This window comes from Frieseomelitta varia, unplaced genomic scaffold (assembly GCF_011392965.1).
Source record: "Frieseomelitta varia isolate USP_RPSP 00005682 unplaced genomic scaffold, Fvar_1.2 scaffold_304, whole genome shotgun sequence".
NCBI lineage: Eukaryota > Metazoa > Arthropoda > Insecta > Hymenoptera > Apidae > Frieseomelitta > Frieseomelitta varia.
In genome coordinates, this window is record NW_025110040.1 from 132,419 (window position 1) to 197,917 (window position 65,499).

The following is a 65,499-nucleotide window of genomic DNA, read 5'->3' on the forward strand; positions in this document are numbered from 1 at the left end:
AAAAAAAAAAAAAAAAAAAAAAAAAAGAAGATATTCAAACAAGTCAATAAGAATCAGTTAGGAAAAAAGCATCGTTCGATTCTAATTTTTCGGAAACGAACGCGACGACGAATTAACGCTCGCGAACGATCGCGACAGGGGTGACTGACCGGGCGTCCACCCCGTGCGTTTATATAGTTGCAAGCCGTGTGTCCGCACAGCAAAAGCACACGAACAACTTGACCAACGTGAGTCGAACCAACACGGACAAGGATAGGCTACGTCCAGTCGGAGAAAGACGAGGCGATGGAAACGATCGTGCGCGATTATCTTGTGACGACTATTGGGTGCCGGCGAAGTCGCCAACACAATCCCCGTGAAGGGAGAGAAACGAGAGGGAGAGTATACCATACGTACATACATATATACCGCGGTTATGTGCATGATAAGTGCAAGCGTGACTGCAGCGTCGCTTGGTCTAGGTTAGGGACGGGGACATAAATATGACGAACGTGGTCTGCGCGTGGCAATCGTCGAAATTGAGAGGATGGATCCCAAGGTCGGGTGAAAGAAATTCTCTTGATGAATGATCTCCGACGACGGAGAACGATTGCGTTGGTTTTAAAAGATTATTCTAGTTTCGTGGATGTTTTCTTCATTGGATTTGTAAGATTTTAACGATTTGTAGTATATTTGTCTGAGAGCTGACTTTAATTTATGCGCGAGGGTTCGTCTGAATTGCCTCGAAATTTGAATCGCGTGAGACTCCGTTTGTTTGAAACGAGATTGTGCGAAATTCTGATGAAAGTGGCATATATTGTTTAATATATATATATTATATTAATATAATTAATATTAATATAATTTTTTTTACTGTAGATTTTGTTAAAGCATTAAACATCCTGCTTGTTAAAACAAGAATGAAAGATAATTATTTTAACAGCTGTAAGAAATGTTATATTTTTGGATGTGAAACGTGAAACGTCAGGTATGATGAATCAACTTACAATGGAGTGTCTTTTAAATTAGCTTCTAAATTCATATGAATCTCGAATGGGGTAAATATAGCTTCGTCTCAACGTCTATTAGACGAAGAACAGAGCTTAAGAAACAGAGAATAGTCCGACAGATATTAAACCAAGTTGATCTGATCAAATAACCTGGGCAACCCAAAGAAGAACCCTTCTTGAATGGTTAATCAATGCCTTTCAAGGGCTCGTGCAAGATGATTATAAGCCAATAATCCGGCAAAATCCGAACCTGATAAATGTCTGATTAAGACAACGTTTCCCTCAAACGTCCATCCTCCAATAAATAATATCCTATCGAAATTGACTTCCCAAAATGAACTTCCTGGCTGTTATCATATTGATCAAACGGAGCTTGTTTAATTAGTCTGCTCGTAATAGTCGGCTGATACAACTTGAATCGTCTTTCTTTCTTAAACAAATTCATATTGTATATATTAATTATAATCTCAATTTCAATGAAAATTTTAATTAAACGCAAAAGCAAAGATGTCTAAAGTACAAACATTGCAAACATTACATTAACATAGTGGAACTATCTACGACTATGTTCATTCGTAGCGATATACCTTAAGAAATCAGCTATTTGCATTCATAGTTATCTTTTATGTACATCATCCTCCGACATTACGCTTTATGTTTCAACATTATTTTCATCCAAACTGTAAAGGTGTACCTGGTAAATATTCATCCTCTATTTGTCAACGAAATAATTTGTTACGTGTCTCTGTATTATTGCGCGCGAAGGATTAAATTATTTAAAAGATTAAATTTCATTTAATTCAGATCGATTCCATCTGTACTGAAAGCCCCCTACGATCCATGATATTCTCGCGTATATAATTTCGTGTTTTCATCTTAGTTGAGAAATTTGTGAGTTCGTTAGAAGTGAGATCGATTTTGTGAGAAAATGCGTGAAGCAATCTCGCGAATATCACTACTAATTGTCAACCGAAAATTCATTTCAGGCAAATCGTTTCGCAAAGTCGCCAGAATAAACGACGTGATCTCTATCAAAAACGAGGAAACGAGAAAAATGTAGATTGGAATATCAGTAGGGGGAAAAAAGGGGAATCAAACATGCGTTTCTCTCCAGGTCAAGCTTGGAGTACAGCGAGTTCGATTCTCCTCCTCCTCCCTCCCTTCCTCTCTCTCTCTCTCTCTCTCTCTCTCTCTCTAAGCATCCCTAGAACCCCGCCAGGACTTCCAACCCCGGAGACCTTCACCCCATTTAGCCTTCACCGAGCTCGCTCGGTTCCGGGCTTCCGAGCAACTATATATCAGCGGCCACCACGAGGTTCTTTGCCCATGAACTCGTACCTGAAACGTGCGTGCCATGGCCGAAGCTTGGCGGCGCAGCAAACCGGAAACACCAGGGGTTGCAATATGGTTCTCAGAAAATTGTTTTCGCCCGGGGATGATGGAATGCGAAATGAGATTCTGTGTGATTTCACTTCACTTTGAACGGCGCAGTATTTTTCCCCTTTATTTACAGATTGTGGAATAATTCTAGATTCGTGAATTATACGAATTATTATGATTTAATGTTTATTGTCATATACGTAATATTAGTGTTAATATTAATTGCATTTATTGCATAATTGTCTTTAGCTGAATAGATGTTAGAAATATTTTAGATTTAATTTAGTTCGGAATATTATTAGATTGCCAATGAAGTTAGATTGCCAATATAGTATTATATTTTACACAATTTCATACTATATCGTTATAGAAACAATATTAGAAATATAATACTATATTACATATAACGTAGTAGTATGAATACGAAATTGTGATTCTTTAACTGGTAACTTAACTGAATGAGTTGTTGCGACCCCTTTTATATTTCATGCTTGATAAACATAACATACATTCGTGCCACGTGTAGTCGAATCTCCACGTGGCACGATCTAGCTGATATTCTCTCATCAAAATTCGGTTTATTCCGTTTGCTCTTCAGCCATGCATTATTTACGCTTATTCTACCATCGCTCTTAATTTACGATTTCAGAAACGATTTTTTTTTTTTTTTAATGTGATAAAAATGAAAATTTTTCAAACACATCGGACATCAGTACAAGCAATAAAACAACGAATTGAAATCCTTTCTTTCTTGAACACATAAAATGAAACATTCTGAAATATATAATAAATCTATTATATGTACGTTAAATCTAATCCAACATAAACCTAACATCTTCGATCTAACATTTTTCTCCTATATGAACAATTAACGAAAAAAAAGCAACAAGAAGGAAAATAAAATAACTCGAATAAAAACCTAATTTAAGTTTTTCAATCATTTTCAAAAGGAAAACTACAACTTGTCGTTCCGATAATGACTGGAGCTGGTTCCTGGATTAACACACAACCATAAACCCTCCGTAAACGTCGTGAACGACTCCTCTAGGTGGCTGGATTTAATTACCTAATTATCGATCAGGGGACATAAAACAACCCTCCTCCTACGGAGGAGAATGAAACGAAGTCAGCGGAGAGCAACACGGAAATAATAAAGCCACGCGATAAAAGCTTGCGATAAAAGGGAGAAACGAGCGAGTTTTCGGATCAAGACTCGGTGCGAGAACTCGCATTATCACCATATGGCCTTTCGAGATTGGCAAAGATACCGGAAGAGAGGGTACTCGGCATTCCGGGGTTGATTGCGCGGGACAAGGTCATCGTTGCCCTGACAACGGAAAGCGGCACGTGCTGCCTACGTTCCTCCTCATCCACTGACCCCCATACCTAACCCAAACCGATCGTCACTTCGCTGATCCTCCGGGAATTTAGGTTATCGTTGCTTCGCGTCCCGATCCAGACAGTCGTGCGCCTGGATTTCTATCAGTATGGTCATTCGATGGCTCCACGATTTTTCTTGACGAACGGAGAAAAGATGCGTGAAGAAGAGAAAAAATACTGTATTTTTGGGAATTTTTTTCACGATCGATTACAACATCGCGCGATCTTCAGCGTTAGCAACCGGCGACGGTACTCTGACGTCGCGTGACTTTTAAATCTTTTTTAGAGGCTGACGATCGTTAAAAATATATGTTGCAAGTATTGATCCACTTTCAACAAAACGGGCCAATTTTAGAGATCTCGATACACTTTTCGTAGATTTCTTAAAGCCTCTTGCGCAATTGAATTAATAATATTACGAGTTACGAGTATTAATAAATTCTCTTACATCAATAGGACGATCCACAAAATATATTTCTCACGTTTTTACAAAGTAACTTGTACAATACACATACAGCGAAATATTGAACGAAATGTGAAATGCAGATGTAGAAAAATGCTTGAAAGTCCTAAGACACTTTTTACTTTCAATTTTAGTATTTATCGTGGATAATAAAATGTTTAGGTCGCATGTCTATTTTATGATACAATTGTTAACACGTCAATATGTAAATTCTTTGTTGTACAAGGTGTTATTTAATTTTCCCATCTTGCAGAACAAATGTAATGCTTGTCCTGGCGTTTCTCAATGGTACATTCCTATTAACTTCAAAGCTTCCGGCCATACAATAAAACTCCGTTTGACCTTTCGACAAAGAAGATTAACGTTCAAAGTGAAAGAATGAAAAATACATTGGAAGATGAAATGAAAGAGCCAATCACGAGGTTGTATCATATCACGATCGAATGGGAGGAATATATCTCACTGGCTGGCGCGCGATTAAGCACAATACCGGAAGGCAGAGCTTTTCGCGAAGATCCGGATTCCGGGAACGATTGCACGGAACAAAGACGACGTTACCCTGACAACGGTCACAGCACGTGGAGCAAAATGATCCTGTCGGTTCTTCGTGCACGTACAGATGCACAAAAAGATAGCGGGAAGGATTTCGAGATATTCCTGCAATTACAATTGCAAACTTAATGTATTCAAGTTACGTTCGAGCAAACTTCATATATTCAAATTACACTCAAGTACCCAATGATTGTAATTCAAGTATACAAACTTTGTACATTCAAATTTGAAATAATATCGGAGTTGGAATTTCAAATTTTAGAGACTTCGAACTTTGGAGCAATATTCTGAACATCCATTTGCGTCAATGATATATATTTTGAACGAAACTCTCTTTGTATTTTTCTGTCTATCGTCCTATTTATACATTTAGGATTTATTTAGTTTAATTAAACACACATTCGCTGCTTATTTAAAGAGAACGTGGCGTAATTGATGTTTCATCGATTGTTTTATTATGGACGCATTTCAATATGTTTTCTTAAGTTTCGATTTAGATGAAAATCTTAAATTGATGAACAGTTTATTAATAATCATTGCAACTGTAATAATTACAACTTCGTTTCGCCGGTGATATCCAGCGAAGAAAGGTTTAAACTGGCTGAAGACTAAAAATTTTATTAAAAATTCATTTCTCGTTTCATCAGTACGAGCTACCCAACACTTGTTCACGTATCTTCCTTAAACTAACATATCATTTCATACCAACTCCAAAGCTGACATTGTTCAATCGCACATTCGTCGAAACCAAAACAGTAAATTACTCTCCTTAAAAAATATCGACGGCAATTCCAGCAACAACGGTCAGGACACGGTTGTTCCCTGACTTTGTCGCGCCCCAATTTCCAAACTTTTTGCACCCTCGGCGTTCCGAGTCACTAGGAGGGTGATAGAACGAGAAGAAAGAGACGCGAGAGACGCGAGATATATTCAGCCGCCTGTCTCGTCCCGCCGCCCCTCCAGACGGACCAGCGCAGCCCCTCGAATCGCAGTCCCTCGACCCTGAAGAAACCAAGGGTCGGTGTGTTCTCTGTCTCTCTCTCTCTCTCTCTCTCTCTCTGCCTTTTTCGCGACACCCTCACTCTCTGAACAAAGACGCTTCCTAATTCGATCGCGACGCTTTGTTCACCCGGCCCAGAGACACGTGCGCCGTTATTCGTCTTTAATTTTCAGCACCCCTTGGCTGGTCCGCAGTGGCAGACTTTTGGGGTGCCTTGCAATCCCCTTTTACTTCGAGCTCGAGTTCCTTCCAGGTTGCGCTCCGATAATATACGTCGCGTGTTTCGTGTTTATATCCTCTCCCTTCGTTCTGGTTTAAAGTTTGTTTTCGGATGAATTTAATGGAGGGGGTTGTTTTGTAAAACCCTGGTATTTTCCTTCGTCTCGAAGAGATCGGTGACTTTTATATCGTTTGTTAATTTCCACTTACTCCTACTTTCCTTTAAGCTCGATTCTGCTCGGTTAATTTTATCTATATTTGTTTTTTTCTTTTTTTTTTTTAGGAATTGTGGAAATTTTAGCAAAAAACAATGAATAGTTCTAAGAAACATTATTATGTAATGGAATCATAAGATAGTCTTTCAACGAATTATTTCAAATAATCAGAGATTCGAATAAATGATGATGAATAAATAATATTATACGTAATACTATTTGAACATGTAAAGAAAAAGAATTTACAACTACTAACAACTAAACCAAAAAAAAAAGTAAACAATAATATAACAAAAATCAGATCGAAATACAGTTACGCTACATTTAATACAGTATACAGAGACGTGCAACCGATTGTGGATGAAACAAGGGGGCAAAAGTGGGCGGAAGGAGTCTCAAAAAAAAAAGCCTAGCATAACTTCGTTCGTTGTTCTCCCGTATTCTCCGGTTTCCTTTTCAGCAGCGAGAATGTTCGTTTCCTGCAAAATTAGCTCGTCGACTTTATTACGATGATCGCTGTTTAAACGCGTTCCACGCGGGGAGGGCGCAGAAGAGGGCGCATCCGTAGATCGAGGGTTGCATCTCCACTTGGGTTTTATGTTCGTTGCTTTGTGCGTTGCATCGCGATACCGGGTTGCAAAGGCAAACCTTTGTTCAAGATCAAGATCCTCACGGGCGAACGAGAGCCGTAGCCTTGGAGGGCTGATTGGGGGATGCATCGTAAACCACCCCATAAAAGCTGCATACCCGTGAAAGGGCGAGCCACCGCCAGCCTAGAGGGCCGAAGGTGGTTTTAGGGGTGTATAGGTGTAGCCATAGCAACGCACCGTCTACCACGCAATCGATAAAGTGCAACATTCAAACCGCTCTCTCTATGACATCGTCTGTCTCTTCGACCGGCTTCCGGCTATTGTTTCCAGCTAAACAGCCGCGTCGCGTCGGCGAGGAGTAGCAGCGATCGACCGACACAGTGCGGGAACACCAACGCTAAGGCTAAGGTCAGGATTCACCGTCTAGATCGCGACAGACGCTATGGGAGAATGGGACGTTGCTGCTGGTTCGCCAACCCTTTCAGTCAGGTTTGAATTTTGGAAACGAACGAACAGAAAAATGGAAGAAGAAGAAACACAACAATTAATTTCTTCTCATTTCTTTGTGCTTTTTATAAACTACGTATTTTGCTATTTTTTCGAGATTTCTGAGGTCACCCACAGTGAGCAGACACGAGGGTGAAACTGACCAGTTTCGCAATGTCAATGGAACTTTTTTTTTTTATTGGAAATGAAAATGAATAATTTTACACGATTTATCTGCACTGTAGATCACACGGGTATTATTTAAATTTGTTCAGAATAGAAAAATCAGAAACAAAGATTTTGCTACGATCTTTAACTATCAATTTGCAACTGATTTTCTCGAACATTTCACTTGACCAAGAAACTCTAAATTTCGAGACAAATAGGTCGATAAAATTGGCGAAAAGGAAGAAGTTAAAAATACAAAAATATAAAATGGAGAAGAAAAAATCAAAGAGGTAAGTCGAACGAAATCAATTGGAAATAATAATAAAGTTCATTGGCGATCGAATGAAATCAAACTTCTCGGGTAAGCTTCTTGGAACGTCTGGACGAAACGTCCACTTTATTGGAATGGAAGAAAATCGGGAACGCTGTCGTAACCAACATCAAAATCGTCGCGAGGAAGAGATGACGCGAGGAAGTTCAGCGCACCCTCGTCCAACGGTTTGCCCTTCGATTCTCATTCAAGGTCTGTAATGGGGGTGCAGTGTACGGCGAGGCTTCGGGGTTTCCATGACGACCGCCACTAAACTACTCTTGCAACGCCCACCGAGGGTTGCGTTTCAACTTTCTACCCTCTGTGTCTCGTCCGATCGACAACCGTTCCGGCTGCAACGCCACCGAAAAGGAATCGCACCGAATAGCCCTCCACCAGCCCTTAGATTGCTCGCTAGGCCTGCCGCAATTTCTCGTGAAGGTCGCCCGCGATCGAATTTGTCACACACACACACACACACATACGTATACACACATGCATACATGCTTCCTAATCTTTCCAGAGATCTGAAAACTCGAAAACTTTATAGGTACCATTCCTGAAAATTGGGTGTATAATAATTTGCGAATGACCAACTTGCATCACGATAACACGAACTCTGTTTCATTCAATCAGTAATGATCGAACAGGCTTCGAAGTAGAAAGAAAATTAAAAAAATTGAATTATTTATTATTAAGGATGAAACGAAAGCGAGAAATGTTGAATGAAAGATGTAGGAAGGTAAAAGGTAAAAGTAAGCTTTCTTTCTTTTAGATCGACCGCAGAATAATCAGCAGTGACCATTTCATTGCACAACTGTTGTGACACGAACGAAACGATTATTCACATCGCGTGCCGATACGAAATTAAATTAAATTTAATTTAATTCAAATACAGTGAGGCCACGAAAGCCGATTACAGATAACTTAAAAAAACAAATCTACTGCATGTTGGACAACACATCAGTGTAATATTTAGGACCAAATTTTTCAAGTTCTCATCCTTCTCTTCATCGCGGCATTTTCTCGACAGTGAAACTGAAATTGTTCAAGAATCGTTCGATTCTCATTCTTATCTCTTCTCTCGTCGTCTTTTCAAACGTCGCGCGTCCAAAGGACACGTTCTGCCAGTTTCGTCCAGTACGAGCTTGGAAAAAAAGAAAGGAGCTTCGGCTGGTCTCTCCCCTGTTTTTACATTGCACCGTGCGAATACCGTGGTCCACTATTTCGCAGTTCCGAGGACTCCGCCGGAGGTCCTTCGCCTTCTTCCAGGGATCGACGTCCCGATCAGCGACGTCGTCGAGTGCACTAACCAAGGAGTAGGTTATCCGCGGACCTTCACCGCTCGCTACGAGGTCGAAGACCCTACGGTACCTTCGACCACCGATCGATTCGACTCGATGTGCAAGGACACGATAAACCAATAACCCGCTGCGAAAGAAACGACTGCACGTTATCGGAGACCTGTTTCGCAACTCGAAGTCAAAGATCGTTCGACGTCATCGAAATCAAAAGTAACTTTGTCAGATTCGATACGAACTGCCACGTTGCCTCGGATGTCTTACAATGAGGGACTGTGTCCTTTTGAAATTAGATATTTCATTTAAGTGAATTAACAACAACTCGATAATTCTGTTTGTAGTTCTAAACGTGAAACACTTCGATTAGTTTACAACTGAAGTAACTTTGGTGTTAGCTAGCAATGAATATTGATAAGTGTAGAGCGGGTAATTTAAATATTCAGACGATTCGATAAAATCTCTTTAAAATATCTAATTATCGCGATACATTAACGCAAATTGCGTGTCGCATTTATGCTTGTAAAGATATTAATACGATTAAATAAATAAAAATATTTATTAACGTCAAAACAACCGTGTCAAAATAAAAATTCTACACACAAATCGTTGTAATTTAAATGACAATTAAAATAAATACAATTATGTGTTTCTGGGCAAGCAGGAATTAATATTAACTTTGACAAGAATATCCATATTTTAAGAATTTGTAAGAAAACGAAAGCTTGAAATCAATCATACTGTTGGATTCGATCGTTGTAGTGTTAAAGTAATAAAATTGTACAATTATTTACAAAACTAATAAATAAATAATACACATTTCTAAATTATCGTTTCAAACATCCCGCCGGAAAGGTGTCGATGAAGTGTGTGTATCAACAAGGAATGTGATTCAGTATTTATGTAACTCAAATTCATACATACATAATCAGCTAATGAAATTGTTTCGATTTTCCGAATTGGTTGATTGGAAGATTAAAAGAAAAGAAACGAGACAGAATAAACCGGAGGATGAACCACCTGGTTCTCAACCACGTTTCCAAGGCGCAGAAAGAGCGTTCATCTAGTCAGAATTTATTCTGTCTTCCTGGATGACTCTCATATTCATGACCTACGTCACAGAACGAAGATACTGACGCGAAAGGCGAGCGAGCTGGCGGAAAGTGCGCGCGAAAGCGCACACGGTGGCAAGAAGACGAGGCAAAAGGGCACCCTGTACACCCTAGATGGGGTCCCTGCCCTTAACATCGAAGGTCGAGGACCTTTCAACGACTGAGCTGTCTCCTTCCTCTCCTCTTTTCTCTCTCTTCTTCGACTGTTCGCGACGCCAGATCGCCTTTTTGCCAGCACCTGCCCGATAGACCGGACCAGATGCCCAAGCATCGACCAGTTCAAACTCGATCTTCCATCGATAATCCGGTAATATCGAGCATGCTCTCCGCAACAAGGGCGCACAACCATCTTTCCTGATTCGCCAATTCTTTTGCCCTTTTTTTTTTAACGAAGCTTCAGTAATCTCTATATGGCACAATTGAGAACACTGAATTAGAAGTTTTATTGTATTAGGCCACAACGATTGCACTGATAAATTAAGTGGTTTGATAATCGACTTTTAGTTGACCACACACGGTAGGACACGACACAATAGCCACGGTAGACGTTAGGGTTTCTTGTTGTACGAAAAAACATTGCTCGCGATAAATGTAAAACGATAAATTTCTTCACACCGATAAGAAAACTTGAACCGTCCTTTGTCTATCAGCAAATTATACTTACATAATTTTGATAATGTCGCATTTCACAAAGATTTGCATTAAACGCGTTCGAGCAGCGTTAGCAAATAATTTAACATTGGAAAATTAAATAATTCCCAAGACTCTCCTAGGCCCAGTGATGCCGATTATAAATATCGAGAAAATTAACGAAATAATTAAACAGCTAAACATCCGAAACCAAACTCATCTTTCTCGATCCTTCGTGAGAATCTTCATACATAGAAGAGAAGAAGAAACCGACCCGCGAGTTCGAAGATCGATCGTGTCTGCACGCGAAAAGAAAGAGAAAAAGCAACACGAAGAGAAATAGCTGTTCCTTTACCGTTAGAGTTCGATGGACAGAGGGTGGTTGTACTACGCGAGTCGTATCGTATCGGATAAAGAGAATAGAGCGAGAAAGAGCAGTGAGGTGTCTAGAGAGGGGGCGAAAAGAAAAAAAAGAAGAAGAAGAAGAAGAAGAAGAAGAAGACTCACAGCCACTTCAGTGGCGATCAAGCGTTACCGAAACCGCGACGGTATTATACTTGCATAAGGAGGCTTAGCAATTCAAATGCTGGCTACCGGCCGATGCAAATTGCCGCGTGCAGCCGAGCTTTATATGTATTAATGGGTCAGTGGCATCGCACGGCCAATGTACAGTGAACCTTGTCGGAGCGTTGCACTTTTGCCATGGCCGCGTCCCTCCACTCTTCGCCACAGAGAATCGCCTCAAGCTCGGCTCACATGTCGCCGAGCGGAATTGCCTTCGTCGAAGAAAACATTGATGGCATTCTGCGGTGATCTGACGGCACGATCGTTGAAAACGTTTCGGTATTTCTCTCTGGACAATGTGAAATTTTCAGCCGCGATCGGAAATTAACTATTATTTTAAAATTATGTTTGCTGCGCTGAATTTCACACGTTATTATACATATATTACAATCTTCTTTTTACGTTCTCTTGCCGAGACAATGTTTTAAAATTCTGTAAACCCTTAACGGGCTGAACGAGCAACGCCAATCGCGTGCTGGCAAATCGAGGAAGGCGAAATGAAAAAGTTTTCGCCGACCACGGACAACGTTCGGACGCTTTTTTTTCGAAGAAGCTATTTTTATCACGATATCTTCACGCGAATCGATAATACGTTACTCGTGGCACGACGAGCACGAGACTCGAAGTTTCCTCGAAAATAGGGTGGACGATTGAACAAGCCCCATTCTCCGCTTTGACTTTCAAACTAATACAATTCCTACCACTTTCCTACTCGATTTCAACTCTCAGAATGCCAGAAAAGAAACTTTGTGCAACATAATGTAACAAAGGAACAACTTCTCCACGAATTTTGCAGCCATTCTCTTGAGATTTCATAATGATTTCATAAAGTTCGGGCGCAATTTTTTTTTTTTTTTTTTTTTTAATATAAAAGACATCAACGTTATTTCAGATAGCGAGGATTGAAAAAATTAATTAGTAACAAAAATATTATTTAACATTCAATCCTTTACGTATTGAAGATATAAAATATATTGTTATACAAATATTAAGCATTATTAACAACTCTCTTAAATAATTTTCTTGAATATTGTTATTTAAATTACTCGTTAAGTTAATCTTTCCACGTATGAACGTCGAGATAATAATTTTTGCTTTGTGAGGAAATGAAATCGTCAAACGACGCGATGAAATATTTATATGCAGCAGCGGCAAGAGCATTACAGAACGATCGAATTGAAAATTCCCAAGGAGCCGTGTTAAATGACGACTATGAGAAGGGTTAGCGCTTGGAAGCTGGGACAAGGCCGAGGGTGCATCGTCCTGTGCATGGAGGTCTTTGCACCAGAAGCTCGGTCGTGCTGCTGCCGGTACAGCGCGAGAAATCGTGCTGTAAACAACCGGCTATGTGGGCCAGACGATCGTTGAATGAGCGAACCAACCGCGATCTTGAACATTCTAGAAATAACGCCATCGTAATTTCACGTTCAACGCTGCTTGCGTAACCCGCGATCCTTAATTCCATTCCGAAAATTTCAATTATTCAACGACAGAGGACTCTTGTCTAACTGGGACAAATATATTATACTTTCACGTTAAAGAATATTTTTTTTATAATGTGCGTATAAAGAAATATAAAATTATATATATATATATATATATATACGGTGGTATTTGATATACTTTGGCTTTTAAGCGTGAGAAAGTAATCTAATAGAAGATTCTAAAGAAAAAAGTAATTTTCAATTTCTCTCAATTTCTAGCTGTGCAATATTTGGTATTTTTCGATTTAAAATTTCTCATTCTTCATCCTTTCTTCTACCCTTAAATTCTATAATTTCCAGTGAAATTCTAAAGGAAACGATAAATTCCAAAAAGGGACAAGAGAAAAATTAAACTTTCCTTTATTATTTCTAGCATTAACTTTTATTTAATAGTATCGCTTGAAGTTAATAACAACGTCTATGAATTCTGCAGTAGTGACCATTTAATTGAAGACATAACGCACGACGAACGAGGCAATAAAGTAATTTTACATGACAGTAATTACGCAGCGAACGCATCCAGCAACACTTTTTAGCTTTATTACAATTTACGTGTCAGACAAGACGAACTTTTATTGCATAAGCCGTAGAACGTTGACTCGCTATCTTCGGCATTCTCTTTTTGGCTGCATCTGTAGTATGTCAAGCACGCAGAGAATGAAGATACAAACAGCTGCACATGCGAACCAGAGATCCCGGAATGACCGTGCAAACTCCACACTTTTACCAGACATTTTCTTTCGCAACGTTCAACGCGCGAACTATCTCACGAAACAGATAGCAAGGTTCGAATTATTTAATTTACATGTTAAAATTCAATTTTGAACATTGCGTGCGACTAATTAAACCTTGTACCTTCTACGTTATGAGATCATCATTAATTTTTATTATAACAACGAAAAAACAAGGCGAGAAAAAAATATCAAAAATAAAAAAAATAATCGTATTTGAGTTGGAAAATATAACAACTGATAAATTAAACAATAAAATAATAATTTTCTAAAGTTATTATAATTCATAATCACGTGATTCTTATTATATACAGAATTTAATAAGAATTATGATAATTACAATTGATAATTTGAAAGGAAAGAGTACAAAACGTAGTAAAAAAGAAACGTGGAAGATCGAGTGACCGCCAATGAAATTTACTTTTACGAACACTTTTCCTTTCGACTCTATAAATTTCCCCTTTAGGCTTTAAGAGATGCGTATCGAGCAAAAGAGGCTCCTATTACCATGCAAATTAAATTAGGCTATCTTTGAAGGAATATTCTCAGGACAAAGTAAGTGGCTCCTTATAATGTAAATCCTACCGGTGTTTCGCTAAATATTCCTCTCAACCCTCAAAACGACCTCAGCGGAATTTTTTTGTCGTCATTTATCAGCGAAATATTATTCGATTAAATAACCCGAGTTCTGTTTAAAAGAAAAATTTCTTTTAAAGAAGCAGGGAAAACAATCAAAAATACTCTCGAGATTTTTAATATCCAGAAATCAAATTATATTTGAAAACGCGAACAAATTTTTTGATCTTCTGTAAACTAAAAAAGAACGATAAACTGAAAAACAAAATTATCTGCCAAAAAAATTCCAAGCGAAAGAAATACAAAAATAAGTACATCAGATAAAAAAAAATGGACCCATATGTTTTACAAAAATTCATTAAAATTCTCCAAAAATTATCGAATATACAAAAAATTCGACTGTAAATTTCAAATTTATAATAAAATATTCTACCAAATATTCCGCGTATAATCTACGAAATTTTATCTCTAACGACGTGACTAAAAAAAAAAACTCAACAATCAAACACGTGACCAGCAGATGATTAAAAGTCCATTGCAATTAAAAACCAATCTCGATGAAACAGAAGAGGAAAAAAAAACTCGGAGCAAAGGAGAGACACAAAGATAGTAGGAATTCTCGAGCAAAAAAAAAAAAAAAAAAAAAAAAAAAAAAAACAGAATTCGTTCTCCTCCCAATCGCGAAACGATTTGGTCACGGTCAATTTCGAGAACAGGTCCCTAGCACCAACAAAAGATTCGATATTTTTACTTCGTGCATCCCGACTGTTGCCAAAGCCGAAAATGAAACGCTTAGGACTGCATAAAGACCTTCTGCATTCTCGCTGCAGGCATCGATGAAGCAATAAACAAACTGGCGGTCATAAATTAGAGGTAAGCGACTCGCATCATTCGAAGCGTAAATAGTATTATTGGTTTACGATGCCGACTCCAAAAAAGGTACTGACCCCGGTCAGCGGGCAAACGTCCCAGGAAATTTACGGGCCACCGTGAAAGAATTCGTCCTTGCTGGCCCAGATCTTCACGCTCCTCGAGCATGAATCTTATGTAACGCGTCTACTAACGACAGGAAGTGGCCGATAGGAACAGCCCTTTTACCGTTACGGTAAAAACTGACGGAAACCGTGTTTTTCGGTGAAATCGAAAGTCTTTATAACCTATTGACTAACGGGTTTTTCTTATTCTAACAGCAAACGGGAGAAAGTTTTCAAGAAGAAAGATCGTCGATCTGTTTAATTAGTTACAAATAATTGTAAACAGTGATTAAGTGTAGAACTTCAGCATAATTGAAAGAACTTTGGCCAATTTTGATTCTTTGAAGACCGAAGTCTTGCTAACGAAAAGTTTGAAAAATTTAATGAACCTCCCGGTTTAATCCATTTGACGTCCAAATTAAAAAGTGTTGGATCGCAATTTTTTAAACGACGAAAATACTTTCACTTATTCAAATGTGTTTTAATAAATTTATCGAAATCTGACGCGAACCAGATTCAATTTTTCTTCTTCTTTTTTTTTTTTAGTGGACTTTGAATGAATTTAAACTTAAAACGCGAAACAGAACTTAAATAACTGCACTGAATGAATTAATAAGCTCTCGCGAGTAATTTATTGATGAAATAAGTCTTTAAAAAAGGCAGGTAGTCAAAATTGGAGGACTGAAATACACAATTGATTCCTCGATTCAGCTGAAACTGCATCGTTCAAGAAACAATTACAATTTTTAGCAATAATATAACTTGTGATAAACAACGTAAAATGAACACGAAATGTACTCAACAACGACCAATCTCCCTCGTTTCGCGATACTCGATTGTTACCTACTTTAGTTTCCCTTCGGTGCGTGGTTTTCAGCAACAATAATGACCGAATCTAGAGCATCCTAGACTCTCGTAACTCAAGGATAAAAACCCTTTTTCTCTTCTCTGTGAAACGATCTCGGAAATAGAACGGACGAGCCGAAGGGAACCGAGTTTATCGATACCGATCGGCGCCGCCGTGAAAAGGGTTTCCGAATTTACAGAATCCGGCCAGGTATCGAGATCCATACCTGAGGACCCATTAGCTGAATCCCTAAACATTTGAAGAAGCATCGCTTTACCCGTACGTACGTGTATGCGTACGTGTCTATTTCGTTCGATTTCAACGGGATGAAATAACATATTCGTATTGGAGGGAATACCGCGAGACGTGTATGCTTCCTTTTTTTTTTTTTTTTTCTGAGGAAAGGGGCAAAATTCGAAAGGGGTCGAGAAACGAGCACAATGCCGCTCGATCCTGTCCCACGGATGGTTTTTCTATCGATTAACCGATCGGAGATCATGGGAAAGCTCTGTGTGGCCCCGATTCGTAGAATTTTACGAATTGTGCCAATCATTTATTGGAAATACTGGGATGCGTGGTGCGAGGGTGGTTGGCATGATCTTTCCGGTCTTATTTCCAGGCCGGTAAAAACAAATTTTACATGGGTTGAATAGAAAAATATTAGTCGATAAAATATTTTTAATCTATTTTTTTTACTTCTTGCAAATTATATAATATTCATTCGTTTATAGTGGTTGAATAAAACTTGTTTGATACTGCTCAGTATTAGAATTATTATTTTTGTTACAATTATAGAGCAACAATTATTAAGAGAACCACTAAGGAAATTACAAGAAATTATTTTAAAATATTAATCAATTAGAATTCTTTCAATCTAAGTCTACGGGTTGAAACTATTCGCGAGGATTGGATCACATAATAAATTCCAATAATTACGTTTCAAATGACATAACAGTTCTCAAACATTTGAATAAATTTCCTCTTCTTTCCTTTATTCAAGAGTTTTCATAAACGTAATATTTACGAATGTAAGCGAATGCAACGAATGTAACAAATATAGACTACGCAGACCTGAAAATTGCAAAAGTTTCGAAGCCCTGTCTTTCGTGATTTCAAAGCTACCCCACGGCGCGACGAATTTTTTCCTCCGACCTCCCGTCACGACGTAATTTACAATGCTCCCGTTTCTCGTGATTCTGCGCTGACCGTTTTAAATATTGAACTAATTCGACGAAACCCTTTCGTAAAGGCCGTAAATTTTCTGACATTTTCTCTCTTGAACTCCACCATGGCTCGCTCACTCGCGTGATTTACTACGTCCACCAGGGACACACCATATTGTGTCCCACCGACCGAGATAAATGTGGTCGAGTTAAACACAACCGACTTCGTACTGTTCAACCCTTCTCCGTAAATCCTTCTTCGACTGTAAATTAGACAGACAATCTGTTTATCGCAGCGAGAATTGCATAAAAGGAACTGGCTGGCATGCACCCCTGCAACGAGGAACGCAAATCCGTCATGGAAAAATGCCACCAGTGTCAATTATCAGTGATTTCGTGACGTTCACGAAGAAGAAGTTTGACAGATTGAACGACGTTTGAACTGATAAATGGGTGAAATTTGACGAGAGAGACAATCGCTAGGAAAGGGGTAAGACGAGTAGCTGGCTTTCCTCAAGACTGGTCAGAGTGGTCAAGGTTAGGAATCGTTTCCACGTTAACTGATAAATAGGATACGTGAACTTTAAACTCTGGACTGGTATATTTTGCATCCTCGAACGATAAGAGATCCAACGAAATGTTGCAAAATTCTAGTCGATGAAGCTATTATTTTATACGGATCACTGTTCGAGATATTGCTCTCTGTATTTTTCACAATGATTGACACAGAACAGAGTGTTGCTACAATTATAACGAGCTTATCAGAATCAGCAAAACACATTCGCGAAGTAAGTTATCTCGCTGTAAAATATCACGATGAATCGACACGAATGGAGACTCGATATATTTGAAACGCTACTCCGACCGCTTTCTCTAAGCTTTCCATGCCGCTTCAATTGAAATTAATATCTCGTTCGGTCTCGTTAAGCAATGCTAGACTAAACTACTTCTTATTGCTCGCTGATACGTACGTGATATGCAGCATGCTACACGAAGCTAGCTTCGATCTCGTAAAAATTTCGTCAACTATCAACTTCCTTAATCCATGCGGAGCATTTCCTCAGTTAAACTAACGAAACGTTCAATCATGTGCGAAGTCAATTCACCTTGTTGAAAAATTCTAAAGTTCCTACAATATATAATTTCCACGTTCGATCGTGGAAATTCGAATTCTATTCTACGCAGATACATTAACATAATTTAAACGTGAAGATTAGAGGATCTACAGTCGACATTTTCATTTCAACATTATTCATCTCCCACTGAAATTTCAATTCTCAGACGTCACTGTATAGATTATTTATGTTGAAATTGCTAGAATTTTGCTCTTCTTGATACATACTGACAACAAAATTAAATCAAACTGAAAATTCCAAGATTGAGTATTGTAAAGTTTAGACTGCTACGTCTTCTGATCTCAGATTTTACCAGTTAAAAGGGCGTAACAAACAGAATAAAAATCAACGTAGAAAGAAAGAGCAGATGTGAAAGAAAATGGAATGCAAATGTCATCGAAAATCTGAAAGGAAATCGGTTAGTGTCACTGGACCGAGCATTCCGCAAAGAAAGTGAAACGAAAACGTGGCACGGCGAACACCGGCGCACGGAGTGCGCAAACACGAAGAAACCGGAGCGTGAGCCTCGTGCTCGGAGTAAGAAGAGCGAGGCAATAGGAGAAGAAGAGTTCGTTTACCCACGAGTTATCGCAACAGGACACTTTCGAGCTGTAATCGCCGTTCCGCGTCACGTTAGCGATTCTTTTTTTTTTTTTTTTTTGCTCATCTCTGGGCCAATCGACGTCTGTACGTACTCGTGAACGTTTGATAACAGGCAGACAGGATGACGAAACAAAGAAACATTTTCAAAAGACTGCCAAAAATGAATCAACCGAACTTGGAACCAACCACTTTCAAACAACGCATTCCCCAGGTCGAATCTTTTCTGGCGAAGATTTCTGGGGTTCTACGAGAGCTCAAATTGGGTGAAAAGAAGAAAAAAAGTAATGGTCGATCTGGTGGCGAAGGATTGTAGAAGAAACGAGTAAAACGAGGAGGAAACAAAAGGATCGGACGACAACGAAACAGCGGAACAGGGAGAAAGAGATTCATAGAAAGACTGTAGGGGAAAGGGGGTGAATAGAAGAAAGAGAGAGTGAAGAGGAAGGAGAAAGGAGGCCATGGGAGAAGGTGGGACGTCCGAGACCCAATAGAAGGTTAAAAAGAGGAAAACGTGAACGAGAAGAGAGCCACGATGGAGAGAAAGAAAGCGAAACGGCCGCGTACGCGAGCGAGAGGAGAAGTCAGAAGAAGAGAAGCAACGAGAGAAAAGAGAGGGTGTAACACGAAGAAATCGACGGAGAAGAGAAGAGGCCAAGCTAACGAAGAGGATACTGGCAAACGACAGAGAGAAGACTAGAGGGTCCGTGACCGAGCAGGATCAATGCACGCCACGGACCTTGAGAATCCCTCCGCCTCTCTCAGCCAATCTCTCTCTTTCTCTCTCTCTCTCTCTTCATCTCTCATCTATCGGGATATTCCCCTCCGTGGGTCTTGCGCAGCCCTTGCAGCAAAAGTAAGTACGATGGAACGTCGTCGTCGTCTTCTTCGTCGTCATCTTCGTCTTCTTCGTTGTCGTCGTCGTCGTCGTCGTCGTAGTCGTCGTAGTCGTCGTTGTCGTCAGTGGAACGCGAGGAAGAGTAGAAAGAGGAGGACGACCGTGACGAACGAGAAACATAGGGGGAACGAGAGGGAAGGTGCAGATTGCATCGCGCGCCAGTATTGTCAGGAACACGGACGACGCATAACCTCACTAACACACTTGCGGTCGACTGATATGCAGGCCGATGCACCATGGTGGCCCCTCTCGGGCCAATGCTCCTCTTTCTCTCGACAGATCGGCTAAACCTCCCCTCTCTTTCTTTCGGCTCGACCGTTCGGTAATCTTCTGAAACACCGGAAACTGTCCTTCAACGATCTTTCATTTTCATCGATCGATTGTTGGTTACGGCGATTCGTTGTCACGATTTAGATTGATTTGCTAAACTTATTGGTTGGCGTTGATTTTTTAGTAAGTAAGATATTTAATGGAATTTGGTAGAGGAAGTTGGAACGCATAGGCGATAAAAATAATTGGTGTACGGAGGGCAATTTTATGGTGAATTCGAGTGAAGAGTTCTATCATGAAAATTTCCAGTTATCCAAGTTCTATGAAATTTTAGTACTCGTACAAAAATCGTATGTAACAAACGATCTTCTGTTATATAAATTGTTTATCTTTCGACGATTTCGGATAAATGGTAAATTTTACATTTATTTGGTCCCTAATCTCCTGATACTTTTATTATAACGTTACTTTGGAATATATTGTCTTATAAAAATTAAAAATCAACGATTAAAATTCGCTATGTTTCTTTTCTTCCAAGAATCGAAACACGCGCTCTTGAACTCTTTCAAACTTCAAATAAAATTCTTCGAATCGCTATTGTTCGCCGAATAAAACACCGAAATAGAAATCGAGAGCAGAGGAATTGAAACGTCAAACGAGAACTGTTTGCGAATCGATGATGCAAACTTCCGTCCGCGAGAACGCCGAAAGTTATGGGACAGCTGCGATTGCAACAGGTCAACCCTTTTCGAGCAGCTTTGGCCGAGCGTGTCTTTCCAGCCCTTTACAGCTGGTGTTTACGTAAAATTCACGAAGAATGACCGAATATGCCTGATGATCGACAGCTGCGTGATTCAAGTTCAGCCTCGAAAACGTGTGCACCTTTACGAGCTGAGAGATATTTGCATCTGGTTGACGCCGAAAGCTTCGAATCAGGTAGATGATACTCCCTTTAAATCCTTCCCCTTTTGTACGTCTCGTCGTCTCTATTCACGTATATATGCATTTCAACGACTTTGGAAAATCGGACGGATCCGACAGACGAAAATGATAATTGTGAACATTTGATCGAGAATTTCCGCCATTTTACGCAACACGAGTGGACGACAGATGCCGATTACCGATCGGCCTTTGTCCAACTGTTAAAGCTTTCAGGAAAACCCTTTTATATAATTTTCGACCCTCGAAAAGGGAAGTCTGTAAGCGTTGCGCGATGTATTGATGCGCGAATGAAAGAGCTCCGATTTTCAATCTTTCCACAAAGAATGATCCAATGGCTCTGCAGTGCCGAATCCTTGCGTATGTTGATTGAACATGTTTTCACCATTTCTAGCCAATTGATTGAAATTGATTTTTGGATCTCGCGAAATTGGTCTTCGAGGTGATAGTTCTGTTTCGAAATGATAATTAAAAGCGAAATAAAGAAACACTAGTCTTCGATTACGGAAATATAATAATATGTATGTCGGAGCCAAAATTGGAAAAGGAAATAGAAAATATCTATTATCCTTTATATAAATCATAATTTTAAAATTTTCATACTAACTTACAGACTTTAGAAACTTTTCCACTCTCTTGTGTTAAAATACCTTCTATGGTATTTAAAATGAAAATAACCACAATATTGATTTCTATTGTGATAATTATTCCAAGAAGGCAAAAGTCTGATATAATTCTTATTTCAGTTCTTTCCAATTTTAGACCACTCCCTAGAGGTCAATCTCTAATATATATAATAGTCAAAAATATCCATTATTAGTATATTTTATATTACTTCTCTTTATAGTACAACAACTTAAATGAATTATAACATACTTAAATCCTGAACTCAGAAATTCAATTTTACGAAAAAAAGGGTTAGCAAAAGCCATAATCTAACGGACGGAGAATTTTACATTAAAATCTACCTTATATCACGTATCACCTATCTTTATCCATCACTAGACTACAGATTTTTATTTACAATATTTATGCAAAATTTAGAAGTACAAGAATGTGGAAAATGCACACAATGCGCAAAAATATATAAAATAGATCCAAAATGGAGCAACTGTCACGATACGTGAGACAAATCTCTGTCTAGATCCCACATTTTCAACCATTTAAAAACAATACAAACACGCATAAAAATTTGCAGTGTATTCATCACCGAAATCGATCGTTTCACGATCATCGTAAGCGCTTTGAATCTCGAAGAATTCGACGCACGTGCGTGCTCGATGGCAGGTGCAACCAAGAGCCAACGCTAGCACGCGTGTCGATGGAAAAGGGCCACGAGAAGGAGGAGGAAGAGGAGGAGGAGGCGTGCCTGAATCAAAATTCGATCCTTCGCGTAACCTTCTGGCCGGTTGTTGCGTGGCTCGTTTTCCCTTTCTAACCGGTACGCGGTGGATCCCCTTTCCGCTTCTTTTCCGGCCGCGCGTCACAATGAGAAGCGCGCGTGACGAGATGCGGCGAACAGCTGCGTCCAGACACGCGCACCGCTTCGGTATTATGCAACTCGGAAAAGTACACCCCTTATTATGCCACAACGAAGACCTACGGAAGCTACCAAGGTCTCGTGTGTCGCGGGGGTGCGACGCGTGCAGCGTGTAACGCGACGCACGGGACACCGTCACGACTTCCGCGTGTCGATCGTCAATTCGATGGATCTTCGTTTCGGCAAAGGGAAGGATACTGAAAAAAATGGTAACACTTGTGGCCATTTTTATGTGGTCAGATGGAAGAATTTCCGGGTGTTCAAAAAAAAAAAAAAAAAGAAAATCTTTGAATGATAGTAAATGCTAGTAGTTCCTGTTGAGAAAATATTGTTGAGAAAAATTGAAAGAATTTTGGGAGTCTTTCTTTTTAATTCAGGAGAGAATTGACAGAATTTTGTTGAACATTAGATTTCTTTTTTATGATTTTAAGGAGAATATCTGTTTTACTAATTGTAAGTGCAACACGGTTTATAATTATTCAGGAGATATTTTCAAATCATTTCAGCACAGAAAGAAAGATTGATTTTGAAGTATTTTTGGAAAAATAATAAGAATAAATATAAAGTAGATGGTAGATTATTGAAACAAATTGGTAAGGAAATTATAAAATCGTTCCGGTTTAGTACATGGAAGAAAGATTGATTCTTCTCGGAGAAATTCAACTCACATTATATGACAACTGGCAAAATGTTCATGAACGAATCAATCGTGTAAATTAATACTTCTGCTATCTGCTATTCTGTATCACATTTTGTTTGTTTCTTGTTAATCAACGAAAATATATTTCACTCTACATAAAACCGGATACAGGTGACACTGTTTCGAAAGATTCTCAATTTTCGACGGGAAAAAGTAAGCTAAGGATACATGTATCTACCTGTAAATGCATCTGCATGGGAAATGGCTTAATGCAAACAACCCTTTCACGTCAATTCCCACGGTGTTCGTTTCTAGAATCATTTTAACCTTCACAAAAGGGTCTAAAAGGATTCTTTCTAATCGTACTTTTGCTTTGCTATTTTTATAATATTTTTGCTCGAATAATCATATGCTTGCTTTGTTCTAATTTTTTTAAATAAAAAGAATTTAGTGGAAAAAACAAATTGATCGATACGAGATAAGAAAACATAAGAAAATTGATTCGAATAGTAAAGGGACAAGGGGTGACAGATTTATTAGATACATCTGGAGGATCGGTAAGAGGAAACGCAAAACGTGACACAAGCCGTAACACGAAACCTCTTTACACAAGAGATGATTTAATGTAACGGATGTAACAACTCGACACGTGGCTATCCCGCTGCCCGTAACACTGGCTATTGCAATTCGCCAATACCAAGAAGATATTGAAGAACTTATTACTCACGAAATTATTTGTAAGATAAAATAAAATTTAATATCACGGAAATAAAACAGAAGGTAAATGAGGAAATCTATATTTCTCGAGATTAAGGAGAAATGAATTTAAAGCTACGTCGAAGCGAATGAAAGATCGTCTGAAAATAGAACGAAAGTATAATCTTAAGAAGAAAAATTTATAGGAAATCCAAGAAAAGGGGTTGAGCGGTCGGATTTCTCTTTTCCAAAACTTCTGTCGACACCTAGCGGCGACAAAGGGCCGCGAAGATTCAGGGCCCAGTTTGGGCCCGTCACGAAAGAGCCATCTATACTGTGTCTTACGAATTATTTCGAGAACTCAGAAAAATCGGCCGGCAAATTTTGAAAATTGATTCTTCGATCGGTATTCGTCCATCGATCAGAAAACTACTTTCACGAATGTACAAAATGGTACGAAAAAAATTTCGTAGAGTTTAAATCACTGAAAGTCTGAAGACTAAAATTATGGGAATTTCTTGGTCAACAGGAAGTCTTGAAAATTGTGAAGAGAAAAACTCGTGGTTATAATTGTACGTAAATTTCTGAAGAAAAATCTCGTCTCATAATTGCACGTGAAAAGGAAAAAAAAAGTTATCGCATGCCCTAGAATAAGGAGGTAATGATATGCTAATGGAACGACTCTATTAGAATCAAATCGAATGACTCACCGCAAATTAGAGGCATCCGTTCCTCATTCACGAGCTCGTACGCTATTCATGCGACCTTAGTCATCGGCATTTATCTCGAGGAGAGTATCAAACACCTACGAGGTTCGCGCACGTATTGCTGCTTAATGAGCCACGGTTAAATTATCACCTCGTCCTGATTAATCTTTCTCGCTCGAACCGGCCATGGAACACATCTAATAGGTGCCAAAGTGTTACCCACGTTAATTCATAGTGTGAAATTATATCATTAGTTTGTTATTTCTATCTTATTCTTTTTGAATTACGTCCAGCGAGGATAAATTATATTAATTTTTTATTTTTTACTTTAAAAATCTTTCGAAAAGATTTTTTTTCTTCGCGTTGAAATAAGTGCAGACGATGATAGTGATTCATTATGTATAGGGATTTCGACACTCGATGAGATATTGGTTTCATATAACATATAACGTTAAGTCAATGTTTGGTTACTTGCTGCTCTAATTAGAGACTAAGACACCTGTAGTTGATATTCATTAGAGACAGATCTAATTACGCAATTCTCCTAACAATTTGAAGGTAAAGGTAAACAATTTGGAGGTAAGATGTCGCTCTTAACACGCAAGATTATCAACATTATGTTAATAATTGGGTTATTCGTTTTAGATTTTCTTGTATAATTACTAAAAATAAAAAATTATTATATTTTTAATACAATATCTTAATATGTGTCCCACTTAGACCGAAAAGTAAAATTTGCGCCCTAGTTCACCTAGTCACCCAATCACCCCGTAATCGCGTCGAGGATCGACCCTCGTTGTCGATTATACTAAACGACCTGGATCTCGTTCGCTCCATCCGGTACCACCGGTCTCCCTTATTAACACTGTTACACCACCCTTAAACAATTTCGCCCAACTTCTCCCCCTTACCTGTTTTGATTCTTAAAAAGAATACTTTACCAGAACGATAGGTAAACTTGTTCAATTTACCAAATCTTTCTTTGCAGAAATCCATGGCATGATAGCGGGTTTGAATTTTTTCTACATATTTCACACAAGGTTCTATCTTGACGATAAAATATTAATTATCCTGCTTACTTTGATCTTTTGTGATTACAATTTAAAACCCTTTTCCAATTCACGTCTCTTACTTTATTTGCTCAAAACTGAACAATTTCGTAGGACGAATTTACAAAATTAAGGCCACGTGACTAATTAGTAAAATATTTCATAAAAAATAAAGTTACGTAGGAATCTATAAATATAAGAATCTATTACTTGACAACGTTCGTTTGTGTTGCCAATCTCTAAACGAACATCATCTAGAAAAAAATCCCAAGTTCACCGAACGAAAGCCGAATTGCACTGCTCCCGAAAGCGAAAACTCTCTGCTGAGGAAAAGGATGCCACGTGAACAACCCCGAAAACAGTAGTGATACCTCGTGCCCTCTGCCGGTGCTCGCACATAGCGCTCAAGTATATAATAAAAGTAGAGAATCGTACGGTGCATTGCACCCCATGTCAGACAGGGCAGACTGGTGGGGAGGGGGAGGGGGGGAGGCGGTAAGGGAAGAACGGCAGAGGGGGTTGGATCGATTCCGGGCGTTGGCGCCGAGGTCACCGGCTCGCCTTGCTCGGAGTAATGACCCTCACCCAGTGCAGTGCAATGGCATCGTCGTCACCCCCTTCCCTCCCCTCTCCTTTTTCTTCTTTCTCTCTTTCTCTCTTTCTGCTCGCTACTCTGGAGGCAGTTTTCCCGTCGCCGACGCCACCACCGCCGACGCCACTGAGGAAGAAGGGGTGGAAAAGACTTTGTGCTCGAGGGGTCGCTGTTCAAGGGGTTAGAGGGTGTCTCGACGTAGCATATCGGCCTCTCTCAGGAAGATATAAACCACCGTGCAACGGAGGGGGGAGGGGGGGGAGAGGGTGGACGAAGGCGAAAAGGAAACGGGAGAGAGAACTATCGTAAAATCTTTTTCTTTCTCCCTTCATCTGGTTTTCCTCTGATTCGCGCGACGCAGAGACGGTCTCTTTCTCTCTCTCTCTCTCTCTCTTTTTCTCTCTCTCTCTCCCACTCGTCATCCCTACTTCCAATGACGGACGACAACGGTGCTGATGAACCCTGGCATCCATCCACTCGTTGGGACCTTAAACTTCGGGGGGAGGTCAATGATCGATGTCGCGGCAACCATGTTCGACAACCGCTCCCACCTTGACTCGCGACGCCGATTCCCCGGTGAATTATTCACCGCCGTGATATGTACCGGCTGATCGCACCTGCCACGAGTGCTAATTTCGTGATGATCGCGTGACGGACCACCGCCGTTTACCGTCGGGGGTTTGCTCGACAAAAACTGACCGTTTCGAGCTAATACAGCTCAGTGAAAATTACAGTGAAGTCAGGATTTTGAGGATTGGAATACGGTATGAACTTTTGAACTTTCGAGAGCGTCATCCTTTTAATTTTGGAGAGGAGATAATTAAGTTGAGTTATGAATTTTTTACAATAATAAACGCGGAAGATTTTATCATATTTTATGGAATTAGAAGTTCATCTTGCATCACAACTTTTTTGCATAAGGGAGATGAGTTTTAATTAGGCGACTGTAATAACAAGTGTAATAAGGTGTAAGGTGAATTTATGATGGAATTTCGGAGCCGAGTGAGATAATTGGGTTAAGGAGAGAATGGAAGAAAGAAGGGGAGATTAAGAACGTGATGTTTAAGCAAAGACTATATGTATCTGACTCAGTATACTTGTTATGAATATTAAATCAGAAAGAATTGGAAACAAAATCCACAACGTGACAATTTTTGATTACTATTATAAATGGACTAAGTATTGATAATTACTCAAACGACATCAATAGTCGATCGATTTTCCTCGAATAATTCTCGAAATTTCAATAATTGTAATTATCAACTTTGTCGATCCAATAAAGAATCGTATACATACATTAATAATAGCAAGAGACTTCCATTTACACTTTTACAGCAAAGATGAAACAAAACATTTAAAAAACACCAACACTGATAAGCTATTGTTTTTTAACCCTGTACATATCGAAACAATTGAATAAACACCCAAATCCCATAAACACTTTCACCAAACCAATCCTCGCTTCAATTTAATCTCCCACCACCCGGTGACTTACAACTCTCAACGCGCCAATTCCAAACCTTTTTTTCATTCCAATCAAATCATCCTAAAACATCGGACAATCGTTCGCCGAACGTTCATCGTCCATTTAATCCGTATGATCAATGAAACAGAGAGAGGTTCAGTCGTTGGTGAAGCGAGGTGAGGCAAGGCCGACGAAAGGAGGAAGTTAAGAGGGGTTGATGGCGTGTGAGAGCGAAGGAAAGAGTAGCCATGCCTCCCTCTGGGGATGGCGAACCGCAATGTCGATGTGACGCGAAGGTGAGGCAAGCTGCAACGCGACAGGAGCGTAGCAGCGGCGGTAGCAAGCGAGCAAGGGGACTAGGTCATTCCCCCTTGCCTTGCACTGCCGAGCGAACAGGGGTCATTGCGAGACACTGAACTCTTCCAATGGTCACCCTTTCCACTAGCGTCGGTTGGCAAACACGCGCGCGCCTCTACTCGAGCGGGTGGAGCTGGGCGGAATCGCGGTACGCCGACCCGACGCGCTTTCCGTCAGCCACGCTCTGTTTCTGCGCTTGCACAACCGGGGATAATGTGTTTCGCCGGGACGTTATAGCTTCCAAGTTTATAGGTTTCTTGCCTGCATAGGCTCTTCTTAGATAATTGATATTAATACTGTCTCAGAGGGGCATTTCGAGAATAAGAATTTCGAAATTCGCGAGCATCTAACGTATTACGTGTAAGTAATGCCGTTACCTTCAAATTGTGGCGGCGCGCGTATTTTTGAAAACAAGTTCAACAGCGACGACGCTGGTTTAAAATGAGGAAAGAAGAAAATAAAATAGAGGAAGAATAAAGGAGAAGAATTGGCAAGTCGCGTGGTTCTTCAAAATAAATTCGTGATGTCATAGCACGTATTTTACGCCTACATCTGCACTCGAATAAAGAGGAAACGAAAAAATGCCCCAAAAATATGCACCTTCGACTTGTTTCCCGAGAATTTCAAATTTGTTCGAATTTACGACCGCCTGTCTGTCCTTCGCTTGAGGACAGATCAAAATCAGCTCTGTTATTTCTATAATTATCCGGATTCTCTGAATCGAAATGAAGTGTTTTTAAATGTCAGAAATATACGACGAAAAGTTCATCTCGTTGGAATTGCAACGAAAATAAGAAGAAAGGAAACTTAAAACGATCGAATCTATCGAAATTACTAAAAAACAAAGCTCCCTATCTTAACCTTGACTGATAACAGCCACGATACGCCTCGAGTTCTTCTGTCCCGACTGTCGATTATCGTTCTTCTAAATTTTTTTCTGACTTCGTTATTTCATGCGTCGATCTTTCCTCTTTTAAAATGCAACAAAAATTCAAAGCGAAAAAATAAGACAGAAAGTCGTTTGAAATTCTAAAATGAGTAAAAAGGATCGCGAAAATGAGACAAAAGAACTACAGTTTGTACGATTAACTTTGTTTTACATAAATTTTTCGTAAGCAACTATGATATTTATTGAAAATCTGAAATCAGTTATTCGTTGTTTTTATACTGTTGCGGTAGCATAATACGCGAAAGATAAACAGTTCATAAATTAAAAACGATAATGCGATTGCAAAATGTATTTTTAATAGAACGTCGGGCATGAAAAGTTAATGATACTGTGGTTCCGTTTTATGGTCATGTTTTTTTTTTTTTTTTTTATAAGATAAACGAGAATTAATTTTATTTAATTTTCCAAGAATTTTGTTCCGTGTGTTGTAATTTTTTTTTTTCTTTTTTTTTTTTGCTATAATTTACGGAAACGCTTTTGAAAACACAAGAGAAATATAAAAGAAGTTTTTGCCGCGTCTGATACAGTTCAAGTATCACGTGACTCAGGCAGAAAAAAACTTGACGTTTTTGTAAAGACGTTGTTTTCAACATAGTCTCGCTTTGAAAAAAAAAAAAGGTCGTCTCTTACCTTGAACTTCCCTCTATAAAACTTCAAAGAAATGGTTTCGTTAGAAAAAAATGCCATTTAAAAAAAAAAAGAGGAATAAAATTTAGAATACACACTCTACGAGATATCGCTCGGTACCACAATTTTTCTATTTTAAACTTCTACGCTTCTCAAAGTGAAAGTTAAGATAATTTGATAACATTTTCTCTAGACACCAAGTCTACAATATTATTAATACCTTTTGCCATTTTTACAATGACAAATAGAACGTAAACGTCAATTATTACCAAATAATCACTACATAATTAAACTGATAATACTAACTGGTAATTCTATGCAACAAACAAACAGAAAATCAGAAGGCCATCTGCTCTAATCAAAATCTTCTAATAAGGAAAAAATCTTTGTTTCCTTTCCTGATTAAGGAAACCAGATTAAATGATCTGAAAGAGGTTGTTCCGAAAATGAAGTCTTGGGTCCGTTTTAAATTGGGCCATGGAATCAAGAGCGGTGCAACAGCGGCGGCAGGGTCAAGGCGGTGCACTTCGCCGATGCACTCTCTCGAGGAGCATTGCTCTCGCTACCATTCTATCGCTTTCATTGAACGAACAATGCCGTCACGATTGACGCATTCAGACGTCCCGACAAGCCGAAGTGGTCGGCCCGTTTCAAGAAACAATAATTATACGATGGATTTACGTCGCACTTGAAATATCCGGTGTCGAGAGGCCCAGAATCGAAAGTCCTCTCGCTGCACGAGCTTCGCTCACCGAGCAAAAAGCTCGATGGAATTCGTTTTCACAGAATGACAGTACAGTATGATACTTGGTTTTCGATCTATCTATGCGCACATATGTGCATATTATTAATAATTTGTCATTGTGACAAATTCTTAGGGAAAGAAAAATTTTAAATTTATAAAACTCCCGATAAATTGAGCATTTTTCTTACAAAGAAAACTACTACCTTCGAAACAAAATAATAAATATTGCTTCGTGAAATTTTTGTTTAATTGATACATTACACGTTACACGGTAACTGAATTTATTTTAATTTTTATTTCACGAGAATCCACCTCGATTACACCAACCACGCTCTGCATGGTCCAGTCGATAAAAAAGAAAGAAGGATTTTTATTCCTACGCGTTACGTAGAAATCCTATTAAAAACACCAAGAGGAATTCAGTTCCTTGAAATTCCTCGACAACACTAACCACCACCGGTCTGGCGGACGGAGAAAAAAGGCTTTTCCTCGATTACCGAAGTCTCGCAATCCCCATTCACCGAGCGGCAATTAAGATCGAGTTAAGACTCAAAGGGACACGACCAAGCTGGCTGAAGGGGTGAAAAATCTTTCATTTCGACGAATGCGTTTCCACTGGCGTCGCTTCCCTTTCTCCCGTCCCTTTCTCTCGCCGTTAAAAGAAGAGAAGCGAGCCAGACAGACACGCGTCGACACGCGAGAGACGAAGAGATGCCGAGGGCGACGCGCAAAGAACGAAAGAGGACAGAGAAAAAGGGCAGACAATAATGGTGGAAGATGAAAGAGGGGGGCCAAACGCCCGTACGTGAAGTCGCGTTCGCGTAAGCGCGTTCGTGTGTACAGGGTGTCTCGGCGTGTCACTTGAAACGGAGCAGAACTGGTCAGACAATGGCCACCGGGGGGGAGAAAATGAAAAAAGGACGTTTAAAGTCACTAATTATCTACTTCGAGAAATACCGATTGTGCAGCCGTGAATTTCCGGCGAGTTACTTGGCTGAGTTCAGCGAATAGATACCACACTTTCTACGCCTTTCTGATTTAACAAATTTCGTGTTACGGATCCTCATTAGTTAAAAAATGGTTTAAGTTGCGGTTTAATAATTATCTGACAACTTCAGCAGCAGCCGTGTCATAAATTCTACATGGGCTTTCAATTTATTAGTCAGAAAATGGTAATTAGAATAACAAGGTAGTTAGAATAACAACATAGTTAGGTGTATTCATCTACATTCTGAAACGAAACGAAGAAGAAAACGACGTACAAATTACTAGAGACGAACAACAATCTGACAAACTAGCTGTCTGGTCGAGGAAGATCGCCGAGATACACGCCACGCAACAAGTAATTAGCTCGATGCATTCTACCCTTGAACCTGAAGCGTTCAACATCGACGTGCTCCCATATTATCGCCTATCCGCCGCGATTTTGCTATATTTTTTTTCTAGCTCGGATCATTCTGTAAATTACCGTGTGTGGGACAGCTATTCGCGAAAAAAGAAAAAGAAATCACCTGACGGGGCTAAAAGGGCGGAAAAGGGAAAGAGCGGGGTGTGTCTGGACGGTTGGCACGCTTCTCTGTGGCACTGTCGATCCACGTTACACGATGTATCAATTAATCTCTCGTTCACCCTCCTTACGCTCATCATAAAATTCGCTATTTTTCTTTTTCTTTCTTTTCTTTAATTAGACTATCGAAGAAAAATGACTGTATTTTTCTCTAATATTTTTTGATATTATTATTATAAAATAATTTAAAGAAGAACAGTCGAAAAGAATGTAATAACAGTCGAGCACGATAAGAAGAAAAGATTAGAAAAATCTAGCGTCCAAAGAGAAGGGGAATCTTTCGAGAATGAACAGGTTACCCCGATTACCAGGGTAGAGATAAACGCAAAGAGGCCCTAAAAATATTTGCCTTGTTTATCGGTTAACATGACTGAGCCACTTTTCGAGCCGAGGCCCCTTTTTTTCAGGGACTGACGTGTTCTTCCTAGAAAAACACGCCTTGAAATTGAGACGAGGCTTTTCTGTTTTTATTGCTTCTTACATCTGTTCTTAAGCGTACGGGGAATATAAAAGTCGGACGAGAAAATCCAAAATGATAAAATACCGAATCAGAAAGTAAAAAAAAAGTACGAACAAGAAAGTAATCAGAAGTCGAACAAGAATTACTATTTAATTCATGAAGTGTTCAAGCGGCATGCTACACGCAAATTGTAGAATTTAGAAGAGTGTATACGATGCACACGAGTGACAGTGAGTGTATGCACTTGACGCGCACGTGCTGGATGCATGTAGTCGGAAATGCACGCACACGCACGCATCTTGAGACGAGGACTGAAGGGTGTCTGCGCCCATGATACACGTTGCGGAGTGCAGCAGTTCCCACCCTCTGCGTGCCAGCTTATTCAAACTGACATTGAACTCCGCGACACCGGGACGCTTTAAACCATTTTTAAGTCGATTCGAATTTTCTCCACTGAATTTCCATCGCATTAAATTAAGAAAGGAGGATGATAATTGTCCCACAAAATTTTCTTCCTGATTTTAACATGACATAATATTTTGGAAATTGATTTGAACGCTAATTAATAGACTTTTTTAAACACCTCTCAGTGAGACGAAACTAATAAATTTTGGCATTGAAAAATTTTCTTATACGTGGCGTGTAAGAAAATTTCTTTTGTATAAAACTCTGTGGCTGAAGGATAGTGCGATTGATATAATCAACATTCCGGACAAATACTTCAAACTGATCCAATCTTCTTAATCAGAAACCATTTATCACAAATTTTCGAGCACAAAGAGAAACCTGCATCAAAAATTCCTGTGATCCATCAATCAACGAAAATACAGCAATTGATCTACCGATGGTTCAATTAAACCACAAAAGCGGTTAATCCGCGGCTTTTTTTTTTATCAAGCAGTTATATCACGAGGAAATCAAAAGCTGTACCATCGTTTATTTGACAATGAGAGAACGCGGCAGATCTAACCGCAAAATTCTTGTAGAAGAGCAAAAAAGCGCAGGTCTTGTTGTTCGATTATAAAACAAAAGTATTCAATGAGGCACGCTGACATACAATGAATAGCGGCATTTTGTTAATAATATAATTTATAAAAGTTATACTAACATTCATCAATATTCATGCAATAGAAACTCCTAATTATTATTCAATAATTATTAAATATGTACTAGTTATTAAATAAATAATAAACTATTATTTAGTGCTTGTTATTAAATATTAATAATTATTAAAACAGTTTTAATATTGAAGTGTTATCACGATTCAATATATTTTGAAACTTTTCAAGGGATATTAGGAACATGCAAAGCCGACAGTTTATATAATATTATAATACAATTAATTAACAACATCTTATAAAAAATTAGAAAATATAATTTCTCTTTTCTTCGTCTTCGTACGTTCAAGTTCAGAAATTGGATTTCGACGACAAAATGCCGCTTTTCAGATCATTGTGCAACGAAGCGTAGAATCTCTCCCTCTCCCTCTCTCTCTCTCCCTCTCCCTCTCTCTCTCTCTCTGTTAGGTTAGTGGAGTCGGGGATACACGTCAGCAGGCCTTGGCCTCCAGTCAGCCGATAATGTGGAGCCACGATAACACCGGGGACTATTTTAAAACGCCAATTTGGCCCACTCGAGATCAACAACACGACCGCCGCCTCCGCCACCCGCGTCGCGTCTACCTGCATTCTTTGCAGTACAAATAAAGTGCCCTGCGCCCCGACTACCGCGAAACGAAATCCACTACGTTGTTTTCCTGTCTGCGGTTCGCGCAAACAAACCGACTCTAGCGCACGTCCTCGCCTCGACTCAGCTGATGACGATGCACGTACGTATGTAATTTAGCTTGCATAAAACGTGGTTGCATTATTTATAAGCAATCGGTGAGCATATTGACTCTGTTTCGTTAAGCGAGTCGACGGAAAAATTGCACTTAAAGGAGAAAAAGAAATTGCTGCTATAGGTACATGTATCGATTGAAATATGATTATTAAGTAGGTGCATAGTTTCTTGAGATATCGTTAGGGCAAAGAAACGTAGATAGAAAGACGATTGTTATTTCAAGTATTAGGAATACTTTTGGATTTGTTATGAGGAGTGTTGAATTTGAGTATATGTAACTTTTATGAAAAGATATTGCAAGGAAAAGTAATTCGAATCTTTCTTGAATGTTTAATAGGAGAATCCAGGTGAGAAAAGAAGAAGTAAAGAAACAAATTCTAGAGATTCTCTCCCAGAATTACGATCTTTAAAAAACGAATCCAACGGAATCTAATAACGTAAAATCTTAAAATCGACTATATCTGTAGATCAACAATATTTTCAACAGCAAAGATTTCTATTTTAACTTCCTATCCAACTGACAATTCCACCAATCTAAAGTTTCATTTTTCTGATTGGAGAGAAAGAAATAAAATTTTATTTCACCAATCGAAGCGAGGGAAACTTGTTCGAAAAAAAGAATTCGAATAAAAGATCTTGTTAAACAGGCTGAAAACGTAGAAAAGAGATTCGTATTTTGAATGAGACGAGGCGTTCACTATTAATACAGAATGCGGGCGCCTCCACAGTGAAACGTATCAGCGGGTTTTCGGGGCGCTTTCCGGAATTTCTCATGGCCAAGGTCGCGGCACTCGCGTCATCTCGTCGAATTTATATTTAGAGCAAGCTCCAAGATTCACTCTTTTTTCGGAAGATTAGCATAGACCGTGGAAACCTACTGCCCATTCTCCCGTAAATAAAGATTCTTATAAAGTTGTTCAAAAAAACAGCGAAAAATTGATGCGGGCGCGTTAAGTGGAACAAATGTCTCCAATTTTCTCTCTACGTTCGATCAAAATAACGACATCTTCGGAGATCTAATAGAATTTTTCTAGAGGCAACGGTTAAGCTATTAACTAAAAAAATATGACTTCCTTCGATTCGAAATACGTTTATGTTTCATTTTCATTAAAAATAAAACAATGCGAAGAAGAAAAATCGAAAACTAATCGAAATTTTTAACTCGATGACTCTAAAAATGTTTAATTAATTCTTTCATTACGAAAAAAACTGGTATAAATATTGAATCCTCGAACGTAGAATAACTTAATGTTTGCTAAAAGTACTAATTGTACACGTATTTAAAGTATTTAGTAAAGTACATGGTTTTCCTAATAATGAAAACTGCGACTTGTGCGTTAAAAATAGTAAAGACTATTACATCGTTTTTACGTTATCTAAGATATTATGTCACGAGTATGATAAAACTTACAAGGAAGTAAAAATACGACGTTTTATATAAACGCATAATTCTTTAACGTACATTGTCAAAATTCAGAAAAACGCGAATGATACGAAAAATTATCTAAAAATTGAATTCGCCTAACACAACCGATATACACTTTTCAAATGCGAGAGTGAATGACGAAGACAAGACGAGTCGAGAGAATTGTGATTCGATTGACTCAAGCACACATTAATTGCAAAACGCTCCGAGTGTATCTTCTACGCGTGTTTCATAAAAAGTAGAAATTCCAATAACAAACAACAAAGTGAAAAAATATCAAGGACGTCTTGGAGCATGCGTCACTAATCGATAAACATCACAAATTTATTACAAGTGCTTTGAGAAAAAAATTCAAAAAAATTCGATCATTTCAAATACTATCGTAGTCGATTTTTCGAGCAATTGAATCTCGATTCATAGCAGACCATTTTCCACGTTTTCCATCCGTGAATTCGATTCATTCGTATCTCAAACCCCCGTCGTTTACGGCGGCTATTCCCTTTATCAGTTATCGTAGCCGTGATAACGTGCCTCCCGTTCAATGTCATCGAAACGAACGTTGTATTTTCTCAACGGCGACGGGCCGCCGTTTATCAGAACAAAAATCAAGCGTGACAACCTGTCGTGCGAACCGAGTATCGTTGAGTAGCGCAAACAGAGAGTTTCCACCCCCTTCTATTCCAAATGAATTTGTATACTTCGAAATTACCTCTGAATTTTCATAAAATTACGTAGAAATTTTATCTCCAACTGAATAATTCCAGAACTTTTAACCAACATTATCCTGAATTATTTTTATACTGTTGGTAGGTATATTTATGCTATGCTACATTTAATACCACCCTTAATAAGAATATTATAAAAATACGTTCCAGTAAATTCGATTCTCTTTCAAATTTTAAGATAAAAAATTTTAAGATAAAAACAACAAGAAAATGTGAATACAAATACCAAGATGAATGTTAAATTATAGACGTTATAGATTTTATTGACTAATAACAAAAGAGAATAATTTGATTCTTTTGTTTTATATATATATTGGAAAATGTATAAAATGTTTCTTATCGATATTATTTTTTATTGATCGTGCATTCAATAGATTGGCGACCGTGACATTAAGCAAATTGTATTTGCGTGTCGAGGTCGCCCTCTTAACAAACCAGTTGATCCTCCGCGCCGAAACTGTTTGTGATTTAAAATTTTCAACGGGACCGAGATTTTTGTGAGATTAATATTTGCACAACTTTAAACAGGTTTCCATCGCGCCTGAATAACTCCACTCGTTTTCAATTGGTAATAAGACGATCTAGATTCGAAATGAAACTTCAATTTTTCTATGTACTGCAACTCTCAACTTCGTTACTAATCTACCTTCATCGCAGTTTACCTTGTATTTTGCATATTTAAGTAAGGAATGAAGCTTCTACGAAACTCTCGAAGCACGTAAAGCAAGTAAAATTCCCAAACAGCCTACAATCAAATTTTAATATCAAGCATTCAGAAATGTTCTACAAGGAGATTATTTCAAATTGGTGGTTTCATCGCGGCAAATTGTTCACGATCGCAAAACGATGATGCTTCGTAATTGAGCAGGAACGGCCTGTAATTAATGGATAGAATGTAATATTCGCGATTCTTGTTACTCGCAAGTGGTGTCGTCTGAATCAATAAAGTGGCCACGCGAATCGATCGGTTCGCGTATGCAGATTGTTTCGCCAGTAAGGAGGCCTCTGTTCATCGACGACGGATCGATTATCGATTATCAAGCAGCTCGGGTATTAGCTTTCAGGGAACGAAGCCCCCGTAACGCGGTTCGTCTCGATTCTTCACTCGAACAACGTGTCTATTGAATCACTCCATCGATTTACTTTCGTTTTCGAGTTCATCTTCGTTTTCGCCATCCTACCGACGAGATATCTGCTTTTACCAGCTCGTTGGCTTAATTTATTTTGAATTAACGAAGGAGAAGTTGCAGAACGCGTTTCCATCTTCGCGAGGCTCGACTTTTTGGGATAAAAAGATTTTATGTCGTTCTAGTGCACGTGCACTCGAATGATTCGATTCCGTTAAACAAAATTCGTTTGTATACAACGCGTAAAAACGAGTATCAATCATTCTGCTCGTCCGAGAATACCGAGTGCCTCTTGTATAAAAAAAAAAAAAAAAAAAATACTCGAACGACGAAAGAACGTGATTTATATCTTTGTAATCGCTCACTTTGTTTAACGAAGTGATACTTCCCTGGATTGACGGAGGCGATGAACTCGATTATTCAAAAACCAAAGTTACATACTAGAGCTTCATGAAATTATACCGCTACAGATACTCGGTCGCAGCGGAGTTTATTTTAGATTTATTAACTCTGTATCACTGTGCTTTTATAAGCTTTCGAAAATGTAAAAAACTTCTGAAATATTTATGAAATGCTCCGCATCATATTATACAATCTTTCATTAAGCCCGACCTTTGAAACCTATTCGATTAAAAATACAGGTTCGTTGGAAAGAAAACCGAGGATGAAGGGTGAATCGTTCAACCCTTCTTACGAGGGATTAATCGTACGAAATCGTTTCTTTCAAAGAAATAACCGCTATATTTCACTGATACCTCTTCCCCTATATTAATTATAAACGTAACCTAAACTTCGATATCGTACCTCATCGTTCCCTCTATAAAACACCCTAAATCCCTACAGACAAATCTTCGTTCGTGCACCCCCTACGCACGCACCGTGTTACACGTGAAAATCACGACGCTCGACAAAAGGTTACATCCTCTTCTATTGTGATTTAGCTAAAACAAAAAGAAAAAGAGAGAGAGAGAAAATGCAAGGAGAAAAAAGGAAACAGAAAACCGCGTTCATCCGCAGGGTAAAGCCACGAGTATCAATGTTTACTTACACGACGCGACCACCGATATATTCGGAGTAAAAGCGTATATACACCGGATAGCGGTAAGAGGGAGGCTTTCACTCCGACCAGGAGATGAAAAACTTATTTTTAGGCACGAAACGGCTCGACGGAGCTTTCAAGCTTCGCGCTGCTGTCAACTTTCTCTTCCCGGATCTCCTACGCGTAACGGCCTTCACGTTACACAAACGTCCGGCCGTCACGAAAAGCGCAGACGATTGCGCTTAACGGGACTTATCGTTAATGAAACGTACAGACGTAAACACTAAACATACATCGATCGGAGCGCCAACAGTTTCTGTGAATGTCAGGAAAGAATGGTTCCTACACTGCACGATTACAGCATGGTGCAGAAATTAATTACGGGAAGATCATACGTGACAAACCATAAACTTTCCATAGGCAAATTGATTCTTTTGAATTTTCCCCGTAAAAATTTGTCTTTTTCTTTTTTTTTTTTTTGTTAAAGAAAGAATTAAATATTTGGCTTAACGAGCCAAATTGTATAATTCGCGAGATTTTGATGAATGTTCTAAGATAAATAGAATGACAACAAAATTCTGGAGTCGCGTTTACTTGAAGTACATTTAGTACGATAAATATAAATTTAGTTACCCAGTTTCTAACTATAGCCCGTAACAAAGCCAAATTTCATATAATATATTCCTTTTATTTTCACTTGTGAATTATGCGTGTTATTACTGAAGAAGACAGATTGAAGAAGATTGAAGAAGACAGATTTTTCTCATTCAAACAGACAATGCTCCAAATTTGTCGCAAAGTGAACGGGCGATGATTTGTTTCTTTTTGAAGAATGAAAAGACACGTTTCTATTAGAGAAATATTGGGCAAAGACATTAACAAAATAAAAAGAGATATTGTACATTTATTTTATTATATATTTGAACTAAAGACCCAACCTTATCTTGCGCAAGGTAATGATAATATTTTACTATAATTATTTAAAATCTCGTTAGGAGATATTCGTTTGAATTTTACTAATCTAAACACGTGTTATCTTCCGATCAATGGTTTTGATTTCGTTGACATTGTAAATTCATTGAACATTTCCACCTGAATTTGAATAATCCAAAGATACAGATAAAATTTATCGTATCGATATTTGTATCATATCACGATGTTTATAAAAGAATTAAATGTTTATTATTCAAGATTTCCAAACGTTTTTAAACGATTTTTCATTTTGTTTGCCAAGTTTCATAATTTCAGAATAGCAGGTCGAACAAAAACGGACGTAAAAAATTTCTGTTATAAACTGATACACGAACTGTCCACTTAAATACAAATTAAAGTTCAAGGTTTGAAAAACTTGTCGAGACTTACGAATATAACGAATTTATAATTTACACGCTTTGGGACCAATCGGGTCGATAAATAAATCATCGCCCTGATGAAACTACTTCACTTTCTACGTACAAAAAGTGATATATCTGACCCTTAAGTATTATCGATTTTTTGCAATTAAATATTATCGATTTTTTGCAATTAAATATTATCGATTTTTCGTAAAAGGAGCCATATCATTAAAAAAAAAATCTCAGATTAATAATATCAATTCATTTCTGCGTATTTCGATAAGTAAGAAAGGCTCAAAATCCAAACTTAATCAAACTTTTTCGTTTAAAAGCGAAATAAATTATCGAAATAAAAATAAAAATCCACGTTTGACGCTAATCAAACTTTAAACATTAGGAGATTATACTGTTTTCTATTCTGATTTTCATATCCAATATTTTTAATAACATTTATCTATAACTCGACTCATCGTTAACCTATGTTTCAAAAACAAAATAAATTTTCACTCCTATTAAACGCAATAATAAAATGAAACTTCGTTCGAAGTTTCACCAAAGACTTCAACTCCAAAACGAACCGTGTAACGTAATATTTATATTGACCTCTCGTCCAAGAAGAATTTTCAAGTTTCGAAGTGAGGATGTCGCTCTTCCGCGAAATACACAATAACACGATGAAAATGATACCTACATCCGAGATTTCAATGATTCGCTTCGTGCCGCAAAGAATCACGTAAACAACTTCCCTTAATCCAATAAAATACAGCCTCAAAAACAGATGGAAAAAAGGAGGGGGAAGAGGAAAAAGGGACAGAACATATAGCTCACCGAGATCGGGAATGGAGCTTGTAGGTTCCTCGTGGTGGCCCTTGCCCTCGTTGGAGGCTCTAGCTCTGGGGGGCGGCGGCGGCGGCGGTGGTCTCATACTGGACGTTGAACTGACTACAACAGTGGCTGGCGGTGGTTGCTGCGTTGGTCCTCCGTTTCTATGATTTCCTCGCATTTGGGTCTGTGGTGACATCAGGACCGTGTCACCGCGGTGCCCCTGGGGCGGCCTGGGGCACCAGCCATGTAGCACTCTAATCGCGCTTCTTACTTCCGCCTGTAATTCGGCGGCCCTGTCCCTCGCTGTGTGAGCCACGTTTAATATATTTCACCCGCGGCCGCGGGTCACGGAATTGCACTCGAAAATCTCTTGCGGACAAGAACCGTTTCGATCGGCTTCATTCACGAAAAACACGCGAGCACATCGACTACGAGCAAGATTCGTGGTCAAGTTACCAAATCGGTGGCCGGGTGTTTTCGTTGGCCATGCAACATGTACGTCGCAAGGGGAAGAAACAACGAAAAAGGGAAAAAACGAAAACACGAGACTAAGAATTGAATCGTCAACAACAGTCGTGACTCACTCAGTTTGTTGCTACGTTTTCACCGTATCTACGCGCGGATGTCTCTCGAATGTCACGGTCAATGTCTTGCGGCGGCGTGACACCTGCAGCGAAAGCCCTCGCGGCGACACTCCGAACTAATCACTCATTTTACGCGCGCCGCGCACTCGTTTTCTAGGGTAACCAGCCAGTGATCGCGTCCCACCGAGCGAGACCGCGATTATTTGGGAGAGAGATCGTTCCAGAGGTGTCCGGAGTAATGCGGAATGGAAATACAAACGCGAGTGTCACTATCAATATATATCCTGCAGATTTTTGCAAGATTTTCGTCCTGCACACACGTGTCCTGCCGTCTTCTGCGAATATCCGTTACGATATCCTTTCGGAACGCACTGTCCGTTGGAAAATCACCGACGTAATATTTCAACACTTGCGATACGGAAAAATAAGTGCACGAGAAGCACGTAGTCTCTCGAATGTACAGGTGAGCACATTTGCAATGCAGTGTCAGTAGTCACCGAGAAACAACTTGCGAATCACTTGTTCCAAGATTACCGAGTCGGAATATTTCCATTCATAACCTGAACGGTGTTGAAAGATGTCACACGTTTAACGTTTCACAATATCGGATAACACGTGCAAAACACAATTTTGATCGCGTTCGACGGAACATTCGGAGTGTGTCACTGATGGAAAAATCTTACCATTCGCGAATGGCTGTTGTCGTACGATACACGAGAGTGCGTAAAGAAAGGATACACGTAAGACCGGTCCGCGTGGACGAGTGTTTCTTAGCAGTTCGCCGAAAACAACAGTCCTCGGAATACGAGTAGTCCCTCGCGAGCCACCGCCGACCTTTCCCTCTCTCCCACCACCCACGCAGCGTCCTCCTCCCTTCTACTTTCTCGCTCCCGCTTTCGTACCAGAGAGTTACTCTCCCTCCCCCCTCTCCTCGAACACTCTCGGTTTCCCTCTGTCACCCTTGATACACACGATTGAGACGAAGAGAGCACGAGCGAGATCCACCTCCACGGTTGACCGCGGTTTATCGTCGCGAAGGCCTCCGAGAGCGTCAACCCCTGCTCGAGTTTCGTCACAAGGTAAATCAAAGGCAACGTGACTCCCCCGCGCCTCAATGCCGCAACCAGTTTCGATTACCAACTCCGTGCACGTCTCGCGACTCTCATTCGCGCCGATTCTCTCACTTTGATCGATAATCGATACGATCGATCACGTGGTCAAGACAAACGCGGGAAATCATCGTGACGAGGAAGCGCCCTCTATGCTCCACGCTGTATCTGTCTCTCTCTCTCTCTTTCTCTCCAGCGAGACACTTTCCTCGATGAAAAGCGTGGTGTGGATCAGTGCGTAATGTGTTACACTCACGGTTAAACGAAAAAAAAAATCGGTGGTTGGAGCGCAGACGGCAATGAGCCGACGACGACGAGAACCGTCATCGGCGCCGGCGAAAGTGAGAGTGCGGCCGGCCGCGAAGGATTCAGCGGTGCATAAGCGCTCTCGTTTCTCTCTCTTCCTCTGTCTGGATATCTCCCTCGCGCCCGGCGCGTCTCTCTCGGTATTATCTCCGTTTCATTCCCGCCCTCTGTCTATCTCTTTCTGTCTGCCTCTGCACGTACGTTCGTCTTCGTCTCGCTTCGTTCCTCGTCTCCTCTCGCTCTCTATTTCGCTCTCTATCGCGCCCCTACGGATAGCCTATAGCCTGTGGCGAACGAGCATGGTTCGACCTATAGCGTTCGACGTTCCAGCGCGCTATCCGCACGTATATAAAGCGAGTGCTTCGCGATACGACCCCACACTATGTCACGTAACACGATCTCCCGGTGCGCACACACTATCGCGCCGTTCTCTATCTTTCTTTCACGCGTGTCGGCTCCCTATTTTTCCTCCTTTTCAGTTTCGTCTGCTACCCTTCCGCCGTTCTGTTCTGCCAATACTCACCCTCTTAACGTGATAACGCTGTGTCGCGCGTCGCTCTCTTTATCAAAATATCTTTATTTTCATTTGTTTCTTTTCAACGTCTCTCGTGACAATTTCCATTCTTTCAATCGTTACTCTGTCTCTCTTTCTGTCTCTATCTTCTCTTTCGTTTCTTTCGGTCTGATTAGACGGAGACAAAAACTCTCTCAACCGGAAGCAGATGAGAGACCGAACCTTCCATTGCACTTACCCTCTCGAATTTCTTTCGCGCACGCGCGTTCGCTGGGACGAGTTACACGACGCGTGCGCATGCATTATGCGCGCGAATTATGTAACGAGCATTTACGAATCACGTTCGTACGAAACACAGATTCCCGATATGACAAATGCGTCATAGCAAACAAGTAACCCGAGTAAACAATCCGTCAAATATGCCCGCAATTACGATAACAACACAAGTACAAAGACAATTTTTTGTATATGTATATACTATATAAGAACGTATTCGACGCGTGTCGACTATAAGTGCAAACGGACTTGCGTTAATGGGGTAGCAGGGGTTGCAAAGAGGCAGACAGAGCCAATCGCAGCACTCACGGTTGACCTAGGCGCGTGTGCGTGGCTGGTGCGTACTACGCAATCGAGAGAGACGATTGCTCGCGATGTTGGGACACGCTTGTCTGCTGTAGTACCGTATAGTTCGCATTGTCGAGTACAAATGTTTCTAAATATTTTATACAAGATCTCACATAAATTGAGAGAAATAAATTGAGGCAAATTGTTTCGAGATATATCTAACATAATTAGGAAATTGCAACGCTTCTGATGTTGACGATTAATTTTACAATTATTCTTTTGTCTTTCTTTTGTCAATCACAGAAGTATCAAAAAAAATTAAGAAAAAAGAAAAAAAAACGGTTTTTCAAACAAATTTTACATAGAATACTCTTTTTAATTTGCAAAAGCTTTTAGCGCCCGTAGTACTGTATTCATTATGTTTACAAATAATATCAAATAACGATAGCAGCAAGTAGCTACCCTGCGCGATCTTAAAGGAAGATTTTGCATAATCCGACGTTAATTTCTAGCATCGTTTATACAGAATATGAGCAGGGCTTTGCACAGTGTAGCGACAAGCCTGACATAAACGACCAGCCGATAGGCAGGGGTGGCTGAGTGCGCGACCGCGGTTGCGCGGCCGCTATCACATGGCCTTGTCCTTGAATGAGGCTCGTGAACCCGACTGCCGCTTTTATCGATCAGCCCCCGCATCCCGCTTCGACGCACTCGCTCTAACCATCCATCTATCTCGGTGCAATGGCGTACCTAGCCGTGAGTACTCCCGGATCAACGTGGCTCTTTCTCTCGATTGTTTTCACAGGGGTACCCTCGCGCATCGAGATACGATTCTTTTATTTCGGCTTTTGCATCCGTAATTCCGTTAAACCGAGATGATTCCGTTTTGAAAAAACACCGTACAAAAGTTTCATAGTAGCTTTAATTTTAGATCGCTGGAGAATTGTTTTTGAAAGGAGAATTGTTCTTGAAAGTTTGTGTGAAATGGTATATATTCTGGTATTTCTCGTTCAATTCCGTGCATTGTTGAGATAATTTTTACAGAACAAACAAAGTGTTATTGTTACGGAAGTAAAAAATCGAATTGTAAAAAGATTAAAATTACGAGGACATTTTATCAAAAGAAACGAGAGAATTAATGTTCAACAATTGAAATTGAATAATTTGACATTCTAAAGCTTATCTTCGTTATTATCGAGAAATTTGTAAAACTTGCATGCTGGTACACGTTATTATCTGTACGTTCTATTTGAGATTGTACAAACAGATTTTGAAGCACGTTCATCTGGTTTGTCGAGAGGTCCCCTCCCTGGGTCGTATCGAGACGCGGAAGAATGGATTATAATAAGTATAATAGCGTAGACATTAAACCCTTCTGAATTTCGTCCAAGGATCCCCCTAGACGATAGAACGAAGCGGGCGTTGTAGGTCGTCTAGCGAAGGTCAAGGTCTCCCTTGTCGAGAATTTCAGGCTAACACTCGTCCCCGCAATGCGTACCATTGCCCCTGAATGTCCTAGAACACTGAATTTTCGGGTTTAATAGAATAACATACGACGAAGGGATATACGGGTTATAGCCTTTGTCCTCGGCACTCCTTACACGGTTCACGACGAATTTTTCTCGTAGCTAAATACGTCGGGGAGAATAGCTCCAACGATTAATTGTATTCGTTTGTCCGCTTTGTAATCTTAATTCTTTTGTTCGTCACGGTATACTTAAAGAGGAAAGGAATTTCGTTCTTATTTCTTTAATGAATAGAATGTTACGACAGGAAACTGTTAATTTTGCAAATTAGTTGGAGTTTACAATTATTTCTCAATTTCTTGTGGAGAAGTGAAGAAATTATTTTTTCAATTTCGATCTTTTCAATTTTCACGTTCACTATTTTAAATTTATTTTCGAAAAACGTGCTTGTTGTGACTCGATGGACGAAGTAATATGGATCCGGTTCGAGACGCGTGAATTTTCAGACGAATAACCACCAAGTGCGTGAAGTATAGTGAGATGAAACGAACGAATGGAACGAATTCGATAGGAGATTAGAGATCGTAATGGGTAAACTATATAATTGCAAAAAATTGTCGCACTGACTGTCACACTTACTTGTATTTGAATATCACATTGCGTCGCACTAATCTTTCTCGCATTATATTATATTTTCCCTAAAACTAACGGCGAATCTACTATGTAACGTAATTCCTCCGAAACAGGTGAAATTAAACATCGATAGGATGATCGATGCCAAACACACGAATGAAAACAGTAAGTGATCGCGTCGATAGAAGTGGCAGATGTTAGATCTTCTTGTCAACATGGAAAAAACGGCGAACCTTTAACCGTTAACCTTATTCAAATATATCTAATTGTAAATAGAGTAATAAATTCTTTTGTGTGGATAAAAAATGTCTCTAAAATTATAAAAAATAACCCGAATAACAGTGCTAATAATTTATTCACAGACTGCATACTTGTCGTCGTGCGTAAATTTTCTCAGTCGTCGATTTCGCGATAAGTCCATCTGCCCTGATAAGAAGAAGTTACAGTAACGGTAAGATAAGTTTCTGAATATCGGTCAGTTCAATTTTCGATAGCAAGAGTGGATTACCAACGTTATTGACTTATAATGCAACGGAACGGGTCGAGTTTTGCGATATCTAAACGAACGAATCGTTATTTCGTTTTTTCAAAAGAATCGTTCAGTAAGTAAATTCATTTGAATCGATGATCTACAAGTTTCTTGAAAAGCTTTTGAAAGTCAAATACATTTTCAACCTCTAAAAAATGTTTGCCTTCACCCAGTCGGTGCACATAATCGTCCAGACAAACGAGGGTTCTTTATCTTGAGTTATGTTGCAATCTCTTTTCTTCTCTCTCTCCTCTCCGTCAACTCCACGAACAAAAAGAAAAGATATATCCAAAGAATATCCCTCTCCATTATATTACGCAAAAAATAACGTTCATTACAAAATTTTATTTCACAAAATTGTATTCCGCAAAATAACGCTGCTTGAATCTACATATTTATGACGTCGAGCAGCGTGTGTTGTATATATATATACGAGTCGACATTCTTCCAGAGGATTCTGTTCTTGCAGAGTGCGCATAATGCGCCCCATTCGCATGACTATTCTCACAGAGGGTAATCCACGTGTGGAGGCTGGCCGCGAGTTTCGCGATCAATGTATTACGTGGCTGAGGTCGTAGTTGTTTAGATCTAGATGAACCTGAATCATCAAACCGGTCTGAATGTAGTGCGCGACTACTGGCTGTAGTCCGTGGTGTGGCTCAGCACGACTCTCGTTGGATTAGGTTAGGGACAAGACGCGTTATAGCACGCATGAGTTAGAATAGAGAAGGAGCAACGAATGGGGCAAGCTAGCAGCGAGAGAGAAAGAGCTCGGCTTGACGAGATAGAGATGACGTGGAGATATTTCGAAAGAGGGAAGAAAAGAGTAGAGGAGAGGAGCGAAGGAAATAATAGATAATGATAAAGAAAAGGGGAGAGTTGATTCGACGAAAGTGAAATAGATGGAAAAGGCTGCCGAGGAAAATTCGGAGATAAACACGTAGGCGAATATACGGTTTATATGTGGAATAATCATGTATAAATAAAAAGGAGCGATTTCTTCTTTTTTACGATGAAACGTAATATCTTTTAAGCATGAGTGATTAATTCATTTGGCAAAGAATAAACTAGTAATGTTTAAAAAACTTTCTATAAATTTGTATTTCCATCAAGTCGAATAAAGAGATAGAACTTGAGTAGAGATTTGAAGTATTTTACATTGATTCTGTATATTTTGTACCTTTTCTGCATCTTTTCAAATTCATAAAATTTTGAAAAATTGACACGCAATGAGCCGAGAACGGAAAAAAGGAGGAAAAAAGAGAACGGGAACAAAAATAATTCTATAATTAAAAATGTCTGGGACAAAGAGACAGCAAGGTCGGTTTACGCTCGAAGGAGGTCCTCATGTTCTGTCTATTTAGAGAATACCTCTGCGTGCCTGTTCACTTTCAGCCGATACACTTCCTCTTTTCGACGTCTAGCTATTTTAATAACTCTTCGTCGACTCTAGCCTTCTTCAAAATAAGATATCAATTCTTTTAAAAATTCTTTCCAATATTTTCGATTTGACAGTTCTTAAAATACATATATATATATATATACAAATATCTTTTGCAGCCACGATATCTCCCTTATGATACAAAATACTAAAACGCTGAAAATTGTTAGAATTTTCGAATAAGTGCAACGAGCTCTTACGACCAACAGCGTATATAGATTTTAAAATCAAATTAATTCCATTCATCCATTCCAATATGCTTCAAAGACCGCAATTTCACTGAGATCGTTTGTAATTGCAATCTAATCATTTTCTATGCAGTCAGAGATCAGTTTGTGCAACGTGTGGCTGAGACCAGACTTTCACTGCATTCAAGCTACACTTTCTATATTACGTTGTTTCAATCAGTTCGCGAGTCTCCGCCAGTTGCGGAGTCCTGTGAAAATATCGTTTTTGCGAAAGTCCTGTGAAAAGATCGACCTTTGGACAATTGGTTCACGCAAGCATGAAAACCCTGCTCTGTCCCAGGAAGTTCAGATCTAACATCCCTGGAGTCGAGTTCGGATTACACAATCGACAATCCTTGATCGATTTCTCGTTAGAAGGAGGCGCACGGTTGCGTAATTGCCCTGGAAAGCATCGGCTTTGAAAGAAATAAACGACCAATGGACATCGATGGACATGAGGAAAGAACACAGGACTGGTTCAAGTTCACGTAGCTCCGGGGCTTTAGCCGGGCCCCAAGGTCAACGGAGAAAGCCTTCCTTGTTCGTGGTCTTGTTGCCGATATTGTGTTCGGCTACCCGATATCGCGCATACTAGATTCACTCGGTCAGAATGCCTTGAAGAGCTAACCCAGACCTCCCTATATAGGTCATCCTCCGGCTGCGCTCCCTTCGAGGAACCTAACCTAACCTAAATACATGTACGTCGTCAGTTCTTCAAAGTTTGCTAAATTTTTAGATTTATTATCACGTACAGACTGCAAACGTTTGCATCTTTGCGGGCTAAGAAATGGAAAAATTTGTAAAATATAGAAAATATGCACAAGATACTCGAACTATAAGATTTAGCAGGTGAACAAATCTTTGTCTAATATTTGCCTTCTTAATTTCAGGATTTTTTGGTTCAATACCTTTACTCATCGAGGAAAGTTCAATACCTCAGTTTCTCAAATTTCCTAATTGCTTTTGTGTACATCAGTTTGATCTGAATCTGAATCTTTAGGTGTTTGACTACTTACTTTCATTTTGATTAAGTTAATCTTTGTTCGTGTCATTTTAATAAAATCTGGATATCTTCTATAATCTATAAACGTCATTTCCATCAACATGCAAGACATTCTTATTTCTCTAACATCAGAAAGATTCATACGACAAATTCTTCTGCAACAAATACGTGTCATCTATATTCGCCTTAAGAAGAATTCTCATAGAATTCACATCTTTATTCTTCCAAAAATCCCCCCTCCCCCCTCCCAAAAAAAAAAAGAAATTTACAATTCACACAGCAATCCAAACATACTACATAGAGTATCGAGGCAGCCTCTCATTCCCGTGGAAACACGATCGCTCGCGGTTGATCGAAAGCACGCTGAATGCTTTCACCGGATCGGCAAAGAAAGAGAAAATGAGTTCGAATTCAGCGCGCGATGGCGTCACGCGAGGGAATTCCATACCGGTTCGACGACCCGGCGTGTTGGCCTGATCTGGACCGTTCTCCACTTTCGTTCTCCGTTGGGCGACCGCGGAATGGCGATCGCCCAACGAAAGCAAGACACACCATGGCGAGAGTTTTAAAAACCGGATCGCGATCAACGGGGGTCCTGAAAACTCGGTGCGAGGCCCGGTTCACCGTCGAGAGCGAGCGTGAGAGAGTCGTTTAAGAAAGCGAAACTGTTTCGCCCGTCGCGAGGTACACTGGCCCGTAACTTTCCTTCAGCTATCACCTTCTAGCTACGCCAAATCCGAGGTGAAATCGCGAGACTTCAACAACCGAAGGAGGATCCTCCTGATACGACCGGTCTTCTTTCAAGTTGTTCTTGTCGCTTCTCGTTCGTGCTTCTTTTTATATTAAGAAATTGAATTTCTTGTGAATAATTGTTGGACGAACAATTTCTTGTCTCATTGGTAGTGGTTGAATTGATGAATAGATCCAACTTAAACAACGAACAATTATATCATTTAATCATACATCTGCATACTTTTCGTGTAATATATTTTACATATTTCTGTATATGTAAATTTCGTTCAAGTGCATGGACATCTGCAGTTTATTAACGAGTGAAGAATTATTTCTTGAATTATTTTTAAAGATTTGTTTTCATTTTCTTTTTTTTTTTTTAATTATGAAGAGTATTAAAGTATCCTCTTGTAATCAGTGGAATGATCGCACAGTTTCCTCAACTATCAAATAACTCTCACTACTCATTGTACTTCAATCTCCTTATCATTCAGATCACACTTTTTCACATACAAAAGTACCGAACGTAGTCGATTATAAACTACTTTTTGATTATAAACCATCATTCAGACCACACTTTTTCACATACAAAAGTACCGAACGTAGTCGATTATAAACTATCTAATCAATCGTCAAACAATCAAATTGAAATTCACCCGAATCACCCTACCTCGCGCACAAAAGCAAATCAATCTGGAACCAGTTAATCCATCAGCCGGTGTGACCCATATCCGAATAAAGTTCGCGTTTCCTCGGTGACGAAGTTGTCTGGAAACAGAAGAGAAACGAATTCTCGACTGGCGGCCGTGCTGGCCTTGAACCTGGTGGTCGAAAGTGCAAGTGGATCGGCCGAGCAACGGAGCGAATCGAGGCAACACGTCGGAGAAACGAGAAAGAGAAAGGGGCCAGCCGCGGCGTGCACGCGGCCCAAAGAAGAAACGGTTTTTGGTCGCGTTCGACGAAAGTGAAACGGCCTTCGAGAGAACGAACGCCCCGGCGTGTATATGGGCGCCATTGAACCAGTGACCTTCATACGAGAACCGGTCTTTGTTCACGGTCTCTTCGCGAGCCAGCGACCTGATCTACCCTCGCCTCGCTAGCCTCCTTTCTAGACGACGATGCCTCATTTGCATATATCGCTGTTTCGATCGGGATTTTGCACGCTTCCTGGACCAATTTCGCCAACCTGGGCCGACGTTGTTTTATTTCACAGATGACAGAAGTGATTAATTTTGTAAATACTGTAATAACATTTGGGGATTTTTCTTTGGTTCTCGGTTCTCGACGAGTTGCTTGTCTGTTAATTGTTTCCTTGTATCGTGTAGCTATTTGAAAAGTGTCAGAGTTCAGAGTGATTTATTCGTGGTAATGTTAGAAAAATAACAAAGTCGTTTGTTGGGAAGAAAATTGTCAAATATCGAGGCTGTAAATGGAAAACTATAAATACTTCATTTGTTTTGACACAATTTGTTGTTTCTTGTTATTTTGTCCTTATTTCATGTTTCACTTGACAGCCACATAAAGAAATAATCTCGTTTTCATATTCAAATAAATAATTGACACATAGTCGCCAGACTAAAAATAAAAGATATTATTTGAATAATGCCCAAGCCTGCCTAAAACATAACACAATTCCAGATGATGCATTGGGAATGAATTTATGACCAACTCACAACATTTTGTGAGTGACATTACAAGTAAAAAATTCTTTGAAACAACCGACACATTTCAGGATGGCTGTTCTTATCTCCGTTAAGCTTTATAATCCAGCTTGCCCTCCTCTCTTATTATTTCAGCTTATTTCTTTTTGTCGTGCTTAAATAAATAAGCTTGCAATAACTTTCCAAATAAATATGTAAAAATATTAATGAAATAACTTTACAATTTACACCTCATTAAATTCAATTAAATTTTTGGCTGACTGAATCTTCGAAATTATAAAAATTAAGTAAAATTTTCTCATCTGATCGTTTTAACGAGATTCACGCGTAAACATTAAATTCAGTTCCTCTGCAGCATTAAAATAACACGACTTTACAATTTTCTACGGTCAACAGATTAAAACTCCGAAGGAAAGTCAATGTCGCCGCGCTGAAAGTTATTTTAATAATTTCAAAGTCTCTTAACTAATATTTCGATTGGAAACAGTTTCAGAGAATTCTATTTCGATCGTGTGCATTAGCCAGATTCAAGAGACGATTTATCAACGTCGTTTATCTTCCTTAATATCATTTGATATTCTATTAATAAATTTATATACTCGTAAGCAATATCATTCTGCTATGAATCACTTTACTATAGACGAGGTATTACTTTCACCGTACTTTCGATTTCGATCAAAAACATTTGACAAATTGTATCAACGTTTTACATCATTATATTCTGCTTATTTATATTCTTTGCATTACCATAACCAATTATATCATTGTTGAGATTAAAAATGATTTTAAGACTCAACAATTTCGAATACGGAACTCTGCCATATTTTAGCAACAGAGAATATTCATTATCAAATGATTCTTCGATAAATCTAAAAACTTTGAACTCGTTTTTATTAAAAATAAAAAATGAAAAAAAAGAAACGATCCAAAGTGCAGAGAGTTATCAAGTTGAAATTCACGCTTTTTGAAATTCAATTCCTTTTTCCCCTTCCGTAAATGCGTCAACGTGCGAATTTTATCAATCGTTAAATTTTTATTAAAAATCAGTTAGGTTAAAAAAAAGCATAAGAAAACAAACAAAAGAGAGAGAAAGAGAGAGAAAGAAACACGAAAAAATAAAATAAACTGCGTGGGTTTTATCATCGTGTCGATAAGCTGGCGCGAGAAATTCAAAGACACGGGCAAAGTTTAAGTGGCTGCCATGACCTGTCTCAAAGTGAGCGTGATTTCTGCATTTCGTGACTACGGCAGGCGACTCGCGTGTCTCGGAAAGAATTAAATCGCGGCCGCTTTCACTCTTCGGGGCAAGAAAGTCGTGCGCTCCGGTCGTGCTCACGTGGAAACAGAGACTTCGAATGCCGTGAAAATTCAGTCATTTACATAACGTTTCGTGAAACACTTTCGCGGGAACGCGATCGCGATATGTAATCTCCTGCAAAACGTTTTTCACTTTTTCATTTTTTCCACTATTTATCTTTCTAACCGCGAATCGCTCTCGATCGTGGCAAATTTCATGTCTGGAAACTTTCTAATATTTATAGTCGGCAAACTTTGGAACAAATATACGTATGGTCTGTTGGAAGGTTTTTCGTACGATGAACTCGCAATCAGTAGATTTAGAATTCTTTTGTTCATTTTTCTAGATATTCTGTTGGTCTGAAATATGTCAAATTCGTTCACTTTTTAACTTTGAATGTGATAGAAAGCTATCAATGATATTTGACTCGAAAGTTTTGAATTTTAAGTTTGAAAATGTATTAAAAGGCTTTTGGATTTTGAGTTAAAAATGTATTAGAATGCTTGAATTACTAAATATATTTCCAATTATTAATTTAAAAATATTTTCCATTTTTTCCCGACTGTGATTATTATCAACTGATAATATTTCCTTCTCTTGTAATTGAATTTTCCACATCTGTTTTCTTTGTCTACGCGTAGATTTATCTCGTACCGATTCATTATAATCACAGTGATTGATTAGATGGGATTTAATCAGAAAATTAATTTATTCGTGCGTGATGATTCTCCAATCTCAGAGACACATCTTAACGACAAAAACTTAAAAATCGCCTCCATTACTTCCTATACCTTATAAGCAGGTGTAAAACGAATATCTAACCTTGCGTAGCTTCAAGACCACAATCAAACATTTGAACTGACAGAAAAATTTCATACAATTTAATTTTAATTTGATCAATGGCATTCTCAATTAACTGGAATTGTTGCCGAACGAAAAAATATTATTAACACAAATGAAATATCGTAGATATCAAAAAAGAAAAGTTTCTCAGAATATGCGTGATTCTAGATTACGATTCTCAGAATTTCAATAAAAAGAAAAAAAGAAATTATAGTAAAGTTAAAAATAAAGTATAACGGGAAGGTTAATTTGGACGAATCTGGATTTGTAAAAGAGAGAAAATAAAATCGTTGTTAGGAAATTATCACGACTTATGTACAGACGACGTTGTAAGCCGTTTCATATCACCTGTAATGATAATTTGTGTTAACATTGGGACAGAGCACGGTCGAGTAGAGGACGATTCCCCCGATTCAGATAACATATCTACGGAGCCGAATGCATCTCTGTCCGGTTTTTGTTTCATTAGTCTGCATCGAGATTGCCGAGGATATCTTTGCACAGGATGTCAATTATACATACATATGTATATACATGACGAACAAATAAATGTTATTCGAGATAAGAAAAAAAATAAATTTAGATCATAAAACGAGAAGTATATTTTCGACAAAATTCTCTCAAACTTCCTTTATAAATTTCCTTTCTATAAGAGAATTTTATTCTTTGGTATGTAGAACTAGAAGTTGTTAATACTTTACGCGAAAAATTAATACTCCTCTGTGAATTTTCATTCTGTAATATATGTTGGAAGGATTGTAGGTATATAATATTACACGTACTACATCTTTTTGCAATTTCAATATTTTGTATTATTCAATTCGTTTCATTTCGATTTATCTTCTGATTAAATAAACTCTTAACTATTTGCGTGAAGAAAGTAAATAATCAATTGAAGAAAATACGAAATAATTACAATTCTTTTTTCACTGAAATTTGCAGTTTTTAAAACGCAATACATATCGATAGCGACCTAGAGGAAAACTCGAACACCGATTGAAATACGTAGAGGATCATCTCGCGTTATATAGGGATATCTCAATCCGCCTCGTTTGACATTGAGGTTCTTATCGATTTGTCTGGCACTGGAATTTAGTATTAGTCAAATACGTACATATATTTATCATGTTCCAGAATTATCACGAATATATACTGAAATTTCTTTGAACCTTTAAACCTAGTCGAAATATTATCCTTATCTGTTTTTAATATCATTAACTTACTTTACATCGCCATAACTTTTCTTTTATTAATATTACATCATATTTGTGAGCCATAAAATTATTGTCGATTAATAACAATAAAAATTACAATACTATATTTATTTAAATTAATTTTAAAGTAATCTATTTATTGAAAATATCAGCTGATAATATTTTTAGCTGACATTAAAATAAAAGGATTTTATTTTAATCTATTTTCTCAAAATTATCAAATCTGAAATAGTAATACAAAAGAAGGTACAGAGAAACGATGGAAAGTTTGAAGGTTGGAATAACTCAATTCATTGTCAAAATGTTGCATATAAATGCTTTCTATTTCTGGATTGACATCTTTGTCATTGGACAATATTTTTATTTGTCCCATGATTATTTAATCGTTGAGTCGATGCGCTTATCAGTGACATTAAATTTTGGCAAAACGTAGTAGAAAATACGATTCATACTGATATGCGTTTGTATTCATGCATCGAAATACAAAATAAGTCTCGAGACGCACATGATCAATAATTTTAAACCGCCGTTTGAAATTACATCTACCCCGAGAATAAATTTTTGTAAATTTTTATTGGATGCACATATAGTACTGCAACTTCTGTCATATTTGAAATTATAATTCTGCACGACTATATAAATAAAAATTTAAAAGAATTATTCTACACTTTCTAATTGTTCTATCAACCCTTAAATAACAGATTCTTTACATATTTCTATGAGCTAATTAACCATTCTCTAACAATAACGCATGTAAGAATACCATTTAATTACAATTAAAACAAATTTAATAATTTTGAAATTATTAAATTTATTCTACAAAGATATGAAAAATAAGACGTCTTCGCCGGCCACCTTTCCCCCAAATTTAAAATATCAAAATAATAATTATGTAAAATAATAAAAGATAATTACTCTCTACGCCAACATATAGAGTCGACCGAGTAAAACAGCGAGAATGCCCGTGAAATTACCACCCTTGATGAAAGTAAAGTATTTAAAACGCAGTAGGATAAATTTGCACCCTCTGTGGAAGGTGACGATGGTCGTACAAAGAAGTAAGAACAATGGAAAAGATTTTACCTAGAAGCATCACATGTCGCGACAAGAGTACGCGATACCCCTTGCAATCCACTGCCGACTGCGTCGAGTGTAATACCATCCCTCGACTTCCATTCTGCCGCGCCGGTTGCATTTTTAAAAGCTATCACGCCCGCAGTATATCGCACCACGCAATTTGTTACTTATCTGCGCGCGGGTGTAACCTAAGTGTTGGTCTGAATAAAATAAGTAAGTCGCACAAGAACGAAGTACTTATCGTATGCATCAACGACGCTGGATATTTTAATTCTCTACATGAATCAGATCAACAATATGTGTCTCTAAATTCCATCTATTCCTCTTTTTATAATATGTGAAAACTTTAATTCAAAACATGTCAATGTTGAAGAGTAGGAAGACGATTCAGAAAAATACAATGAATTTCAATGAAATTATAATCTCAGAGCCAAAATAAATTTTCATTTCCGATTCTTCCGACTTCGCGTCCAAGATAAATGACGGGGATCAATTACTAAAGTGTACTGCAAAAAAAAAAAAAAGAACAAAAAAGATAGACGTACTCTTAAAAATTCCAAAAATCCGCGAGACGATTAACTCGGACCTCAAACTGTTTCCCAAACATCGGCGACGATTTTCATCGTTCAAATATGCGTGAAAATCACCACCCACGACGACTTCTCGGAATCGGTACTTTTCCCTCCCTCCCACCCTCCCGTTCTACTCACCCCCTCATCCCCTTCCCTCCTCCCGCCGCTCACTCTGCCCACGTCAGACGATAGTACGCATTGTACTGTGCGCCGCCGCTGAGAACCTACAGTCTAGCCTTGACTGCGCGCAGGGGTTGCTATGGCGATCACCACCCCCACACACGTACGTCCGCTCAGCCCCGCCAGCAACCCCTGCGCCCCGACGTCGGCGGTCTACGACCAAGAGAGTGTGACCCCGACCTTTCAGGTGGATGACCTCCACTGCATCGTAGGTGCGCGCGCACGCGACGGCCCTCACCTAGACAGTGGTTCACCCTTTCTATCCTCTCGCCCTTCATCCCTCCCCGGTCGACGTCGACCGACCGACAGCCACCGCCGCACGCTCGCGGGGATGCAGCAGGCGGCGGCGGCGGCGGCGGCGGCGACGGAAGCGAGGTGGAGAGGGTCGAGAACGGACCCGACCGTGGCTTGTCATTACTTGAGACTGAAGATTGTCTGGCTGGTTGGGGGGGGGGGGGGGGGGGGGGGGGGGGGGGGGGGGGGTGGCGGGTGGCGTTCGAGGGTGGCTGAGTATTTTGATTGCATTGTCGCGGTGTTTCTCCCTTTTTTTCTTGTTTTCGCGTTTCCACCGAAAAGGACGAGGGACGAGGGAAATCGTGCATGCTGTATTTTTCATCGAGCAGCATGAAATTATGGATGAGTTGAACGCGAATTTTGTTGCGAACTTTGGGAATGAGAAGGCGGACTGAAGCTGTCGGCTGGGTCTTCAGTTTTGCAGGAATAGAGTTTTATTTTTAGTACTTATTCCTGTGTACCATTGAACAGTACTTTGTTTATAACAAATATATTCTATAGAAAGTAACAGAGAACAAACTGACTGAATTTTCCAAATTTTTGCATAAACACATATAGAAAGCACGATTCTGTGACATTTAAAATCTCGATTCACTCGAAATTTGCTTGACGAGAGATATGTCGGAACATTGATCCCCGAACCCATCGTAATAACTAGAACAATATCGAAAGGCAAAAGTTGATAAAAATTCAATTGGTCAACCGCGATTGACGGCGATGCTTGCGGGCCAATTCCTCGATTCGTTAGTATTCCACGAAGGAGGCACGGAGAAACTCGGGGAATTTCCGGGCGCACCTGCGACGCAACGGCAGGAATCGACAGGTGTGGAAAAAGTTTATTCTCTCGTCGGGTTTCGCTGACCGGGTCACAGGCGGCACGAGCGCTGCATCTACGCCTATGCGCCAGACGCCGACGAGGGGTTGCTCACCCCTTCCTGTCTGCACTCGCACATAGAAACGTGGTCGGAGGCTTTTGCATGGACGTGTTCACCGACTACTCGACCCTGCCTCCGTGTCCCTCCCTCCCTCTCGTTTCACTCTCTCTTTCCCGCCCCTTTCTCTCCGTCGCTGTTTCACCCTTTCTCTTCCCTCTCCTCGCTACACTCGCGCACCCCTGTTCTCCTTCTTCGTCTGTCGGCTTGCTCGATTTCGCGCAGCCAAAGAATACTTAAAACGCTGCAGTCGGGCATCTTTTCGAGCCTCCTGCCACCCCGAAACGCGCACCCTCGTCTCGGGGACATTATTCACTGCACCGCGAGCACCGGGATATTTAAACGAGCCTGCTTTCCAATTTGCATCTGATATTTTTTTACCCGGCACGTAACCGTAGCACGCGAAAGGTTGCACGAATATATACATGTATATACGGTGTATGGATGTTAGATGGGAATAATCGTACTTGGGCGTGGATGTAAATTGACGTAACGATAATAATCTCCTTTTGTATTCTAATTTCATGTTTTAAATAAAAATGCCTGTGACGAAGATGTCAGTTCGGCGAAGAGCAATCATAGTTTAATATTTTAATAACAGAAATAGTAAAAAACACAGTAATGAAATAGTAAGTTGAGCTAAAACTTCTAGTTCTAGTTCTACTAATGAATAGTAAACATACAATTCCATAATAAATCCTTACAGCAATTCTACGGTAAAACTTGTAGCACTACAAGTAGTACTTGCATAGCGAAGCAAAAGAATTCTAATTCTGAATGAATTTGAATTTTACAGAAAGCTATTATAACTTGCTATTTAAAATAAAAATATTCCTAATAAATAAATTTCAATTTAGCAGAGATTATAACTTAATGTTTTCGCATTGAAAATAATAAAAATTACAATTTCCATCTTAAATATTTCCTACGCGAATTCTACAACGAATCTTATAAAATTATCCGAAGCTCAAACGACCAAACATTGAAATTTAATTCATAGAAAATTTCGATATGAGAATAGTCCACCAATGTCTGTGTCTGGGACGTTTTATCGATCAGTCGGTATTTGCGCTTTCACGGTCCACCATGATGGCATGGTTTAACGCAATCCATCTCGTAATAATTACATAAATTTATTAATTCCTTGGTGCGCTAGCCCGAGATTGGATTTCCTATAACCGTTTGCCATGTCACGTATCACGTTGAATATTTTATCCGGCTGAAACTAACGAAAAGCACGTATCATTAACGAGATCCTAATCGACTGCCTATCAACGTCGTCGATCGACAATGAGCGCGACTGTAAGGGTATCTTGATGTCGAATCGCTTCAACGATTGCATGCCACGTTCACAACCCTTCCTTACGTTTTCAAAGTAAAATGTGATATTAATGCACTTCGATAATAATTTTCCGTCCCTGCCTTTTTGTTCGGCTGGTTTTAGAAAGAGATATTAATGGAATATACGAAGAGCGTGGAACGAATGGATTACCGAAGAATTATGAAACTCCCTCGTAAGAGATTAATACCTACGTTTATTCGTTATTTTCGTTATGTTACCTTCTCCGTTATTCGCTGTTCGTTATTTTTGTAATTAATGTTTTAATTGTCAATTACCGGCACGGTGAGTAACTCAAAGAGAGAAGGATCTTTTTTGCGTGTGAATTAATTTTCACGTAATTTATGATGCCTGACGTATGAAATTTAAGTTTAATCTAGTAAAATTCGCAGGGAAGAGAAAATAATGGTAGTTCCAATAACGGCAAGTCAGTTGAAAAAAGACTAATCGTATTTAGACAGAATTAAAAAATAGGGTGGAAGTATCTCGAGTGTTAATGGATCTTTTCTTCCTAAATTAGCCGACACTTCTCGAGAACGGTGAAATGAAAAATGAGTTAGGCAACAGCCCTTAGAAATTCTCCACAAATTACACCAATGTACAATTATGCCAATTTCCAATTAAAACTTACCAAATTTCATTCCCGAGCGAGCGAAAGATTTCCATAAAAGCATCCCTCCACTCTGTAAAACCTTCTCCGGGAATCGAATTATACGCAAAGAGAAAGAAAAAGAAAAAGAAAATCGAACCTCCACCCTTCGACGTTAATCGACTGCTAAGCAGAGGCTCTCGATGAGGTACATGGGGGTGACATGGGGATCCACCCCGAAATTTGCGAAACGGGGAAAGAAAAAACAGATCTGGAGTAGAATCGTTCCCCTTTCGAAGCGAGTTTCGGACCCGTCCCGCGCCGCTTACCGGGTAACGAATCCAATTACTTGCTAATTAGAGAATCGAGGCAGCAGTACTTTTCGAGAGAGAGTTGCGTGGCAACCCGTGCACGCGTACAGAAAGAGAACGAGGGAGAGAGAGTGAAAGAGAAAGAGAGGCTTTCAGAGGGCGGCAAGGCACGCCATGGGGTTTTTCTCGGCGAGGATGAAGTGCGCAATTAATCCGTCTCGCGTAGGCACTTCTGCTACTGAAACTGCATTGATATCCCCGCCTGTTGGCCTCCCCCTTATCAACAAACCACCATCCGCCATTTTCTCCGGTGGCGTCGTCGATGTTTCTTTCTGTTACGGCGTTTCGTTCACCCAGACGTCTTTAACGACGTCGTGTAATGCATGGTCGCGATCTTCGGGGGAAAAAAAAGCCTCGATATTCTACCCTCTTGTTCCCAGCTGGTTGCGAAAACGTCTGCTCGCAAACCTGGACTGCACTCGTGGGTTATTTCTGGAAGGATTGCCAATATTTGATTTCTTGGGAAGAATTGATTGGACACTTTGAGCTCGAGGTACTCTTTTTTTGCGCACGTATGACGAGCTTGGTGGTACAATTTGGGAGTGATGGACGATAAAGCAAGATGAAAATATGGAATACGATTCTTTTTGTGCGAAGTTTGTTTATCAGAACAATTTTAACGATTTGACGCTGGTACGTCTGTATTTAATTATTATCTATTATCTCAATGTAAAGGAGATTAACCTCTCTGTTAATACTGTATCTGTTGTGTTGGATAACGAAGAAGCACACGCACAGACTATGAAGCAGAATAATCTTTTAGAATGAAAGAAAAGCTTCGTAGAAAATTATTGCGAGAAACTGAAATATAGAATGGATAACGAAAAAAAAAGAACGTTGTGTTTTTTGAATGATCAAAAGATTTGAATTTGATTTCAATGCACTTTCTAGCGATGAAGTGAAGCAGAATTACAAATAAGGTTGAAACACGTTGGATCTTCTGAACGAAACGAAATTTGTCACTAGAATCACATTGATATTCATGTTTTCGTTATCGCGCAGCTCGATGTGCACGAGAATATTCGCAACTCTCCAGTGTCGCTCAACTTTTTGCAATTCAATTTGCACTTCTGCTATCTGTTCGGGCGGATCTAAATGGAATTGTGAAACGCACGCCCAATGCCGAGTTCATGCATTCCGCGATTAAATCGATCATTTCGCGTCGCGTGGCTAATTTTTTATTTTTTTTATTTTTTTTTATTTTTTTTTATTTTTTTGACAATATTGATACAACGCTCGCGTCAAAGGAGATATAAATACGGCCAAGGCACGGAATAAACCGTTGGCAACGGATCGGTAATATTTATCTTGACAACGCGAGGGATCCAAGCGCAATTAGACACGTTCGGAAACGTTTCAGTGTGGCCAATGCCCCTGAAGCTTAATGACCCCGTGACTGTGCACAAGCAGCTGGCCAAAGGCCTCGCGTATCGCGTGCACATACACTTTGCATGGTTGGTTATCGCTCGAATAATTATACTCTGCCTATCCTGCGAATTCGATTCGGCGCGATCGAAATAACACTAGCCGACAACTATCAGCTGAAAGAAGAGTGATCTTACCTTTGAATAGATCGTGACCATTTTCAGAAATTTAACTTTGAATTCAAATTTACATTAAATTGTAAATTATATTAATTTGAGAAGTTTGGGAAATTCCGAGATAATGTATTTTCATAGAGTTACCACTATGATAGTACAAATAGTACATGCACTGTTTGTTCCCAAAAAAAAAAAAAAAAAAAAAAACAGAAAAAAGCTAATTATATTGTAGAAAAAATATTTCGTAAAGACTAGAATAGAAACGACAGTCGATCAATTATTGAACGTTCCAACCACGAGGTCACGAGAAGTGTGAAAAATTTAACAGCTCTTAGAGAGCGTGAAAAATCTAGCATCTTTACTGCCTTGAAGAGTACGAAACATCCAGTTGCACCGTTCTCTACATTACTCTCGATGACTAATCAACAAGATTTCTTGAAATGTATCAAGAAGAAAAGAAAAAAAAATAACATCATCCGGGTGTAAAAGTAAAAGTAAAACCAGATATTTGAGAATAAACCGAGAGCGACGAGAAATCAGCGAACGGTCGAAGATCAAATTCGATTGTTTACCCACTCTCCCGAAGGGGAGGGTGCGACAGAGGCGTTCCGTTAATCTCGAGGTCCCCGCATAATTGCGATTAATTAAAAATGGCTTTGGTATGTCGGCGTGGGGCCCTCGTGAAAGCGTGCATCGATCGCGCAACGGAGGAGGGTCGTCGTCCGTTGTTGCAACGTATCCTATGCAGACAGGATGCACTCCTTTCATGTCCGCTCATGCAAAGGACACTCTCATCGCGTATGCAGCCTTCGAGGCTCCACTCGAATTGTCGGATCTCTCTCGTCACGCCTTTGTTCCAGAACGAAACGAGCCGGAGTTGATTCTTCGCCCCGCCAACACCCCGGTAAAAAATGGATTTTTATCGGCTGGACCACTTCCTGCTTCGTCTAGACGCTCGGCGCTCAGTTTTGAATTTTCAGGCTCAGACCCTTCGTATCCGCGTGCTCCTACGTGCTTTACGAAATTTATATTTTTTATAAATCTTATAAATTTATATTTTTTCCTCGTTGTTTATTTGCTCCAGCCGATAAGCAAGCAACGTATTTATATGTACGTGGTACTGGCAGATAATGGATTTACACTCTTCACATTTTTTATTACGAGTATTATAGTTCGGGCAAAGTGTCCAACGTTCATTGTCCGAGATATCGAGAGTAAAAATAGATCGTTGTATCTTTTCTGGATTCGAATTTGTAGCATTAGTGTATTCTAATAAGACGCGCCAATTTTTCGAAATTGAACTCAGATGATATAATGAAGAAACAACGTTGTAATAAATATTTCGTGCTCACATCCATTTTAAGACAGCGAATTTACTCTCGCTCTTGCTCACTTAAACATAAATTGCTCAAATTAAACATGAAAACTATACTAGCGAGGTATTTTTCATATAATTTCGGAAGAAATTGTTGAAGAAATCTTTCAAACTATCAGAATACTTCCTCTTTCTTCTTTCTCTTTAGTTCTTTAGTTAAAACAACAAAAGCAGATTCGTCGTATTTTTCAAGCGTAATATAGTAATATTCAAATCGTTCCGTGCATTTCTGCAGCTATTTTCAAATTTCTTCGAAAGCGACATTCTTGTTGTCGTTGTTCAAATTCGGCCACACGTTCCTGAACTTCCGTCTGTTTACAATTTCCTCGAGCAACCGTATTTTATCACGCGAACGTATACGATAACGCGAATGGAACGGGTGTACGTAGTACTCGCGAGAAATACGACATACGATACGATATATCGTTGGTTTACAACGATTGATGCACGAGTTCCCGGAGACAAGTTGGTAGTAGTTTGTGAATACGTTGAAGTAGGCGCGCAATGCTGGAGGATAAAAAGGAGAGGAGAAAGAAAAAGATGGAAGGCTCGTCCGTGGAGGGCTGTCTGTCTAGACGGATCGTTGTTCAGTGCAGAACTGTGACCGTGAATCGACGACGAACGTGGTCGTTGTGGAAAAGGGACGAAGCAATAACGAATAGTGCCTGGCAGACTGCGTGGGCGACGTATTGTTTTCAGATGCGGCCGAAAAGTGCAGCGGAGAATGCAACCTCCGCCAACCAAGAAACCATCTTCGTCCGTCTCCTAGGTCCGTTCTTGAACTCTCATCCCTTTCGCGTCTCCTTGTTCTCCGCGTTCTCCCTTAACTTTCAAATTTCCACCTTCCGTTCTCGTCTCGCTCACTTTTCACCTCTTTTCTTTTCGCAGATAGGAAAGTTTCTACCCTTTCCGATAGCGTGATATATACTTCTGTGTATTTACTGCATTAGAAAGCTGTAGAAAGTAATTTATTATTAAGATTTCTATTTGTGAGAAAGAAATTCCGAATTTGAGACAAATTTAAAATTTGTCTTAGTATTTATATATTATACATCGTGTATATGCAATATAATGTTTAATAAATTTTAATTACAATAAAAATTTATGCTTTTCGGTTAGAATTAGTCCTAGTTCTAATGCATTGAAGAAGGATTTTAAATTGTTTGTATTATTGCCAGTTGATGAAAGAGGAATTTCCACCGTAATTTTAAAAAAATGTTTAATTCTGAAAGGATTTTCAAACTGAAAAAAAAATGTCATAGAAATGCATCAGATTATTTGTTGACAATGTAAAAATTTCTTTTTGTGGTCTGTTACGCGTAGCTGCATTTTTGTCCGTTTGTATATTAAATTGGGGCGAACTTTCGCTCTCTCGTGGCGTGGCACCACTATGCCATTGCCACGCCCCGAGACGGGAACTGCAACCGGATAGAAGTTCGCGTCATTCTGACGTGACAAGACGCTGTCCTGCTTTTAAATGACCGTCCGCGTAATAGTTAGGCATTTAATTCTGCAACAACGTGGCTAGCACTTTAATCCTTTTGTCAGGATGATGGATCGCACGCGTATGATTTCCAAACGGAGATTAAGTGGTACATAATTCATGGTCCCTGTATCGTGAAAATTAATAATTATTATTAGACCACGGATATTTTATTACGTTTAGGAGATAGAATATCTTTTATCCAAATTTCAACTTTATCATCAATGTGTAATTTGTAAAAGTATGAATTTTCATATACATATGTATATATATATATATATATATATATATATATATATATATTTAATCTAATTATTATCAATATGAAATGAATATTGATCGACTATTTTAGTATAATTTGAAAAATTACAAGAACAACAGATAGTTGAAAATTTTATGCTGTTTGTAATCACCACCGCACATTCCACAGAGTGAAAACGAAGGATTCCTGTTAACTAGTTGGTTCCCTGTGATATTGCGAGCAGCACCTAGGTGCAACAGGAGGTTAATCAACAGAACATTTGAATACACCGAATGAAATTCCTGGGAACGACGTCACTGGGACGAACTTCTATGCTCTCGTCGTCTTTGATACCTTGTTACAACCGCGTCTTGTAACTGAAATTTCATCGTTCAAATGTTGCAACATTGATAAACCATTAGTCTTGAGAACTATCTCATTAACGACCATGGGGCAGAGATCTCTATCCGTTGAACAAAATTTTGACAATCGCCGATTTTCCTTATCAAAGAATCATTAACATCCAAAAATCATTTTATCAACGAGCACCGACATCGTATCGATCTTTACCCATTCATGAAAGCAAATCTAAAATTCACCCCTTGATCAATATCAACCTTCACAATTGTCGCGACACCTTGACCCAAGAAATCTCAAATTTCCCCCCGCAACAAGTTCTACCCCAGATATCCGATCGAAGGACCAAACCAAAAAAAA

General features: G+C 39.2%; 1 protein-coding gene across 1 annotated transcript; it reads right to left on the minus strand.

Moving 5' to 3' along the window:
* Window positions 1-22,628: 22,628 nt before the first annotated feature.
* On the minus strand, window positions 22,629-42,385 carry LOC122529718 (filamin-binding LIM protein 1-like). Its single transcript, XM_043656102.1, has 2 exons — window positions 40,669-42,385; window positions 22,629-22,690 (listed from the first exon to the last, which is right to left on the minus strand). Exons 1-2 carry the CDS (start codon window positions 40,859-40,861, stop codon window positions 22,629-22,631), a joined length of 255 nt encoding a protein of 84 aa, XP_043512037.1. The 5' UTR covers window positions 40,862-42,385.
* Window positions 42,386-65,499: the final 23,114 nt, after the last annotated feature.

Excerpts from the sequence above, each read along its gene's own strand:
- LOC122529718 (XM_043656102.1), bottom strand. The coding sequence starts at position 40,861 with ATGTCACCACAGACCCAAATGCGAGGAAATCATAGAAACGGAGGACCA. Across the intron at positions 22,691-40,668 it reads AAGCTCCATTCCCGATCTCG|TATCCTTCCCTTTGCCGAAA; the intron begins GTGAGCTATATG and ends CATTTTTTTCAG.